Below are 72089 nucleotides of genomic sequence, written 5' to 3' on the forward strand. Positions count from 1 at the left end.
TGCCAGAGCACCCACCCATCGACCTGCGATGCCAGCTGCAGCCTACTACACCTTGCAGAATCCGCGACTGCCCAAACCATTCCACGGCAGTCAGCTCGAAGACGTAGAAGACTGGCTTCTCGAGTTTGAACGCGTGGCCTCATTCAACCAGTGGGACGACGCCGCCAAGCTTCGAAACGTCTTCTTTAGTCTCGAGGATGGTGCGCGTACCTGGTACGAAAACCGAGAAGACGCCCTAACATCATGGCACGAGTTCCGCCGACGCCTGCTGGAGACCTACACCAGCACGGATCGTCGAGAACGGGCTGAACGGGCTTTGCAGTCTCGCATTCAGATGCCGAATGAGACTGTAAGCATGTACGTGGAGGATATGACTCGGCTCTTCCGGCGAGCTGACCCGGCCATGCCCGAAGATAAAAAGGTGCGCCAACACATACGCGGCGTTAAGGAGCAACTTTTCGCTGGCCTCGTGCGCAGTCCACCCGGGACTGTTGCTGAGTTTCTCACGGAAGCGGTCACGATGGAGAAAATGCTCCTGCGGCGGTCTACCACCTACGACCGGCCGGTACTCGCCGCTTCACTTACAGAGCCGCTTCCTGCCCTCGGGGCTAACCCTGGTCTTCTCCGCGACCTGATCCGCTCCGTTGTGCGCGAAGAGCTCCAGGCGCTTTTCGGTGCTCCCCTGCCGACGGCCGGCTCTCTCGCTAGCCTCGTCCGCGAAGAGGTCCAAGCCTTGAGACCTTCGTTCCCGTCCGTTGACCCGCCGCCTTTACCCACGGAGTGCCGTCGTCCAACGTATGCTGAAGCCTTGCAACGTCCTGCGCCCTCTTCGGCGCAGTTTCCTCCGTCCAATCAAGGCTCGCTGTTTTCCGCACACCCCGACACGTACTACATCGACAATCGACGATCACCACAGCGGAAGACGGACCTGTGGCGTGCTCCAGATCGGCGGCGTCTCTGCTTTCACTGCGGGGAACCCGGTCATCTGTATCGCCAGTGCCCGTATCGACAGCTTGGGCTGCAGGGGTTCCCTATCGACATGCCCCGTCCACCAAGAGGTCAACGACCCCGGGAGATCGAGGACTACGTAGCCCAGCAGCGCATGGCGACAATTCCCCAGCGGCAGTCTCGGTCTCCATCACCACGCCGACCTTCGCCACAGCCCCAAAGCTCCTCCTGGATGGCGCAGAGACGGTCGCCAAGTCCCCGCCGGGAAAACTAAAGAGAGCGACCTCAGGGGGCGAGGCCGCTGGCAATCGATGCGAACAAGACCCCCCGACAACGCGAACAGCGACCGACCGCGATTTAAAGGCAACGACTGCAGTACCTGAACTCGGAGATCGATTCTCGTTGGATATACCCGTGCTTCTCGATGGCTATAAGGTTAGTGCTTTGGTGGACACTGGCGCTGATTTCTCGATTTTAAGCGGAAAGCTAGCGGCGCTTCTTAAAAAAGTAATGACGCCATGGTCCGGCACGCAGATTCGCACGGCTGGCGGACATGTCGTCACTCCGCTTGGCCTATGCACAGCAAGAGTCCAAATTCGCAGCTCCACATTTGTTGTCAGCTGCCTAGTTCTACCTGAGTGCTCCCGTGACTGTATCCTTGGCGTTGATTTTCTCCGAGAGTATGGAGCTATTATTGACCTCCGAAAGCGCACTGTCACATTTTCTACCGAGAAAGCTGATGTTTACTCCGAGGACTGTCCACGCCGCGCCGCCCTTCGAATATCCGCCGAGAGCGTTTGGATTCCGCCACGCGCCAGTGTTTTTGTGAGTGTTCACTGCGACGGCCCACGTGAAGGGACAGCGGTCGCAGAGGGCAACCTGTCCCTTTTGCTCACCCACGGCATCTGCTCAGCGCGAAGTCTCATCCATCTCCGCGACGGCTGCTCTGAGCTCCTGGTGACTAACTTCTCTAACGAGCCCCGGCACCTTTTTCGTACTACTGCCATCGCATTCGCCGACCCCTTAGCGGAGGTTTCTGAATGTTTCGCGTTCGAAGCTGTTAGACCTGTGCGCCCATCCCTTGACATCAGCCCGGATCTTTCGGTGACTCAACAGCGAGAACTACGTGCCCTCCTACTCGAATACGCTACCTGTTTCGCTTCTTCGTCGAAAGTCCGGCAAACGGCTCTTCTCAAGCACCGCATCATTACGCCCGACGATGCCCGCCCCATCCATCAGCAGCCGTACCGTATCTCACCGAAGGAGCGTGAGGCGATCCAAACGCAGGTGAAGGAGATGCTTTCAGATGGAATCATTCAACCTTCCAGCAGCCCCTGGTCTTCACCTGTCGTGCTGGTGAAGAAAAAGGATGGGACACTCCGCTTCTGCGTGGATTATCGAAAACTGAACAACATCACTAAAAAAGACGTCTACCCGCTGCCTCGTATCGACGACTCGCTCGACAGACTTCGTCGCGCCCAGTACTTCTCCTCCATTGATTTAAAGAGTGGGTACTGGCAGATAGAGGTCGACGAGCGGGACCGCGAAAAAACGGCGTTCGTGACACCCGACGGACTGTACGAATTTAAAGTGCTACCTTTTGGGCTATGTTCAGCGCCGGCAACTTTCCAGCGGATGATGGATACCGTTCTCGCTGGACTAAAATGGCAAACTTGTTTGGTTTATCTGGATGATGTCGTCGTCTTTTCCGAAACCTTTGCCGAACACCTTGAACGCCTGAGGACAGTATTAGATGCCCTCCGATCGGCCGACTTAACGCTAAAGCCAGAGAAGTGCCACTTTGGGTACAAAGAGTTGAAGTTTCTCGGTCACCTCGTGAGTGCCGATGGCGTTAAGCCCGACCCCGATAAAACTGCTGCCGTCGCCAACTTTCCTGTTCCTGCAACAAAGAAAAGTGTGCAACGTTTTTTGGGTCTGTGCGCATATTACCGCCGCTTCATCGCCGACTTTTCAAAGATTGCCGCACCCCTGTACCACGTCACGCGCAATGATACACAGTTCGTGTGGGCTGCCGAGCAGCAGGAGGCTTTTGCCGAGCTGCGCAGACGACTGCTAACAACCCCTGTTCTTGCGCACTTTGATGAAGAGGCTGAAACCGAAGTCCACACCGACGCGAGTAACGTCGGCCTCGGCGCCGTACTCGTCCAACACCAAGGTGGCGTGGAAAGGGTCATCGCGTATGCAAGCCGCACGCTTTCTCGCGCTGAAACAAACTATTCGACCACAGAAAAAGAATGCCTTGCGGTTGTGTGGGCAACCATGAAATTTCGTCCGTACCTCTACGGCCGCCCGTTCAAAGTAGTTACCGACCACCATTCGTTGTGCTGGCTTGCCAATCTTCGCGATTCATCGGGGCGCCTAGCCCGATGGAGCCTCCGCCTCCAAGAATTCGACTACACCATTGTGCACAAATCTGGCCAGACGCACGAAGACGCTGACGCACTCTCTCGCGCACCCGTCGGGTTAGCGGATGATAGCATAGAGGACGAGAGTGGTTTTATTGGAGTTGTCAGCGACATAGACCTAATGACCCGACAGCGCGCTGACCCAGACCTGCGACCTATCATTGATTATCTGGAGGGCCGAGCTTCTGTCGTACCCCGACAATTTTCTAGAAACCTGCCGGCCTTCTGTCTCCGGAACGGCATTTTGTTTAAGAAAAACTCCAGCACTGTTGACCGAGCACACCTCCTCGTTGTTCCGGCAGATCTCCGCGCCGATATCCTTCTGGCTTGTCACGATGAGCCGACCTCCGGCCACTTGGGCTTTGCCCGCACACTTGCACGCGTGCGCCAGGCGTATTATTGGCCCAAACTTTCTCACGCCGTCCAGCGTTACGTCAGAGGCTGCCGCGATTGCCAACGTCGTAAGGCGCCTCCTCTCAAGCCAGCGGGCTTGCTCCAACCTATTGAACCGCCTCGAACGCCTTTTGATCAAGTCGGCATCGATCTTCTGGGCCCATTCCCTGTGTCATCGGCCGGTCATAAATGGATCATAGTCGCGACCGACTATTTAACAAGGTATGCGGAAACTAAGGCGGTGCAGCGCGGTACGTCATCTGAGATCGCCCAGTTTTTTATGCAACAAATCGTGCTGCGTCATGGCGCACCGTCCCACGTAATCACTGATCGAGGTACGGCGTTTACGGCACAGCTCATGCGCGACGTGTTCGAGCTCAGTCACACGAACCATCGCAAAACCACTGCCTATCACCCACAGACGAACGGGCTCACAGAGAGACTCAACAGAACGATCGCCGACATGATCGCAATGTACATAGACTCGCAGCACAAAACCTGGGACGAGATTCTCCCGTACGTCACGTACGCTTACAACACGGCCACCCAGGAGACGACCCGATTTACACCATTTCGTCTGGTCTACGGACGTGACGTTCAGACGATGCTGGATGCAATGCTTCCATGCTGCACTGATGACCACCCACTCACGCCAGACGCCGAGCAGTTCGCTCAGCGCGCCGAGGAAGCACGTCAACTTGCCCGTATTCACATTCAGCGGCAGCAGAGCACGGATGCTCGCCGCTACAACCTCCGTCATCGGCACGTCGAGTACCATCCGGGTGACCAAGTTTGGGTGTGGACCCCGGTACGCCGCCCAGGCTTGTCTGAAAAACTGATGTGCCGCTACTTTGGACCGTACCGAGTTTTGCGCCGCGTCACCGAAGTGACCTACGAAGTTCTTCCTGACGGGACTGTGCAGCCTCAGCGTCGTCCACCCCGCTCTGAGGTTGTGCACGTTGTCCGCATGAAACCCTACTTCACGCGGTAATGGATAGTACGCTCAGTGTTCCGCTAGTTTTCGCGTGGGACACCTTCGCCCACCTCCCTTGTACATTTTTATGTGCTTGTGCTTTTTTTTTTCTCTTTCCACTGCCCGTACTGCAACCCCGCTTTTATGTTTTTCTTTTTTTGGGGAGGGGGAGTAATGCCACCTGGTGTTCTCAGGTGGCGCTGAAGTGTCTTCGAAGACGTTGAAGTGTCTCGCGCTGGCTGGCTGGCTGCTTGCTGTATTGTGCCGGTTAGCGACCTGTCGCCCTATTTTCCGTTACAATATTTTCGGCGTAAAACTACACGACTCATCTGTAATAAACATTGCATCTGAAAAACTATGTGTCATATTGTGACTGTATTTATACTCAAGACTTATATTAGTCAGGCACTTGCTTTAGGATAGCCTTGACTGTGGCTGACCAAATTGCTAAGACCCTATAACTTTCTCTTGGGTTCTGTCACGGTCTTTGCTATCACTTGTTTTCTTTCCTAACGTAACATCTCTTTAAGCCGATTTAAAAAGGAATAGAATGAGGGCGGAAAATTCCAAAGTGTGCCAAACTTTGGGGGTGGTCTACCTAAATTTGGAAGCCAACACTGAGTTTCCCATAGTCAAATTAGGTTGGACCCCAATGTTGGTCAAATATGGACGACGTCAAATTTATGGGTTCCAGAGAGACAAACTTTGGGGGTAGCCCACCTAATTTTGGAGCTCACCATTGAATTGGTTATATTAAAATTAGGCTTGACACCAATTTTCATGAAATTCAGACAAGGTCAAATTTCGGTGGTTGTGAGGGCCGAATTTCGGGGTGCGGACACTTTCCTTGGATGACGGAAAATCGGTGCGCGGATCTTTGACTCTCGGCTTCGGCTCGACCTCACCTCAAGGTCGCCGACAGCGGGAGCTGAAGTCGTTTCATGCTTAATAGGAAAAAGTTCATATTCGTTTTCAAGCCGCCGCGAAAATTCTCAACTACAAAAACGATTAAGCCGTTGCATGTGCACTGCGTGGTGCCAAACTCAGACTGAACTTAATGGAAAATTTTAGGACTGCCATCGAAGCAAATGCCCCAGCTTGTTGCCAGCACCCATCCCACTTCTGAAACTCCACTCGTGAACAACTTTATAAACTGTACTTACGCGATAATTAGTTCGAAGTGAATCTACATTTAACTAAACATTGGTATGCTGAAAATATTCAGAAATGTTCAAATATATTGTAAATATTATGCTTCATATACTATGCCGTGTTGAGACAGACAGTATTGAAAAGTCAAAAAGAATGTGAGATGTATGCAGCAAGTGGTTTTGTTCGTGCCACAAGCGCTCGTAATTGGCACTTTCATTGCGCGTACGAGACGCTAATTTATGTGGCTCGTGGCAGTCACGCGTTTCGCATGTCTTTCTCGTGTTTTTATTCGATAACAGAGCGTGGAAAAAGCGCGCACTTAAGAGCGCGCGCATGTGCCAGCCAACTGCCCGGACGGCGAGCGAGCGATGCCCAAAAAAGCGTGCCGTGTGCAGCGCGCGCAGCCGGCGGGCGACGATATTCAAGGAGGAAAACGCCGGAGTGGAGGAGAGTGTCGCTACTTTCAAATTATCGAGGGGCTTTAGGTTAGTCCTGCTGAGTAGCCGAGCACGCTAACCTCTGAGCCACCGCGGCGGGTATCTATCGGTTATGGGAAACGTGTTACGAGCGGAGCGCAGCGGGTGGCAGTTGTTGAAGAGGCGGTTTGCAATGGACAGCGCGAAAGTGTGTTGCAGACGCGAGACGCGATCGTCGGTTGCGGCGATAGCATCGCTCCCTCGTGCAGTGGCCGGCGAAGCTGACCTGTTTGCTCCACCGCGGGTTTGAAATGCCGTCGTGACAATATTAATCTTTTGAACTCATACGCAATAATGGTGTCTGATAAATTACGTTGGTTTTACGCTTCCCGTACTGTGTGAATTGGCAGTGGAATAGACGCTTTATTTGCAAACACCGCTCGCCTCTCTTTTTTGAACTACCGGGAATAATTTCTTTAGTTATTGAGCAGCAGAAAGAAGGACGTTAACACTGTGTCTGACTGCCTTCTATCGGCTTGATGGCGCTGTTTCAACGCGACAGCGTTAAAGGCCCCGGTGTCCTCGTCGGCGCTGTGAGCGAGAAATCGTGGCCGTGGCTCTGGCAGGTGGTTCCCCGAGAGAAACCTAGGAGGCGGATGGGCCACCTAGGCCACGTGTCCTTGTTGCGTCATCCCAACCTACCCACCAGATAGTGACCAAACTGCACACTGTGGCAGTTAAATAAATAATTGGCAGCTCGGAAATAGCAACCTGCACCCGCAAGGCCCATCGCTTAACCACTACACCAGTGAGAGAGGTGGGGTATGAGGACTGCCAAGGATTTATCAGTGTAAAATAGTGAATGGCCTGCATGTACGGGAATTAACCCATCGTGATATAGCGTCGTGCTATTACGGGGGAGCTCAAGTGTCCCCTCTAATTTTATTTTCTCTTACGCGGCAGCATTAAAGGCCCCGTTCGGCCGGAAACCCATCGTCAGGATCGTTTACACAATGGAAAATCCTGATTGGTCGAGAAGGTAGTGGAGTAGGAAAGCAATTTTGCTGATATTAAAAGAAACTGTGGTCAGTCGAAATCCAAACCGCCACTGAGGAACGTGCGTTAAGTGGGATATATAGAGGCCTTGTACGAGTACCACCAACCCCCCAGCAGGCAAATTACATTAGAGGACCACACATATAATGACGCTCACTAAATATCGTCACTAAATAATCTGGACGATGATGTGCAATAATGCAGTGTATGATTTCAACAAGTGTGTCGTCATCTGCAAAACGGTGCGCCAGGGGACCCCCTAGCGACCGTACGGACCCTTTAACGCTATCACGTCGTACTCTCGCAGGGAACTGAAGCTTCCCACTTTTTTCTTGTCAAGTAAGAATCTTTAATCACGTCGAAATCGCCATCCTGCATTAAAACTAACGAAGCATTTATGACCAGTAACGGGAATTGCAGCGTCAAATTGGCTTGCCCGCAGAGCTGAGGACTCACGTCTACGTCATTCTGCCCAGATATTGGGGGCGCAAGCATTTTTGTACCTCGGGATGTGAGTGATCTTGTCGTGTTGCGCGTTTGAGTTCGGCTTTCCTACCGCGTTTATCTCCGTTTCCAATAGCCGCATGTTCGCGGGCTTTGGCCTCCTGATGCCAAGCGTCCCAAGCCCTTACCTGCCTCCTGGCTACATCCACGGCTGTCTAATAGGGATGTTCGGATTTCTTTCTGATATCAGCTGCACGGCTATGTACGTCTTCGCAGAGTCTGCGCTCTTGTTCGCAATCTTGCGAGCACCGCAAATCTTATGCGTGCGCAGGGCCTACAGTTCCGTGGCTTATGAAGCAATTCCACAAGGCGTTTGCAGTCAAGAGGCTAAATATTCCTAGCGCTCCATGTCATCACATCGAATGATGCACTAGGCTGTAGCGAAAAAAAAATGTGTCTCGAAGTCACACACGCCTGCGCCGTCCAGTGCGTAGCGCCCTCCCTGCCCTCCTCGTGTCCCCCTTTTGATTCGTAACTCTTCTTGCATGCTTTGCCTCTTTTTTCTTAGCGTAAGCCCCAGGATCAGTTACTATGTCGTCATAACAGCAAAGGGTTCTTTAGAAGCTATCACATCAAAACCAAGCAAAGCTCAAAAAAAGGAAAAACAACGCCTACCAGATCTGTTCTTTCTCCGTGCTTGCCCGATAGCAGTAAGGAAAAACTAGCGCCCGGTTTCATTTCTGAGAAGACTGGTCCTCACTGCACGATGTGGACTGTGCGGCTAAACGGCGTTCCAGAACTCCTCAACAACATAGCTGTCACCATCAAAGGGAAGGCCTACTCGTTCGGCCTGCCCTACAGCTACCACGATGACAGCGATGAAATCTTAGGCAGCCGCTTAGGCGTATACATTTTCCACCCCGTATCGTGAAGATGGGGTGTGCTGCTGACGGAGCTGCAACCTGAAATTTGGCTCATTAAGTTTATCGACCACAGCGTTGTGGCCTACGGCCGCTGCGTCTACATGTGGGGGAGCTCCTCGGACATAAGGTGATGGATTGGCGGCATATACCGGTTGTATACCCTCGCTGTGACATGGAGCCACCCAGAGATGCGCGGCCAAGTGCCGACACTATCTTTTCTTCTTGCTTGCTGGGTGAACGGACGTACATCTTTGATGGCTTCGACCACGAATACTCGGACCGTATATGTTTGATCGACTTGGAGAGCCTGACGTGGCATCAGATTCCTACCAGTGGAGAGCCCCCCGCTATGCGCTACTGCCACACGGTGTCAGCAGTCGGAACCCGCATGTATGTTTGGGGTGGCCAGGTGTTCGACGGAGAACGGAACGACGAGTACGATATTCCTTGTATTATTTGGAAACAATCACCTTGATGTGGGTGCGCCCAAGAATGGAAGGTGTGCACCTCACCGGTCGCAAACATCACTGCGTCTTCCTGTATGACGAACAGCTGTACATCTTTGGTGGCCGCATCAGACAGCTGGGCGCCTGCTTTGCAGACATGCATAAGTATGACATCGTAGAAGTCGTGTTAGATCGAAGTGATACCACATGGGCTACTCCGATCGCCTAAGCGCTCGGCCGGCTGCAGCGTTATGGGAGAAAGGGTGTTAAATTTCGGTGGCTTGGCCTCTGCACCACACCATCCACACGGATAGCACAGAGGCAACGCTTCTGAAGGGGAAAAGGTGCTGACTGACCTGCACGTGTTGCACTTAGCACTGATATTGAACAACTTGTGTCTCCTCGCTATCATCGATGCAGGTCTTGATGTAGGCGGATTATCGATAGCTATTAGAAACGAGATCTACGCTATCTCTTCTGGCTCATCATAGACAGCGTACTCGCGCTGCACCTCTACAAATTTCGCGCCTTCAACAGAGCCACAGATGGCAGTGAGCCGACGACAGTAGTGACTTCTGTGCTCCTACTTAGGTAGGTAACAATATCGTTGTTTTTTTTTCCTTTTCTAAGAAACACCCCAAAAACCGAGCTTCCGCGGCGGGCAGGCATTGGCCCACTATCGCCTATAGGGGCGCCCTGCTCTGCGATTTTCGCTCCACCCTCGGCCGCCAGCAGAACCGGGACCAGCAGACTTTGTGCTAACCACGCTGAATCGTCCGTTGTCCGTCAGTTGGCGCTGTCGGCTCTGGCGGAATTTGTCAGGGCGAAGGAACTTCTTCACCCGCTGCCGCGACGCGGCTGACTAGCTACGGCCACGGCAGTAAACATGTAAGTGCCAAAAAAAAAAAAAAACCTTGGAAGATTAGAGAAAAATTTGCTTTCTCTCTTTTTTTTTCATCGCTCAGAAGGAAAAAGCCCGCCAATATTTCCAATCGTAGTTACCTGCAGAGTCCCACATCATTACGCACTGCAAAAATTCTTCTAAATGAGCTGTTTGGAAGTGTGCTCAGCAGCTGGAGTGGTCCACATGGCGGCAAGGCCACTGCTATATATAAACGCCTACGTCGGTCATATGTCCGCAACTCCGAATTGCCTTATCTTCTGTTTCGACAACAGATGCCGACGACGGCGCAGGTTTATCTTGGACAGGAGATCTTTAAAACTGTCGTTTTAAGGGCTGAACTCCGTTTTTTACGCCATCGCGTTAAAATCAAACTTGTTCACACCAATTAAAATTCAAGTTCTTTGCTACTCTGCTGCAGTGGTTTAAATTTCCCACTGCTTTTTGAGACTTTCTCCATGTTGGTCAGGCGGCATTTCCTTTCTTCCGTTCCGGGTGACTTGCTAAGTCCTCGTCCTACGGCGCTCAGAGTGCCTTTATGGGCGCATTTTTTTGGCTCCAAGTGTCCGTGTGCTCTTGCGTTTCTACTGACTGGCCGGACGTATGCAAGTTGACGAAGACGACGATATGCAAAGCACAGCGCGGGATATCGGGGTGTAAAGCTGCGGCGATGGCCGAATGGCCTTTTTTCGGGTGCATGTTTTCTTCTTTGTAATGATGCATAGGTCATTATTATATATGGATTACCACACGGTATTCTCCTACGACCTCTAAATAATTTATAATTCAATTTCTTTCTCGTGCTGTTTCGGCTTCAATAGCCGATCGATTGATTGTGACGTCAAAAAGTGATTTTTGGTCACGTGAGGCATGAAAGAAACTGCAATATAATCTCTGATTCTACACTCATTTTCATTACGGCTCTTGAGGAAGCCTGGTTTCAGCACTGTAAGGAATTAAATAACGAAGCAATGATTATATCGACGTTTATCCTTGCCTTGCATGACATGAAACCACTCTCCGACCTCGCAGCCATCGTTCGGCTGTTGAAACCGAAACAGCAAGACAGAAAAATTTGGTTATAAATTAATCAGCGGTCGTAGGGGAATATACCACATGCGGATTCGTGCATAGCAGCGTCTTCCGTACGACTGTAGAGAAGAAAACATGCCACCAAAATTAGGTGTCTATACTCGTTTAACCAGTGGAAAATGAAGCTGATATGTTCGCACTGTGCGGATTCGAATCCCGCTGTAGACTCTAAGTAGAGACCGGATTTTAGGCAAATGCCAATTTTTTTCAACGCTTCATAGGTGCACCATTTTTACATATGAGCACGAATTAGGTGTTGACAATATGTTTTATAGTGCCTATAAATGCTTATTTCGGGTGTCAGTGCCTGTAAATGCATATTTCCTACGTCGGTGCCTAAAAATGCCTTTTTTTTACAGAAAAGGGGCCTGAAATACGCTGTGGTTTTGCTTTCAGATTCTGTTTGCTTTCGAATCTATTTTGGCTTTGAATAGAACACACACGTGGCAACATTAGATGACCTCGTCAGTTGGCTGTGGTGAACACTGCACCTACGCCGGCTGTGTACACAATACCAACCACGTCCGCCAAAAATATCGAATCCACGTTTTTCCTATCTTCTGCCATTTTATCGTGGCAACTTGTTGATGAATTTGGCTGTTAAAGTAGTAGTTGACCAGATAGCACCACATTTCGGAAAGTATACGGAGTAAGTTAACGGTTCGTCCAAATAATTCCAGTTGGTTCCATTTGAAACCAACTGTCAAATGTTCCATAAACCTGCTGAACAGTTTCACTGATTAAAATTTCCACCTGAGTATTCTGCCTTATTTTCGTTCCTTGTGCCCCAGATAGTGCTTGTCTGCTACTGATTCCATAGCTTTAACAGTGATTTCTAGATGGATGATGTTTATTTTACCATGGATCCTCGTGGATGTACGTAGGCCCCTGCAGAACTATGATTCTTTTCGGCATATTCCGCATCAAGCAGCACTTTGTGTAACATTTTCTAGCATATCGTATTTATGGTTTCCAGGCCCTTCTAATGGCAAGCACCGTTTGATAGTCGTGTGGCTCCAGACGCGTGAAGCCACAAACTATAAAACACTGTTTGTACAAATGACAACATTAATGTTGAAACATCGTGTATGCCTTCAATAATAAGTTCAATTCCTGTGTGAGCGAAGACTAAACTCATTTGTCAGAGGCTTTGAATTGACAGTGTTTCTATCAATTTCTAAATACATGGCCTCTTGTTAAGGTGTTCATTGTTTCTACTTTTCTACACGACAAGCGAATTGTTTGTTTCGAGGTATACCAAAGTGTTTTAAAAGGGTTGGTAACCGTCCCTTTTATCTGCTGAAGCATGTGTATTGTATGAAAAGTTGCGCGACAGCCTTAAAAAAAACGGCTTGTAATGTTCGCACCTTGCTTAAGGTCCCAAATCATTCCTACTGTGTTTTTGTTTTATTTTACGGCAGATATTGCGCGCTGAAGTTCGGAACTATCTGCACTTTTGATAAAGTTTACAGTGCCTATTTTTCTCCGTTAGGTGCCTAAAAGGCAATTTTAGCCGCCTGTTTATGGCGCCTAAAACGTGCTTTTTAGTGCCTAAAACTCCGGCCTCTAACTCTAAGCATGGTGAGTTTTCCAATGCCACTACCAGCTTATGAGGCTTCACATGGACTACGGGGGACGGAGTTTACGCAAATGGGCGTTATAATTCCAACGCCAGAAAACGATTTTTCTGACGCAAACGCGCTTTGACGGATACCCGCTTCGATCCGGCACCGAAATTTTCAAGATATTTTCAAGAATCGAAACCCATAACCCATGTGGACGGGTAGTTTCGGAATGCTCGACAAGAATTTCGACGTCAATTTGGCGTCATGTTCGCCATCACGTTCGCCGTGGTTCCCAGGTGATGTTCACCTGAACCTGCCAAGAATGAGATCTAAAAATCTCGCAGCGGCTTCGCTCAGCTAGGCCAGGATGCACGTAGCGAAAGCAGTTTTGTCTACTGACGTTTCGGTAGTGACACGTCGTCGTTGTCGTTCAGCCGCTTGGTGGTGTCTCTTCGCGAGACGTTCCTCTCGTTCTTCGGGCGTCTGGGCCGCCAGCTCAGCCTTTCTCGCCTCGTTTTCACGCTGTCCGCCGGCCTTGTACCATGCGGCCTTGTACACTCAATTTCACGCAGCCTGTAACGCTGCCGTGACGAGCACGGCGCTCTCCTTCTTCCACGGTGCGCGTCTGAGGAGCCAGCGCATCGCTTCCGGCTTATATCCGAGCTGCGCGGCGCGACTCTGCGCATGCGCACTGCGGCGCAGCGGCAGCGGCGCCATCGTTGCCATGGTGCTGGGTGCCTTGGTAACGACGCATGGGCAGTAGTGGCTTTTGGCAAGCACCGCGAAATGCGCTTCTGCTAGACTAGTGTAGCTTTCGCTACAAAAGTGTTTCGTGCCTAAAAGCAGCTTCGAATCACAAGATTTCACATAACTTTTTTTTCTCGAATGCGTGCATTTAATTTGAAGATTTGATGAGACGGAAAGTTTAGGAACAAATCAGAGTTCATTAGCAGCGCGCACTAAAGCAAATGGCGACGACCTCGGCTGTTGCATGAAAGATACACTGCGCTGCAACCACAGGAAAATGAAGAGGGCGATGCTGGCCAGGCAGCTCCCGTCTCTTAATTTTTGTTTGCAGCAACGGTGGCTGAGGCAGGTAGTTACCTCTAGCACGAATACTTTCAGTAGCGGCCGGCTTCACATAGTACCACGACCCGTTTAAGAAAGCTACTTACCTGTGTTAGAATGGGCAAGCGTTCCCCGCAAGAAAAATTATCCTGTCCATTCATGTTATTGACTAAACGCTCAGCATGGTGCGCTCTCCATTTCTGAAGCGCAGTCTACCTACTGAGGTTTTATTCCATCAAAGAGTCCATACAAACAGTGCAGATATGGCACAAATTAAATTCCACATGCAGCTCCTATCCCGAACTCTTGTTAGCTTACTAAGATTTTTTATGTCTACCGAGCAAAGCTTAGTAAGTTCGGATTCGGACGCTAGGTAGTTGACCTTCCGAAAAATATCTTCTTTATTATGAGGCCATTCATGAATTTCAAGGTTTTACGCCAGATATACTCTCCGAGGCTATAACGCGTTAGCGTTGAGACTCCCTTTCTCCAGAAAGTTCAGCCTCGGTGTTGAGCGATGAAGCAGGTGTCCCACATGTAACCTAGGTCACGTGACCTGTAATAGTAATGTTTATTTTGCCACCATGCAGTGCATGATGGAAGGGTGCCCATAGTAAACTTGTCTTCCGACAGCCTGACTACGCCACGGGCATTCGGACTTAAGAGTTGGGGGCATACAGTGGTGGCTAACAACATGAGATAATACAATACGTACAATAGACAATTATACGCTGCTTAGGCACAATTATACAACAACATATAAAACAAAACAAACGCCAAAAAAAAGCAATACTGGTTGTTACACAGTTCGCAGTGAAGATAAAACAAAAATAAAGCTAGAGCCAACGTCATGGGACGTCATGATAACCTCGCCGCCGTGGCAGGTGGCAGTAAATTTATTGATTGGTTGCGAAAGGCTGCTCTGGGAGAGCAATCTGGACATTAGTGGGAAACTTCCATACACACAACTGTCCAGCAAATGCAGACGCCAGCGCCACTTCCATCCATATCGTCTGCAGGGACGCCAACTTATAGCATCGTGCCGTCGTCATGAATGCGGTTTCAATCAGAAAAAGCTTCATCCCCGAGCGGGATTCAAACCACTACCAGCGAAGAAGAGCAGCTTCGTATCACGATTACTCAGGCAATTCGGCTACAGCCACAGTCTTATAACGCGGGACGTGTGTGCGCAGAAATCCTTCAATGTTAAACATCAGTTCACCTTCAGTCGCCAGGTGCGCTGCAGGAGGTGAAACCGAAACAAGCCCGAGCTTCTCACCTCTGGCCAGGGTCTTACACGCCCCACCGGTTGCTGTGTTTGAAACAACCGCCTGTCGGAGCAGTGGCGCATCCCCGCGATCTATGAACGTAAAGTAGAGAATCACCATGTTCGCTACGTGATACGCAGAGGACCCCAAAAGGCTGAAGGTATCCAATAACGTTATCGCGTCATACTATTAAGGCGGTGCTCTTAAGTGTGCCCTCATGTTTTACCTACCGTCTTATCTTGACAACTTTCACAATGGTGCGGTCTGCTTCAACCTTCTCAACCCTCTCTTAGAATACTGCAGTCCCAGTTGACTCTTGTTTTATCTTTAATAAATAAACATCACATTGTTCGAGCAGGTGTTGAACAGGCTATTCTACCTTGACGACCATGTCCATGAAAGATAGAATAACTATCTCGTTAATTTCGGCTATCCCGATAAGCTTGCTCCTACTTCTGTCAGAACACTTTTAAGCTCGGCTTCTTTTTCTTGTGCAAACTCGGAAAATTTTTTCGCCCCTTGTAGCAACAAAACATGAGATGTTTGGCGCTTCCAATTTTTGAAGCGAAAAGCTTCACTACCAGGTTCGGAGCCGAGCTTCGCGCATGCCGCAAGCCACGACCGAGTGACGTCACACGCAGCTTTCGACGCAGCTGCGCACTACTGCGCATGTGCGCCGCCTTCTCACCGCCGCTACTACTGCGCGCGCTCTTCTCCTCCCGGCCGTTCGACCTTTCATTGCAGCCGCGTGTTGCCCGCATCGCAGCCGGCAACCCTCCTCACCGCATTTCTGCGGGCAGTTTTAACTGCGCCGATTTTCGTCTCCTCCTCCGCCTCCGTACAGGCAGTGTGTGGACGGCCGTCAAACCAAGCACAACTGAAGTTTTTCGCTTGTGTATCCAGGCGTAACCAGAGCTCAGCCACTGACTAATTTTTTCCTCTTGCCATCTAAAGCGTTAAAAAGCGACTCAGTCATGGCAATTCCGGGGCTAAGGTAAGATCAATAATCGCATTCGCAGCTTCTGAAAAACAGTATTCTTCAGAAGCACCTCGTAACAAAGTAAAACCACATCGGAATATTACATAGAATAAATGTATTCACAAACACAGCAACTCAGGAAGAAAAGCGGTTAGAAATATGCAGCAGCAGCAAGCACAGGAACGATGATGTGCACAGAATTTTAAAGAAAAAAGCTTTCTCGGAAATAGTGCCAACCTACATGATTTGGACGCCGGGATTAAACGCTTTGCCGCTCGTATCACCACCACCGTTGAGCTAATATCACATATGTACACGTTCTTACATACTGCACACTCAAAAAGCGCAGTGTCATGTGCTGCCACTTTTAACACTGCGCGCTAACAGCGTGGCTGATTTCCGTCCTTAGGACCGCACATGCAGAGCGTCCTGACAGAGCACGGCTACCGGGCGACAACCAAACAGAACTACAAGCCTGTCTTCTCGATGCATGCAAAGGCTCACTGTCGTTCCACCCCTAGAGGGCGCACTGCTACACGCCGAAAGAAACGCCATAGAGTAGTACGGGATAAGCTCCAGCCGCCTGTATGCCTGCAGCACCTCGCGACGCTTACGGACACTGAAGTTAGCCAACGCACCGCCACATGTGGCTCTGCCCAAGGCGCTCCATCACGCTGACGTGCAACACCAACCTAGCGATTAAGATTGTCCTGATCTGATGGTGTTCATCTCGTTTGTAATCAGTTCTGGTAATTCGCCCATATCCAGACCTGCATCGATGACAGCAAGCATACACAAGTTCTGCAGCGTCGGTGCTAAGTGCAACACGTGCAGGTCCGTCATTTCCTCTTCCGCCTCAGAAATGTCCTCGAGGTGGTCTTCCTCCTCAAGGCTGGGTGGAGGCCCGAAGCCTCCGAAGACCAACACCCTCTCTCCAAGGACACAGCAGCCGGGCTTGTGCCTCGCAGACGGGCCTGATCCAAATGGCGTCACTTTAGTCCAGCACGACTTTTCAACGTCATACTTGTGCATATCTTCAAAGTAGGTGTTCAGCATTTCGTTGTAGCGACCGAAGATACACAGCTGTCTCTCTTACACGAAGGCACCGTGACACTCGCGTCCCTCCGGGGCCACGCCTTGCACTTGTGGGCGCACGCACCCACGTCGCCGTGGTCGTTTCCAGATAATATAAGCAATTGTCATAAGGATCGTCGGGTCGTGAGAATTCTGCGTTGCCACCCCAAATGTACATGCGGGTTCCAATGGCGGTCGACGTGTGGCAGTAACGCCTGAGGGGGGCCTCTCCGCTGGTCGGCACACGATGCCACTCTAGGGTCTAAAGGTCCAGAAAACGTACAAAATTTGATGAATCTCTGTGTAATCCACCAAAAATGTACATCCGGTGACCAAGCACGCACGCCGAGTGGTTAACATCAGCACTCGGTACTTCACCCCTTACCTCCGGACGGCTCCATGTCATGGCATCGGTATCGAAGCGGTAGAGGCCGGTAACCTCTGGGCTGATGTGCTGTCCGCCCCATATGTAGACGCAGTGGCCGTAGGCTACAACGCTGCGGCCCATGATGTTAATCGGCTCAGCTTCGGGAAGTGACCGAGTCTGTATCCTTTCCCACCGATACGAGACGGGGTCGAAGGTGTACACGTCGACGATGTAGCCCGAGATTTCATCACTGTCCGGGTAGCAGATGTCGAAACAGTCGAACGAGTAAACCTTCCCTTCGATGGTGCCCGACGTTTCATTGAGGAGTTCTAGAATACGGTTGAGCCGTGCCGTCCACGTCGTTCGATGGCAACCAGTTCTTGCGAAAAGGATATCGGGCCGCTTTGTTCCTTTACAGCTAACAGCCACGCGCTGAAATCAAACCTGGTTGTTGTTGTTGTAGTCTTTGACAGAATGGCACATACCCACACTGGGGGATCGGCCAAGAATCGGGACGTAAAGGTTGGTATTCACCTGTGCGTAGTAAAGGTAAAAGGAAAGCACACGGGGGAGGAACACCGGGGAAGTCTACCACAAGAACGGCAGGAAGAGGCTGAAAAAATTTTTTTTAATAAAATTGAAAATAAAAAAGTAAATGAAGTGAAAAAATAATAATAATTATAAATAATATATATATATATATATAGGAGTTTGGATTGGAGAGAGAGTGAGAGAGAGAAAAGAGAGAGATTACTTCGAAAAATAATGAAGCATAAAAAGAAAATACTGTAAGCTTTAGCAAGGCAGTCGATGAGATTCCAGCAAGAAATTTTTAACAGCGTCACAAACAGACCGGTGGCCGAACCAAAGCGTGGTGGCACCCAATGATAGCAAGTGTGGGCTGCTCAAACTAAGGCCAAGTTGCTGTAAGGACAACTCCAGCAGTCTTCTTCTCAAAGAGGTGAAACGACGACAATGGAGCCAAAAATGATCGATAGATTCAGGCTCACGGCAAAATGCACAGAGGGGAGATAACGCCAAACCAGATCTGTGCAGATAGAAATTTAGAGGAGGGATGCGGCAGCGCAACCTCGTTAGAGATACTTCTAGCTGCCGAGATGGACAAATTTTGCTGCTCCAGGAATATTTCAGATGCTGATATTCCGCCGATGTTAAAAGTGTTGTGTCTTGCGCGCTTAATAACGCTCGTCGGCGGAACCTAGATGCTGTGATATACGCTGCAGCCGGGATGATGGGCAACACGGGGCCGCCTAGAGAAGCCTTTGCAAGGTTATCCGCGATCTCATTTACAGTCACGCTGCTGTAGCCGGGTACCCATATCAAGTGAACAAGGCTCAAATTCGAAGGAAGTAGCGATAAAGAAGTGCTTAAAGTGGGACAGTCAACATGCGATGCGAGGGACGAACACAAAGATAAAGAATCGGTAATGACTGCCACTGCAGAAATAGAAGGATCAAGCTTGCGCAGAGCAAGAACTACTGCCAGAAACTCAGTTGGTTGGCCTCGAGTAGAATGGCACATACCCACTACAGGGGAGTGGCCAAGACACAGGCGGTGAACTGTTGGAATGATTAGGAGCTTTAGAGGAAAAGGAGAATTAATAGGGTATAGGCTGACAGATTGGACGCCGCAACGAAAGGGGTCCTGTTAGCTGGGAGATCGAAGATGGGACGACGGCTTTATGTGCAAATTTGAATGCATCATATGGAACGGTTCAATTTTGTATTGACTGAAAGAGAGACAAAAAATGAAATAAAATAAAATAAAATAAAAATATAATAATAATAATAATAAAAATAAACTGTTTGATAATCAGAAAAATGAAAACAAATAGAAAAATAAATAAATAAAATTCACATTACCATGGGAGTCGCTGTGTTTCTAGAAGAAATTTTTGAACTGCACAACGCGCACTCCTGTTGCTTCGTCCAAGCGAAGTAGCGCCAAAGGAAAGAACAACCTCAGTGGTCACAGGCAGACCCAGCTGGTGAAACGGAATTTCTAATAGGTGCCTCCTCAAAGAAGAGAATCGGCGGCAGAACAGCAGGTAGTGATCCACTGTCTCAGGCTCGGCACAAAATGGGCACAGTGGAGAAACCGCCAGACCAGATCTGTGAAGGAAGAAATTTAGCAGAGGAACTCGGCATCGCAAACGCGTGAAAGAGACCTCCAGTCTGCGCGAACTCCAGTCTTTGCTGCTCCAAGGGTGCAGAAGGTGCTTATATTCGGGAGACGAAGTAAGCGCCGAGGCTTAAAATTTCTGAAATATTGTGTAACTGCGAAACCTCACCGCAGGTGTATATGCGCAGGTTGGCAGGACAGCAATTATTGGGCCACAGAGAGAGGCCTTTGCTAATGAATCAGCAACCTCATTTAACTGAATGCCCACATGACCCGGCACCCAAAGCAACCGCACCGAATTTAGATGGAGCGGGATCAGCTGCCTAAAGAGGCGTAATGCCCGAGACTCAGAGGGTGATGATAATGAAAAGCAAATAGATAGAGAGTCCGTCATAACCATGACTTGGGAAACGGCAGGATCTAATTTACGTAAGGCTAGAATGACAGCTAATAATTCGGCCAGATAAATTGGAGTGAAGTCAGGGAGACGGAGAGAAAAGGACCATCCCAATGCAGGTGAAAAAATGCCCACACCTGCCTTTTCACGATCCTGCGAGGCATCGGTAGCAATGAGAATATCAAAAGGAAAGGACCTTAGGTGGTCCTGTAACAAACCGTGAAGGAGAGGAAAGGGCTGGAGCTTGGCATTCGATGGGAAAATGTTATCAAATGCAATCTCGACTGAAGGTGAGATGTTACGCAGTGGATGGATATCTGTGAGCTTAATGTTTAAGGGATCGAGGAGAGACTGCACGAAACATATCTGCGGAGTATGCAAACGAGACCAGGTGGCATTTAAAAAGACTGCGGGTTGACTAAGAAATATTACATTGGATGTGTGGAGAGGAGAGTCGCACAATTTTAAAAAGGTTTGGACTGTTAAAAGGCGAAATCTGGCTAATAAAGATGGAATTCGCGCCTCAAGGTACAGGACAACATTAGCTACATACTTTGGAAGTCCCAAGCAGAGGCGCAACGCCTCACGCTCCAAGAGCACAAGCGGTCGAAGTTTATAGGCAGGAGCTCCTGAGAACAAAACAGATCCGAACTCCAAAATTGGGCGGACATACATTTTATATATCAGCAGAAGTGTGTGCCTTCTCATCCCTGACCTAGCTCTGCAAAGCCGACGCAGGATGCCAATGGCCCGAACTCCTTTTACAGAAACTTGCTCAATGTGAGCCCGCCAGGAAAGAGTAGAGTCATATATCACTCCAAGATACTTCACTGTTTGAACCTGAAGAATTATATGATTTCTATAAGCAACGCAGATATGTACAGGATGAGAAACCGGGAATACCAACAAGGCGCATTTGTTCACATTGAGGGACAGATGAATACTTCCTAACCAGTTGTCATGAATATTGAGGTAACCCTGCAAGATCTGATACAGAGAGTGAATATCTTTTGCAGAAGCAAAAAATGCGATGTCGTCAGCGTACACGTAAGTTGTCACATTATGGATGCATGGAATGGAGCTTAGAAAGATGTTAAAAAGAACAGGGGAAAGAACTGAGCCTTGCGGTACATCTCTTGTCTGTCGAAATTTCCTTGAAGAAACACCATTTCGGCAGCAATAAAATTCTCTGTTTTCCAGGAAAGCAAACATCCAGGCTACGAAATAGTTTGGGAAATTAAAGACCTGTAATCTGTGTAACAGCATCGAGTACTCGACGCTGTCGTAGGCTTTACTGATATCCAGAGTGACAAGCGCGGCAAACTGTTTAGTGCTGCGAGCTAATTTAACACGGCTCTCAAGGTCAGTATGGGCACACCAAATCGAACAGCCCGGCCTGAAACCAATTTGACAAGGATTCAAGATATCATTTGCGGAAATGAAATACATGATACGACGAAGCAGGACCCGTTCCACCAATTTCACTAAATTCGATGTTAATGAAATCGGGTGTATGTTGTCAGAAGTGAAACCCTCCCCTTGTTTTTTAAGTAGTGGAACTATTTCCGTAAGACGCCACTCATGGGGTATCCATGGACCTTTAAGGGAATGGTTAACCAGAGCCAATAGATCTTCAGGAGATTCGGTAAACAAAATTTTAATCATAGATGTAGTGACCTTATCGGGGCCAGGAGCCGCTGGTGATAGGCGCAGAACGATTTGCGAAAGCTCAGGCATAGTGACCTCAATGAAATCACTTGAGATGTATGAGAATGTAGCTGGAGAATAAAGTGCAGATGTGAATCGATGTTCTAGGCCACCCGCAATTCCCTCTAAGGCCTTAGCGATGTCAGCAGGGGATTGAACGAGGGATTCAATATTGACAGCCGGTGGAATCACTTTCCTTCTCCTCATAAAAATAAACAAGGCCCGTTTATTCCCTGACTGAGAAAGAAAATCATAATGACTTGTAATATACTCCTCCTTCGCGCGGGAGATAGTACGCTTAAATGTTGCTGCGACATACTTATAATCTAACCAAATTTTTGGGCATTGATTTAGGAGGAGTTTCTTCCAGGCTGCTTTCCGCCGCCTATAGGCACGCGTGCACTCTGCATTCCACCAATTATTGGTGATTGCATCCTTGGATCCTGTGACAATGAATTGAGAATGTTGTCTTGCGCGTTCCAACACTGTGCATATATGTGTAGCTTTACATTCGGAATTTGTAGTGGTGTTTCGGGCCGAATCGATTGTGAGAGCTGATTTGAGAGTGTCTTTAAAGCGACTGTAATTTATGAAGGTGCGCTGTTGTCGTTCGGGAAGAGTTAAGTTACACGCAACCCTGAAACTAATCGGTAGATGATCACTGTTTGTCGCGCAGTCAACAGGCGCCCAAGACGTGACAGAGACTCCTGGGGAGGAAAAAGTTAAGTCTAACACAGACCGGCACCGACCCCGTAGAAATGTAGGCATTCCTGAGTTGTTGCAGACTATGCTGTTGTCGCAAACCCATCAAATAGTCTAGAGCCGAAACAATCTGTTTTAAACCCCCACGTCTCGTGGTGCGAATTAAAATCCCCAACTAATAAAACCTGAGATCTGCTGCTAGACATCAATGAGTCAAGGGGCCGAGTGTCATGCACACCTGAAGGGAAATATGCGTTAGCTACAGTGAAGGGCTGTTGACCTCGGATATTGAGATCAACCGCAAGTATTTCGCACTGACTGTCCGCATACTGAAAAGAAATCAAGGCCCTGTGACAAAACTTTAAGGAAATCAGCAACAACAACCCTCCCCCTCGTGAAGACCTGTCCAGCCGGAACGAACGGTAATGTTTAAGATGATAATTAATATCTGTAGTAAGCCATGTTTCCTATAACGCAATTACATCCGGTTGAAGTTGATTGCATAGGCATATTAAATCTGTTGAAGCTGAGGATATAGATCGGCAATTCCATTGGAGAACACTTAACGACCCTATCTTGGCGGGAGTGCTGCAGCGGCAACTGCCGCTTCGAGAATCCCGGTCTTAGGATTTTGATTTGCATGACTTTTCTTGGACTTGGACTGGTGACAAGATGGATCCGGGACACTCAAAGGAGACCCACTTCGTTTTTTGGGAGCGGGTATCGAATTCCATCTCAACACATTCATCAGAGGATGCGTCCTTAACACTGTTCGGGAGAGATTTTTCATGAGTCGTTTGTCGCTCATGCTGACTTTGGCCCTTTGGAGCGCTATTGATGTCCACAGATGGTGGAGGAGCAGCCGAAACCATAGAGGACAAGAGCGGAGCGGCGTGCGCTTGCAGCAGATTAGTCATCTGGGTAGCTACTACCTGTGAAATGCACGTGGATACAGTTTCCATAATGCGTTCCATTGCATTCGCCACTGCTTTTTCAACCGCCGCGGTAATGGCTTGTGTCCAAGAGGCGTCCATTGCAGGTGGACATTTGGCAGCCGCACTAGAATAACATGAGGCTCTATCTTTGACTGCGGCAAAGGCCTCTCGTCGCGTGCATCGACATTTATCTATAATCTCTAGAACTTGCACTTCTTGAGCTCGTGCAGGACAAACAGGACAGTTGACAGAGTGGGCACCACCACACAGGCAACATTTTTTTTGCTGTTCAGGGCATTATTCTCTAGCATGGCTTTCGCCGCATGCACATCATCGTGAGCCCGATTTGCAGGCTTTGGCGCTGTGGCCAAATCTCCAACAGTTCTGACACTGAAGGGGACGAGAGTTAAATGCGTCAACTCGAAACACTAGTGGCCACACTTTGATCTCTGAAGGGCACACTACTCCTGCGAATGTTGCTATGACGGACTCTGTAGGTATTTTCACCCCCTCTACCATTCTGCTGCAACGATGGACCACAATGACGCCCGCAGACGAGAGGTTCTCCAGCGTTTCCGAAGGGCTCAAACGAGAGTCAACACCTCGGACTAAGCCCTTGGAACATGCTAGATGAGGCGGAATAAATGCGCTCACCGGGTGGTTGGCGAAGGAGGTACACTTCAAAAGGTCGGCGACACAATCCTTGTCCGGTGACCTGCACAATATCCCACCCTTGCCGAACTGCCGCACATCTGTGATTCGCATGTAGTGAGGCGATGTAGTCTGAAGGGCCACCTGCACTGCTTCCGGGTTGTTCAAACAAATCGCGCCTCCATCAGCAGGAACTAAAGCCACAGGAATGCTGGTTACTCCACTGCGAAAAAAGACATCGATTGGCAGCTGGTCCTGTGGAAGAGAGGCCGACCAAGGGGAAAACCCTTGGCCGGGAGAAGAGGTAGACATTAAGCCGTCGTCCCGCGCCCAATCACCCTATAACAGGAGCAGGCACAGAAAATAAGAACGAGAAATTCGGCAAGCTAGCTCAACACCGCCAAGCACTCAGCCGCTACCCCGCAGTTACACCAGGCGCGGGCGTTACTTGCTTTTCTTGGTCCTTTGTTTCACACTGCGAGCTGCTGGTGCGCCGCGTGCCGGAATCACTGCGTGGTCGGTTAGGTTCATAGCTGCACGGAAAGATGAGAGGAGGAAGACGCGATAGAAGGCTGTCGCCCGAATTGGTACGAGGCGGGGGAAGGGGGGGGATACGCGCTGCACAGTGGGCGGCGCATGCGCATGTGAGCGCGAGACTTTTCATCTTTCCCTTTACCTCTCTCAAGGAAGGTAAACAGCGCAAAACACTGGACGAAGGAAGAAAATGACACACAAGGCGCTGGCTAGCAGCTCAAGTTTAATCCGCCAGGAGCGAAATATTTTTGCTTAGAAAGTTGTACCAACCTGCCCGAGCTTCTGCCTTTACCTTTGTTGATGGCACCGTTCGATGTGATGACGTCCAAGACGCGCAATATGAGAAGGAGCCCAGCGGCTGAACTAGCTGTGTTTATACCAGGCTTGATAAGAAAAACTCCATGATACCAGACGAGTGCAATCGGTGCGGCTGAGACGGGCTGAGCCATGGGCTGAGCTTCCACGTTCTCCTCTAGCGGCATCGGTGCGCAAGAGGGCCGAGCGCAGCGTAAAGAAAGTTCCGCGGTCTTTACAGCTCTCCATTCACCCTAACCCGAGTCTCTATCTAGCCATTGTTCTCGCTCAGTCCGCCTCTCTCGCTCCATCTTCAGCACCTTTAGGTCTGTTTGAGTTCCTTAATGTTGTTCATTCTCCTTACATCGTCCGAGCCGCCTCCTCAAATCTCTTACACAGCCTTCGATGTCCGTCTCGTCCAGATGACACCAACGCTTGCACTACTCGCACTGCACTGGCTCCCGTCCTCACTGGCTTTCCTGGCTTGTCAACCCATCGTCCGGTCGACCACCTAACGTAAAAGCCCGCGAAAATACCTAAGCAAAGCCCTCTGTTAATCCCTCTGCCAGCTTCCTACATCACGTTTAACTACCGCCCATGCACCATGTACCAGCCATGTACGCAAGCACCCCTAGAGAAACAAACTTACGTAAGTATGTTTCTCTATGAGCACACCCGTTCTAAAACGAACCACGAGCCGCGCCTTTAGCTTCAAACGAAGACGCTCCTTAAACAAACAAAAAAAAACTGCTCTGACTGATTCACGACTGACGCATTGCGGTGACGCCCGTGGACAATAATGTGAGCTCTGTTCAAGTTACGAACCATTGCAAAGTTTAAAAATTCGAGTTTGTTGACAAACGCACTACCGCCTGGCAACAAAATCAGTGAAACAAATGCATTAAGAAGGTCCACTGAATAACCATCTGAGTGACAAATTAAATGGTAACAGAAGCTCTGGCCACGTTCATGGGCGCATATGTGATATTGAGCGGGCGCTTTTATTGGCCGCTTCCAGATGGCGCCGCCATCCGTAAGCACCGGTAGAAGGATACTGAGTGACTGAGTGCTACTATAGGACCAACGTTAATTGGGACCACTGGGACTTTTTATTTGCATACAGTTTTTAGAAACTCTATGACTTTTCGTAGCGAAGTAAGCTTGCAAAGTAAAAGTTTTTATCTTTCAAGATAAATATTACCACACATAAAAAATACCGTTTCTAAAACAATTCAGATGTAAACAGGAACTGCAGCACCAATGCGAGATTCCTATCGATCAGCTGAGGAGGCAGTAGCATTGGCAGCATCGCGAACGGTCGTCAATAGGTTTTTGTTTGTGGAAGGGAACGTAGCCAAACGTAAGTTAAACGTAACAATGATGGCACATTCTAGACGTGCTTTCTAGTCGCGGTAAATTTAGAACCAACGGCGATTTTCACAACAGAATCGTGAATGTCTAGGCGGATGTTCTCACTTCCTTTATGCTATGAACCCCGGCAATGAGCACGACTCAGGGACGGTATTACGAGTTATCGTCTCAATTTTGAGACTCTGACGTCAAAATGACGACACCGCGAGATGCGAACGCGGAGTCAACCAATCAGCGGTGGCCAGTGAAGTCCCTAGCTAGGGGCTTTAGCGGCTAGTAGCAGGGCTCCACCCAGGAAGCATTTAGTTGCGCAATAGGGGACCGTATGCAAACGTTTTGCTGTAAACAAGACGTTAATAAAATGAACAATGTTTTATTTTCACAACAAACTATGTTTCAAACCTAACAACATTAAGCAAAACAAGAAGCGTCCTCAGTTCTGCAATTAAGTTTGCTCTTCAGTCACTTTTGCTGCCGCGAGAGTGCACTGACGCTGGAAAAGCGTCGGCTAGGTGGCGTGAGCTGCCGCTTGATTCAAAGGATTCAGCTACATTCAGGCTTATCCCTCCACCCACATATTCACCCATCGTAAACATGGCAGCCAGAAAAAAAAATCAGCTGATTCGACGGCTGTCCTATTTTTTTACACATTACGTAAAATCAAAGTACTGCGCAGACGTCTTAAGTGCGCGGAAAAATCTGTTTAAAGGCAGTGATCGCTACGAGCCTGCCGAAATCAATTTGCAAGGACCGCTTGGCTCGAAGACCGGCGAAGGCAGCTTCAAGGCAAGCTCACACTGGCGAGTTGCAAACGTCGCGCTAGTATTCTAGGCGTCCGATTTCGGTCAATTAGTTACGGTTTCTGAAGTACATGTAAAGCGGGGAGGGAGCGTAATAAATCGATTTAAGCCTGTAGCGCGACCTCCGCGACTCGCCAGTGTGAACTCTATCGACGACAAATGTGCTCTTAAGGCGATGCGTGGTTCTATTTATTTTTGTTCAGAAAATACCAGGCGACCATGAATAATCACACTGTAGCAACTGCCGACACACGGGAGCAGACCAGTGCAGCTGCTGGGAGCTTGCAATCTCACTGTGGGAATTAAGAGCCGGCACGCGCCCGGTCACTGCGCCAACAATCGCTCACGACGCCTCGTAACCAACTCATGCCGCCCGCTACGGATTAAGCACTTGACATTCGTGTTGGTGTTGCTGCCGTTCCGTTCGGATGATGCTCGGATGACGCCGCCGGGGATACTGCGATGGCGAAAGTTTATGCGAAGGAAGTCCTCCTTCGCCGCCGCCTTGTCTTGGGGTTCTCGCCGGAAAGCGCGCACCTTCTGCGACTTAACTTTGACAGTGGTCACCGCAAACACTTGCAGTCGGTTGGGCTACGCCGACGTTTACTTCATTTCCGACGGTTTCTTGAAACCCACCGGCGGCGAAGGCGCGCACAGACTTGCCGCTCCACTGACCGCGCACTCACCCGCACACCTCCAAGTTCAACGGCGAGTTCGTCGCATAGCCATTGTGCTCCTTCCTATGTCAAAACGACGAAACAACTCGTCCGGCACGTCAAAACCGTCTTCATGCACCCTCTTACACCGTTGCTCGCGCGGCCACCGGCCATGTAAACAACCCGCCATTTTCTGTCTCGAGCGGTTTGAGACCAATCGTTCCTGTCGCAAAAAATCGTCTCATTCGGCTCGCATAATTAGGTAAGCAACGTCAACACTTCTGCCCGTTTTATGACGTCGGCAGATGACGCAAAAAAACAATATGGCCGCTGGTCACGACCGACCAATAGGAACGGGGCAAATGAGACACTTTTTGAGACACTTTCCGATTGAGACGATTTCGAGCGACTCGTAATCGCGCCCCTGGACATCGGCGGGGTACCCAGCATCAGTCAGCCTTTTTGTCTGCTCCTTAAAACTTTTATCCATCCTGTGCGTACAAGATTTTCTTAGGGAGTTCTGAAAACACATGTTTAAAAAAGAGCCATCGTCACATATATATATATATATATATATATATATATATATATATATATATATATATATATATATATATATATATATATATATATATATATATATATATAGCCTTGATGCCATAGGAAGCATAAGAACTTCCACCCTCGCCGTTCGATGACCTTCTACGTCACATCAGCGAACTCAGGACGTGCTACGTCCGCCGCTTAAGAACGTGGGTGGCGCTGATGAACACTCTCAAGGTTATCGATCACAAAATGAACAAGGGAGGGGAAAACCTCAGGTTGCTTGAGCCAACGTTTCGACAAGGGGACTTGTCTTCGTCTTCGTCCCCTTGTCGAAACGTTGGCTCAAGCAACCTGAGGTTTTCCCCTCCCTTGTTCATTTTGTGATCGCCAAAGACCATCTACCGCACCCTCTCTCTACCATGGACTCTCAAGGTTAGGTTATTTGTAAACATAAATACCCCCGAAAGCAGAAGATTTGACAGCCGTCTCCATAGCTCAGCGGTAGAGCACCGGACGCGTAATTCGGAGGTCGTGGGTTCGGATCCCACCGGCGGCATGTGGTTGTTTTTTCTTCTGCTTTTCTAATCAATTAGCTTTAAGCTATAACATCTTCAGTAATATTCTAAATCGAACAAAAGCACAAAATAAATAAATTAATAAAAAATCCCTTGTGTTCCTTGGTTTCGGTGGTTGTTGGCTTCTCTCTTATATATATATAATGATTAAATATACACTAAAGACAATACATAAATATCTGATAAGTGAGGATATATATATATATATATATATATATATATATATATATATATATATATATATATATATATATATATATATATATATATATATATATATACCCTCGCTTACCCACTGACGCTTATCTTGGAACCAAGCACAACGCGCACAAGCACAACGTTATTCCCGAATAAAAACGGCTACGCTAAGTCTCTCTCGTTGGAAGTGCCTGTGTTGGACAATATTTGTGGAGCTCCACAGCTTTCCTATTGAGGCCTGAACGTTTCAAGCAATATTTAAAAAGTTATTTTATTTATCTCGACTGATTATTCAAATAGGACGTGAGAAAAAATGGTAATGTAACTTAAGATAAACCTTAACAACATCCACGGGGTTTCAGTTGTGAAGAACGCTTAGTTTTTTTATAAATCTTGGTTCAAGTTAGCTGGGACACCCTTATAAGGCAAGCCAAGTATGGTGCTTGTCGAAACATTTCAAGTTTGCTACGGCACTTTCGCCCTGATTTGCTGTGTAGGTATCTTTGCCATTCCCATTCCGTCACCTGACCTTATAATCTCATGCACCCCTTTATTGATGATAACAAAGCGTGTACAATTTGTTCTGCAGTTCAAGCATTAACCCTTATCATTCTGTAAAGCCGACCAGGAGACCTTTTTTAAGCCGAAGGCTTAAAAAATGTATTTTTAAGTATTCTTAATGTATTCAATGTATATTTTTTCTATTTTTAATGTATTTAATGTATATTTTTGGTATATTTTTAATGTATTATAAATATTGTTACGTTAGAACAGAATTCGCAGTGCTACCACGGTCAACGCATGATGTGATTCTTGGGATTGATTTTCTGCAAGAGTGTGGTGCAACTTTAGACTGTCGTACGGGAGAAATTGCTTTGAATTCTTCACTACTTTCAGCTCTTGTGGATAACTCGACACCGGATTTTGGAGCATTTGCGGTGGAAGAAGACACTATTGTACCAGCATTCTCCGCAGAATTCGTGCGGGTTTCCTCTATTCACAATCAGTGCGAATCTTTTGAAGCTGTGGTAGAGCCTACGACACTCGCCTGCTCTAAGAAGAGTATCGTCGTGCCTCGTTGCGTCGTTCCCGTGGTGAGAGGCCGTACCGAGCTGTGGACAGTGAACCACTCTGAAGAGCCAGCTGTGTTGCCCCGGGGCCTCAAACTCGCCCGTTTCGAAGAAGGTGTGTCAGGTTCCGTCGCGACGTTAACCAACTCCGTCAGTGAGCAGCACGTGACAATATGCTAAGTGGGCAAAAATGCACTTTTCACGTATTTTAAAGAACGTTCAAATATTACTCCTAGTATACTTAGAAAGCATTCGTATTGCAGTTTAGGCACAGGGACAAAAAATGCGAAATAAATATGAAATTAATACAATATGTTTGAAATGCATTTTAAGCACATCCTCTTTTTCGCTAAGGAATATTCATGTACTGTGCGTATTTCTGGCGTGTCCATTTCTTCTTTATTGTTTATTAATTGCTTGTCTCAGCTCCCGTTGTGAAAAGAAGTGGCCTGCACAATTGGAAGGCACCAGACCTCTTTTTTTTCATGTGCAAGTAAAGTATTAAATTTCAGAAATATCCTACAGAACTAAGTTACTGCTAGCAACCACGGCTGAGCCACGGGCTCCAGTTCCCAGCACGCACAGAGGATCTATACTTCGTCTCACAAGATGTTTGCAGCACTACCGAAGGCAGAGCTCTCTCGTGCAATCAGTGCTGCAGGAACACAAAATATATTCCCTAAAATATTTCAGCAGTATATGAGTATTAATCAAAACGATAAGCATAGCAATTTAAAACGTAGTTTGGACAGGTATATTTAAATGGTAAAGAGTGTTTCAATCTCTTATGGTATTAATAAACAAAGCCCGTACGGACACAGCTCTGCGGAGGCCTGCTGCGAGGTATTGATGTGTCGCCATTTTCCAACATGGCATCGGCCGAGTCGGTTGTGTCACCTGTGTGCTCTACACCGGCAGTGCGCTGTTTTCCGAAGCAGGTGAAGCAGTTGGCTTTAAATGTTCTTGAAGAGATTCGCGTCGAGTGCGGGCACAGTTCGAGTACAAATTCTCTCATCAAGAGGACGGCAAAACTCACGAAGGTGAGCGAGCGAACGCTCTACCAGTGGACAACGCAGACGTTGAAGGCGGGCCGAGTGTTGTCACCGAACAAGCGTGCTCGCGGAAGAGGCCGCGAGCGGACGAAGAATCTGGACGATTTTGACTTGAGAGTGTTGCGAAGGGTAGTACACAGCTTTTTCTCAAGAAGGAAAATCCCACCTATCGCGAAGATGGTGGCGCATTTCGAAAAGGACGGCACGCTACTGACCGTGTCCACAGCGACAATGCAGAGGATGCTGAAGAAACTTGGCTTCCGATACAAGAAGCGCTCTCGGAATGCGATGCGAACCGAAGCGACGCACGTTGCGCCGTGTCGCTGCCGGTACCTGCGCCATATAGCGGAGCTGCGACGCCAGGGTAGGCCTATTTTCTTCACCGACGAAACGTGGGTGAACGCCGGCCACACGCGAAGTCGAGTGTGGACTCTGGACCATCCAATCTGTGCCTCAAGCGCATCGATCCGGACTGTCGATTGATCTACAAAACCTCAGTGGCAAAGGTGGCAGGCTTGTTGTAACGCATTACGGAAGTGAGCAAGGTTTCGTCGAAGGCGCAGCGGATGTTTTCCGAGGTAAGAAAAACTCGGGCGATTACGACGAGCAAATGAAAGGGGAGCACTGCAAAAACTATTTTTCCCCGAAGCTTCTACTACTACTGCCACCCGGCAGCGTTACAGTGATGAACAACGCGCCATATCATTCTGTAAAGCAGGATAAAGTGCGGCTGATGAGTAGCCTCAAAAAAGACGTACTGGCTTAGCTGTCCCGAAAAGGTGTCGCGTGGACCAGCGGCATGGTGAAGGCCGAGTTCATAAAACTTGTCAACAATGTGAACACAAGTGGGAAGCGATACCGTGTGGACTGCATCGCCGAAGCTGCTGGCCATCTCTCTGTGCGCCTGTCACCCTACCAGTGCCGACTGAACCCAAACCCAATAGAGCTTGTTGGGAGCGACGTCAAGCGTTTCGTGGCCAGTCAAAACCAGACGTTTAAGCTCCAAGACGTGGAGCCTCTGGTTTGGCACGGTGTCACGCAGGTGACTGGGGAGAAATGGTATATGGTATACTAGTAACATTTGCATAACACTGTTGCCAAATTCACATTCAATGGCATTATGCAGGTAGTCTTGCGAAACGTTTTGCTGTGCTGTCAACATGTACTGTCTTTGCTAAAAGTAACCGAGCACTAACGCTGGCCTGCTTGCTGGCGAGGGGCGGCGCTACGGTCGCCGGCCGCTGCTCTCCGACTGCGAGCGTTCACTGGCAGACGTCAGACTGCTCCTTCGCCCTCCTTCTTCTGATGGTAAAAAGTGGGTAGCATGTGCGTCGTACGACATTTGGCCTTCTGAGCGCTGTGCTACTGAGGCAGGGCGCTGCTGCGCACGGCAAAACTCACTCAACGCTCCTTTTGTGCTCTACGGCGCAAATCCGCGCGCTTCGCTATCTTCCTGTCTAGCTCTGAGCACGGGGACCAGCTGAGGCAGGTGGCCGGGGCTCAGACTGTGGCAGCTGCTAAGGTACCCAGGACAGATGACTGTATCAGCCAGCCTCCTACAGGTTCTTATATGAGCAAACAGAAAAACTTTTCGCTCACTTTCGGTGAACGACGCGTGTTTATTTTCGGTAAGCCGCTCTCGTCTCTTCAAACGAACGAGCAAACGCTAGTGTTTCTGCACGTTTCGAGTGTCAGAAATTGAGATGGGGATCAGATCTCGAAAACTGAATGTACTTTTTCTAATGCTTCTTCCGTGATGACGGTTCATGCGGCTGGGGGAGAAGAAAAATGAGGCAGCTTTGCATCTATTTGAAGTGTGTCTCTTGCTACATATTGCATTTTTTCTCTTCTGGATTACGCGGAAAGGTGTGTAATGTTTTCCGTGATTGTCGATGCCTTCTTGCACTGGATTGTAAGTAATCTTTCCGTTTTAAGAAAGAACTCCGCGTACCACTGTTAATTCCGCAGACTTGACTCTTTTCACTCTCTTGACGGGATTACTTTATCCCGAATCTAAAAATACGTTATAGAAACAACCACTTACGCACACGGCCCCCGAACTCTGTGAACAGTTTTTACGTTTCTCAATTTGAGCTGCTCATCTGCTTGACAGGTTTTCCGGGGGGATTATACGTTAGAAAACATTTAAATTGCACGTTCACCCTTATCCAACGTTGTGGAGGCCGATGCGCTCTGTACCTAAGTTTGCCACATGCGCCATGACAAGGCTTCGCTTTTGTCGCAGGTTGAGGTCCGACCGTGGTCAGAGAAGCGTCAAGAGTGATATTTCGAGGGCACCTTTTTTTGAAGCCCGATTCTTGGCCACAAAGCAATGTTGAGGTTATAGATAAACCTATAAAAGCGAAACTAAATACATTTTCCTTCCTGTGCGTGGCCTCTTGACGTTATAGTCAGGTATTCGCCTGGAAGCTTCACCAGCTGGACGGACAAACCACGGCCGGCACTAAAATTAATCTGTTACGAAGAAAACACTGTCACGGCCGTAGTCTTGGACAATGACAGGAGTGAAGTAGTGTGGTCGCGTGGAAACGCGAAGATGATGTGTGTTTTCTTGTCGGCCTTTGCTCGACCTAGATGATAGGCGATGCCGGTTTCAGGTCTTCAACTGTAAATGATGATTCTCCATTTTATGCACGCATATATTTATGTAACGGTGCTGAAAATAACCTCTTGCTTTACAAATAGAAGTGAATGAATGAACGCGGAATTATTTTATGGATGGCATGGTTAGCATGGAGTGAAGAATGAAAATTGTCTTCGACTTTACTCACCATAATTTGAAATGAAAAAAAAACTTTAGTCAAAGAAATTTTTTTTATTCCACCTGGAAATTGAGTAAAATGCTCAGCCTAGTTCTGATTTGTGTCAACATCTTCTTTAGGCAGAACTGCAGATATGTCTTAGTTGTTCCCCATACCTAATGTTTCTTTCAGGCTATAAGTTCATCTGAGCGGATTTATTTGTACGCTGAGAGCATATTTCTGAGTCATTTGGAATATACAAAATGCATGAAGACCAGTGGTGTTCAGAAAACATGAAATAACACTTTATTTACGCAAAAAAAACGCAAATGGTTCCCTCCTGAAGCAGTTTTGACGGAACCACAGGCAATCATATAGCACACTACGTCCGCCCCAACAAACCAAAAACCTCTCAGAGACGTCTAGCTAGACGTCTATGAGAGGTTTTTGGTTTGCTTGGGCGTTTCTTCTGCGGACAGACATGCTACGACGGTTCTTCCACGCCACAGTTCCTTGTGAATGCACCGTTCGCATGAACGGCATCTTCAAGCCGCCGGCGCATAGACGCATACAAACGGGGAGCAAGGCCTGGAATTACTCTCAACCTCTCCCATTCGTCACCGATGGCCGTCCAGGGTTCTTCCTTACATTGCTCTGAAATGCGCGCTTGGAGAGGTTTCTCTTCATCATGCCCCAAATTTGTTCAATCGTCAGCCCGCTTGGGAGGCCATGGAAGCAGCTGCAAACTTAGGTTCTCAAGCGTGCCGATTACGTTCTTGGGTAAAAACAATATTACAAAAACAAAAAGAATATTTGAACAGAAAGCCGATTAAGAATATTTCTTTTTGCGAGAAAGATTGACCAGCCCTTATCTCCGCATGTAAAAATCGACAGTTGTCTGCCGTGCATTTCTATTTCCTATTGCACAGGCACTATCACCAGAATTCTGTTGCCAACATTCTGCGCTGTCCTTCATGGTAAATGATAACACTACGGCGGCTTTCACTAAATGTCTTAAGACTAGCCAACGCGTAAAACGTGCGGTCCTCGCTACTAAGGCGTAACGTTAAACGATATTCTTGCGTGTAGAAAAGCGCTCAGCCTTTTGGTTAGTCCTGCTCAGGTATTGTGTACCATAATCTGCTGAGATTATGCCGATAAGCTGCATCAAAAAAGAAAAAAATTATATACAAGTGGTGCGAATCAAAAACGTTCATGCCGCAAGCAAGTAGAAGGAAGACCATTGCAGAAAAATCTTATTAGAGTTTCTTCAGGCCAGTTACCAACATTCTCTCATTGAATCCAATGAAACACATGCCTCTTCAGAAAGCATGTACACACCTTACTCAGGCTTGCTTAACGACGAATTGTAATTTCACATTTTTCGGTATAAATAAATATTTCCCATTTGTCAGGCAATATCACTAAAATATCACAGGTTCCCAAGTGCTCTTTTGTTTCCTGGTTTTTCCACTTGTTATCGAGTACTAACTCTCAATGGCGAAGAGAGAGACCAGTACAGGCGCACTGCAGTAAAGGTGTTGCGTTCAATTCGAAAACACACCTGGCCACGTGGATGGGACTACGGTCCTTTTGAAACAGGAACATGCTGCCTGGAGAGAACCAGTCTAAAATAAAAAGGAGGAGAACGTACGGTATGATGTCCAGGTAGTTCTCAGAAGTCAGATTTCCTTCAAAGTGGTCCAAACAGCCTAGGCCATCACTTGTCTTCCCAGACGCTGAATGAGCATCTGCCGCTCGCTGCCACCTGATGAATATACTCAGGGTCATATCTGAAAAAAAAAATGGTCGTCGCATTACAGGAAAGAAAAAAACTTCATGGCAGGACAAGCGGAGAGACCCGCCGACAGGAAACACCTAGCATTTTCATCCCTGCAATAAGAGAGGCAAGAGAAGTAAAATAATAACCAGGTTGCATGAAATTGACGCCCAGTAAACATATCTTTGCAACGATGCCTATTCGTCCAACTTGCAGAAGTGGAATAACTGAAAAAATACGGACCCGACTAAGAGCAAATGCACCTGCATTAGGCGAGGAGCAAGGAGAAAAGTTCTCTAATTACAATTTCCACACAGGCGTCATCGTGATTAGGTAGCATATATGATAAGAAAAATTGCCGATAAACAAGACGCTTCAACCGTTGCAAATAATGCTCAGAATAGTTTTTTTTTTTTCATGGGAAGAATAATACATTGAATGAATGGCCTCACGATAGAGCTAGACGTATTCACTTTTTAGTTGTAAATTAGGAAAATATAGGTACACCGACCTACAGCCTAAAAACGAGAATGCATTATATGCATTGTACTACCGGCGCACTGTACGGAGAGCTCGGCCCGCCTGCTTATTGCCGGCAAGTCACGTTGGGCCTCGCAGGTCTTTCCGACCTGAGACGACGGTGCTTTGCAAAAATAAGTCTATTTCTTCTGCCAGTGTATTAAAACCATTCACATATCAATGTGCGCCCAGCTCTCCGCAAAACCTCTCTGGCAGTGAACCGAGCGAAATACGTCAGTCATCCCTGCTCTTATCTACAATGGCTTCTCCAGTGTCAAGTGAAAGCTGCGTTCATCAAGCTAAACTCCGCTAACTACCCCCTCCCCTCCAACACACACGTGTGACTGTATTTTCCTTTTGTCATTACAGAGTTCTCAGCGTCTCCACCGGCTTTCACTGCCAGCAAGTGTCCATGACCACACTGCTTGCTGACCGCAAAGCCTCTACACTGATCGCGGACTTCTCGAAGAGTGAATAAAAGAGCTTTGTTTCTGGTCCGCATTGCACAGTTTCATACGTAGCATATTCCACTGAATGGCAGTTTGATAACCATCGCCAGTAGGATTGCATACTAATGTATATGGTTCTTCGAGGGGTATTCTCACATTATTGAAGAAGCGTAGCTTGTTGGGCCAGTTGGTGCATGGTATGTAGAAAACCAGCGAAAAGGACGCATTCACAAGGAGCACAAGTACACAGGACAACGCTCACACTTCAGTGTTCCCTAGTTGGTCTCGCTTTTGAACCTGGTGCCCGACTGACCGTAAAAGAAATTTGAAAAATTTACAAAACAAAGATGGTGTGTGGGCTGTTCCACATCCTTCGTTTCACCAAAAAAGAGGCTGCGCTTTTGTAGGAAATATGTGCGAAGTTGGCTTCGGTATCAAAGTTAAAAGTAACAAATGAAATATGGTAGCTGAAACAGACAAATTGTGCTTGTAGCCACAGGTTCTATTTCATAGTGTGACGAAGACGAAGCTGGCAGTGGCGCGGGACGGAGCGCTCGCGCTAGGCCAGCGTCCATTAAATCATCTCTCGTTCATGGTACACCACGCCTCATTCTTCGACTGGCCGCCACGTTACATTTGGTGGAGGTGCTGGGGTCCCTTCATCGCCATCACCGCCACGTTACAATATTATCTTAAATGCTAAAATTTGTGAATTATGTTTTGGTGTTTTAATCGCTGTCTCTATTTCTAAACTGCTTCATTTACCCAGTGAGATCCTATTCATAAGCATTATGAGTCAAAAAGTTGAATATATAATGTGTTAAGCAGTATGCCTCTTGTCGCATGTGTCAGTGGCCGAGTTGTCCATGGCGAGTTTAATTTATGCATGTCTATTCTTTTCTTCGTTTAGCGTCGATGCGAAAACTTGTTCATAGGCAAAAAACGTGCGCCTTACCGTGTGCCAACCAGTCGCCAAACGCGTTGCTGCTGGTCTCTGCGGCTCACAAGCGTAGACTCGTCACAAAAGACGACAAGCCGCCATTCTTCTGAACCCCAAGAAATGTTATCGCGGGCAAATTTATCTCTCTGGCTAAGCCAAGACCTCTGACACATAATGCGGCTTCCTAGGCCACCTTCGTTGAGTCGCCTGTAGATAGCGTCAAGAAAAACAGCAGCAGTCCCAGCTCCTTTTTGACATGGGCGAGGCTCAGCGCCGGCTCGCAGCTGACTGCAGCAACGATGGCAAGGTCTTCTTCGGGCATGGTTACTGGGGGTCACCCTTCTCTTGGTTCATCTTGTACCCGGCCTTCCTCTCTCTACGCACGGACGCATCTTTGTAGCCCAATTTCACGGGTGATTTAGATTTGCGGTCGGCCAGCTATATCCATGCCTATAAGCCTAAGTTTAGTATCTTAGTCAAGCCGTGGCATGGTATCCGTATGCAGCTCGAAAGCTGTGGTGTTAGATTGCCGTATAGTATACTTCCATAGAGTAACATAAAAGTAGAGAGCAGACACTCGGGCCCTTTCGCGGCCGAGTTCGGCGCTTCCCCGTTTCCGCCAGATGGCACTATAGAGGCTGGCACTGAACGTCCAAATAAAAAAAGAAAAAGAGTATGGTCTTGGCATGTCTTGGCTTGCAGTGACGTGTGCTGCGCGCCTACGGCCGCAGTTACGTCAGCAACAGCGGCGTTTTTTAAGTGCGTCAAGCCAACGGGCAAGCACGTCCAGGTGGCAGTGAGCGACGGACTGACGGTGTGAGCTGCTGTATTTTTTTGCGGCGTCTGCAAGCTTCGGGGGCACGTCCGTTTTGTGTACTGCTGTGGTGCTGCGACGGTTGTTTCTTGGTAAGACCGCAGTTCGTTATTCTTGCTGTACTGTCCAAGGTAGATATACCATGGTAGCGAAGGCTCCATAGACGCCCATTGGTCTAAAACATGGCGGCTCATGGGGGCACCCCAGCGCCACTAATTTGGGGGGAAAACTACGTATGAGTGACGTCACGCATACGTATGCATTTGGCGCGAATTATGAAGTGGTCTTTTTATAGAACCCGCATTTTCGATCCGGTATCACTTTAAGGTTGCCTTTCAGTGCGCACCAACATTTGCCAGTCAAATGTGCTCGAGTTCCTGCTAGTTATGGCCTTGTTAATGTGCAATTGGGAACCCAGTGAAAGTGACTGGCAAAGAAGGCAGCATAGAAAGGCAACAACACTAGCAGACGCCGGGTAAGCATGCATGATTCGTAGTGGAAACCTTGGTGGAAATACTGGTGCCAGTGCTTGTGAGTATATCAAAGTTTGATGCACAAAGCACAGGCTCAAGTGCACAGTTTGCAATACCGTGTACGGCAAGTATGGTTTTCATATTCATGGTTTATTACAACAACCAAACAAATACAGTGATAAAGCACACCAACAAAAAATGCGCGACACAGGCAGCTCAAGCAGTAGTTTTTTTAAGCTGGCTATTCATCTCAATGGTCACAGTGCGGATAGGAAAAAGCCCTGAAGTTCCGCGAACGTTGCCAGGTAGGAAATTGAAAAGTATAGAAAACAATGCTACGACAGCTTCCATTGAGGCAAACATGACATGACATAAGTAGGCGCATCAACACATAGACCATGCAGCACACGGGGATTACTCTTCACATTTCATTTCTTCAACTGACAGAATATAGCAGCTATGTTCACACCTGCATGACAGTATTAAAAACAAGCTTTAGCATCAACAAATCTGCTCAACGCTAGAGCATTACACCATACATAAGGCCTGCGCACAACCTCGACAGCTCCTTGTCGCTAACCGAAGTAATTTGAAGCAATTCTAATCAAACTAAAATATACATGAAGTGAAGTTTAAAGTGAAGTGCAGGGACATTCAATACAGCCACTCTTTCCTCGAGTAGGCACAGCATCGAGATGCAGCCGTCCTGGCCGCAGATACACGTCGTAGTGCTTGGAAGAAACCCTCAGGTCTCGCAGCTGGCACGGCGTCTTCTCCAGGCTGTGGTTGCGGCAGAACTCCACCCACGTTTTGCATCTGGACATGAAGCAGCATCCACGTTATACAACTGCACCCAAATGAATACCATATACTCCAAACGTCAATACGCCAAGATTCCTTTCACCTAAATGCAGTACGTTATAACTATGGCAGGAAATGCTCGCGCCAAGCCTCCGCGCCTCAGAGTGCGGTTACGTTCGCCTGATACCACGCGGCTAGCTGCTTTTCTATGCTCAAAGAGTAACGAGAGCGATGCAGCAAAATGAGTCTAAAACTACATTGACGGTCATGTATACGTAGAACGGCAATAACTACTGCTGGGTGAATTCAGTTAAGGCACAGTCAATGCGGTGCACATACACATGGTTGAGTTTCGATACTGTCAGTTGCGAGGGGATCCTCAAATTCGCTTCACGGTGCTGCAAAACCCATTAATGTCATGCTCAGAGCTGTTAGGCAACGCAGTTGGTTTTAAATTGACCATGCGGCAAGTCAATTTACTAAAATATCCCGAAACATGAAGCCAAGTGCGTATGAAACGGTTACAGCTACGAATAGGCGCGGAAAGCCCGACAAAAGCATATCTAGAGCAGACGACAACGGCAAGAGCTCACCTGTGAAAGTCCAGAGGGAAGCGGTGCAGTCTTGGTAAGACACCCACGGTACAACCCACCCCTTACAAAAATTTCTACCCAGTTTTAATTAAATACTTATTGACTCTCGGCAATAAATTGTATTGTGGTTTAATTGAGAGCTTATAGACTTTTTTTGTCGAGTTTGAATTTAAAATTGGCCACCGTATTCCAATTGACTGTTTATTAACTTAACTCGATAGATCCAAATTGAGATTTTATTGACTGGCAATACATATTTAACTGACTGTTCATATACCTGCAGTTCACATTTAATTCATATACCTGCAGTTCACATTTAATTGCATGTCAATTAACACTGAATTCATATTAAGTTGACATTTAATTGCCAGTTTATTATGAACTCTTTTGTGGTTTAATTGACAGTTTATAGACTTTTTTGTGTTGAGTTTCAATTTAAAATTGGCCACCGTATTCCAATTGGCAGTTTATTAATTTAACTCAATAGATCTAAAGAGATTTTATTGACTGGCAATACATATTTAACTGACTGTTTATAAACCTGCAGTTCACATTTAATTGCCAGTTTATTACTTGGCATTTTTATTTAATTGACCTGCAGTTCACATTTAACTGACTGTTTATTAAAAGATCTAAATACATCCAGTCGAAAGTTTACTGGTTGTTTATTACTTTGCCACAGTGTTCCGAGCTACATAGTGCATCCGCTATGTGCGTGTGGTGATCTCAAAATCACAACACTGCGATACACTCGCACAAAAGAAAATTGGCGAATTACCCTTCCTGGTGTTTCGAGACCAGATTTTCAGAAATGAGTTCTGTGACATGGCATAGTGTGTTCTCATCTGGTGTGACTCAGCCGGCTGATACCAGCTCTGGTGTGCTTTGGTTTACTGTTTCCTGGTGCGGTTGGTGTAGCATTCCGGGATGATGATGTCAAAGGAAGGGTGAACCATCCAGAAACAAATTTGTTACCTAACATGTCTTCATAGTGATGCTCAATGTTTGGACATACTATCGTGAGCAAAATTAAGAAACCAATGCAAGTGCATGCTGAAACGTCCCATATTGCATATGGGCATCGGTCTCGACAACAGGATTGCTTCGTCAGGCGGCGCCCACATGCAGTTTGGTAAAATTCGGCAAGAACTCACAGGGGTCTCTCAAATTTGAGCACGGTAGTATGTACGTAGCAGCATGCAAATAAGTATTACATGATTCATGTTCTTGAGAAGCACGAAGAGCAAGTATGTATTGAAAGAACAAAAAAAAATGCTCACATTTGCCTAAGAGCAACCTTAGCTTTATTAGTAGACAAAAGCAGCGAATGAGTCGCACTGGAGGCCCCTCGCGTCATAGCGTGCATCTTTTCCGAGAAAGTCGAATATCTTTCATTGCCTTGATGGCAGCTTGAATCCATTTGTGTGTAGCGACAGTGCCTGAAGATTAAGGGAGAAAAATTATATATTTATTATGATATACACTGCTACAATGATCCCATTGCAAAGACAACTAGCAAATGCTGCTATTTGCATTAAAGGAGGATGGCTAATGTGACAGCACCCATGAATGCCAACACTGAATCAGATCTCTTAGGCCTCAACACTTTTAAAATACCGAGCTTCACAGCACATGGCTGCCAAATACCAACAGCCTTATTTCTAAAGCATGACAGCTGAGCATTCATGAAAATTTGTTAACTCCTGGCTAGTTTTTCTGCTCATGCACTGCCCCATTGGTCTCAGAACCTCGCCATTTTAAGCTATTTATACTGTCCCTCACATGAGCTACAAACTATGCCCATCAATTAACCTCTTCTACACAAACCTTCACATGATGACATACCTACAGTGAATTGGTCACTATCTTCCATCCCATACATTTGTTATTACCCTTTGTTTTGTGCTTCCTAATAAACCACTAACAAATCCTGAGTTGCAATTCTCGAATACACTGACGGAGTGAATATATACTTCTGTGCTAAATCCAGCTAAAACCAGTAATCACCTGTGAGTGCATCCATTTTCACTTGCGTGAGTGTCTTCTGTAGAGCCTTTTCCTTGCCTTCCAATATCCTTCTCCTGAGCAGCTGCCAATGAAGCTGCGCTGTACCACTGCTTCTCTTCACCACACAGTTGTGGTGGCCCGCTTCAGAAATACTGCATCCTTCTGGATTCCGTCCAGAGTTTGTACACAGCCTTTTCAATCTCGAAGCAATAAATGAATGCACCTGCAGGAAACAGAACACAGGAATAAAATTTCTATGCTATAGTCACAGCCAGGAATGAGGCGTTAATTGCGGGTTTAACGTCAAAGCGACTCAGGCTTTGAGGAACACCGCAGTGAAGGGCTCCAGAAATTTTGGCCACCTCGGGTTCTTTAATGTGCACATACATCGCAGAGTACACGGGCCTCTAGATTTTGCCTCCATCGACATTACACCGGCGCGGCCAAGATCGAATTGCATTTGTTGATTGCATAGTGTCATATGGTAATATGCTTTCATGCCTGTTGAAGCATGCAAGTCAGAAGTCATGTAGTTGTTTAAAATAAACACAAAACTTACACCCTCACAATGATGGTGTCATGCAATAGTAGTAGGTTCCGATGTAAGAAAGAAGTGAAAACGGCAATTGTGTACTTTGCCTTTTTATAACATTAACTGCACAAATGATTTAGGAAAATGATTTCATGCTGATGAAAATCACAGATTAGTGTGTGTAATAGCAAATATTCAAAAATAAAAATAGTATGCAACAGTAGGAGCACTGCCTGTATATCACACAAGAGGCTGGGCTTGCTAAGAGCAATTCTGTAATTCCAGCTTTTCCACATGCCCTTGACACAACACTGAAATGTGCAATACCTAAAAAATTTAAATGTGATAAAGAAGGAAGTGTAACACACACTGACGACTCACTAGTAGACAGAGGAAGTAGAAATAGTAATGCAATAACCAGCACTAAAACGCACTAGCCTTCATAACAAAACATGATGCAATTAGTCACATCAAGATGCAGAGCCATGCCAGACAAGCCAGTTTCTTAGAATGGCAAAAGCACCACTACACTCTAGTATTTCCAAAAAGGTGCGCATGTTACAAGCCAAGTGCTTCTTTATTGCTATGCTATTTTTCACTATGACCATTGCTGCTAAGTGCATGAGAAAAAGAGGGTAACATTTCGCATGTTACCTCTTTGTTGTTTGGTTTGCTTTTCTTTGTACTTGGCTCCTTTCTATTTCTGAGTATATACAGTGCAACCCATATAATGTGGAAAACTGATAATGTAAACAGTTGTTAGTGCAGCATGCATTCATGTCTTATATCCTATTCTTTTCGAGTTGTTTAGCCATGCCATCAGGTAGCAAGCCAAAAATCTGAGTCAACCAGGTCGCTACAATCTCCTAGACAAATATATGTGAATTAGAGCAACTATACTCACCGAAATGGCAAAAATCTTAAGGTTTACAGTTAAATTACTATTAATGCCTTTCATATTTTGCTCCTCAAGTGAAATCAGATGCCTTCGCTGGAAAGGTCTCTGAGGATCAATAACTTTGTTTGGGCTAGTCGGTTAAGCATCATTGTAAGAGGCAGCGCAAAAGAAACCAGGATGAAAGGGAAGACACATATACCACAGGACGAGCGCTGAACTACCAACTGGTAGTTGGACGAGTGCTGAACTACCAGTTGGTACTTCAGCGCTCGTCCTTTGGTATACGTGTCTTCCCTTTCATCCTGGTTTCTTTTGCGCAGCCTCTTACAATGGGTCTCTGAGGAGTGTCATGTGACACTGGCGTTACAGTAGAAGAATGAAAGTTATCCTACGGCTACAACTGTTTAGGAGGAGTGCTATGTGACACAGGTATTACAGTAGAAGGATAACAAGGCTGTCCTCCTGCTGTAATATCGCCTTAAAATGCTGCTCTGTAGCCCGCCACTTCAAATCCAGAATCAAAGTTGCAGTATTGGATGACGCCTTATTGAGAAGAAACACACATATACTATTTCAAAGGCAAATGCCAACATATGCCGTCAACACTGGTTCAAAGCACACTGGTGCAACACACTGATCTCAACACAGAGTTCTAGAAAAACGCACTTTAGAAAACTCAGTACTTACATGTGTTCTGCAATACACGTTGAACGGGCACAGACAAGGAAGACAGCCCCACAGTTGGACAGCGGAGACATCCTTTTCAGTGACAGCTCTTTTCAGACCTCTTCACCATTGGACAGCAGGCACTTCACCTGCATAACATCATAATTTGAATTTCACCTGTGCAATCTATGGAAGATGACGTACCCACAATGACTGTGTTAATGGGTAAGAATTCGTACTGCCAGTTTCACACAAACACAAAGCAAAGTTTAAACAGACAAAAGTTACCTTCCTCACACTTGAATCCACAATAAGCTCTGCACTGTTTAGGGTTCTTCAGAAATAATTAATCTGAAAGGGCTGTTAGAAAAGGCTGCAAAGTGCTCGAGCCTATTTTTGGACTGGTTATTCTTCAACATCTAACAATGATTTTTCTTCACGGTCGCCTGCCACTAAAAGCACTTTACGGCTACACTAATGATCGAACAGGCAGTTTTCTCATTGGGGAAGCCGCATCACTCCTCTATTTACGCGAATACGCGTTCATACAGCCTGTTACTGGATGTGGCTTTTTGAGCTTGTAAGACACCACTGCAAGGCGATTGCACCGACAGTTCAGCCTTGGAGGACGACGTATTCAGTCTGCCTTTGACTCCAACGCGATTAACCGCCCGCCACAGTGGCCAGTAGCGCGTATCGCTTGGTTTGGTTTGGTTTATTGGGGTTTAACGTCCCGAACTATAAGGGACGCCGTAGTGAAGGGCTCCGGAAATTTCGACCACCTGGGGTCTTTAACGTGCCCTGACATCGCACAGTACACAGGCCTCTAGAATTCGCCTCCATCAAAATTCGGCCGCCGCGGCCGGTATCGAACCGGCGTCTATCGGGTCCGGCAGCCGAGCGCCGCAACCACTGAGCCACCGCGGCGGGTCTGGTGCCGCACAGTCCGCTGCAGCGAACACGACTCGATGTCGTATCGAGCAGAGTATATCAAATGCCGAGCCCTGACGCGTACTCGCGTAGCGCAGTATGCAGCGCCAGAGACCGAATGACGCGCACTATGGGCCACCGAGGCGGGCAGCTATGGGTTAGCTGCGTCGAATGCAGAGCGAACACAGCATACCCCTAGAGCTCGACAGCAGGTTTAATCGTCTCGCATAGGTGTGTTCAAAGCTTACGAAGCCACTTCAAGAAATTGTATCGATGCGTGTACGCGCAGCACATAATGCAACGCTAAACAGGTCAAGTTGCGTGCACTATCGTCAAACCGCTGCGAGCGGATAGCGACGAAAAACATGCGTGCAGGCAGCAGTGCACAACCACGTCGAACAATGATTTTAGCTTATTTTCACGGCGTTCGCGTCGCAACGGATACACTGTGAACACAGACAGGCCAGCTAGTTATAGTGACTCAATGTAGAGTGCATTTTGCCACCGCAGAAATAACCGTGCACAATGGCGGCAGCGCCTCATCTCTTCCGTTTCTTCTCGCCTTAGTGCTAGGTGGTTAATTTGCGTGGTGGCAAATTGCGCGCATTCCTGCGCATTATTACAGGTCTTACCTGAAAACGAAGACTCGACGCCTTCCAGTAACCGCTTTCTTCTTTTGTAAGGCGGTTCCGGTAGATAAAAGACGCAGCAGTTTCCATCGGTGAAGTCCAACGTGCTGTCATGACGAAAAGCCAGCAGGGTTCCCGGCGCGGTCGCTTTTTCACGAAGCACACGAAGGGCTGGAAATTGTACTGCCAGCGGTGCCAAAAGCTACGATCACAAGTCAAACCAAACACGAGTTTGAAGCAGCGATTTTGAAATAAATACAACACAAAACATGCCCCAACGAGCGAGCGGCGAGCACAAACAGCAGCACGCCGGAACGATCCACGTGGTCGCGTGGTGCCCGGATGTGTTCGTCTTGTCACGTGACCTGCCAGCCTGCGCGCTCGATTTGAACGGCGTTAGCAAGTCCGCGGCGCGGGCGCAAGGTACATATGCTGTATATTGGTTTCTCAATAGGTGTGTTGAATACTGGTCTCACGAGGCATTTCAACAGCCTGTATGCTTATACTCTATGGTCCAATCAAGATGATGCCATTTTATTTCATGCGTTTGCCTCCTTTTTGTTGTAATAGTCTTTAGTTACCCTCGTGTACATACGTGTGAATGCTCCCTTTGTGAGCAAATGTGTACGGCCCCTTATAACCCACACCTGTAAAAATCCCCAATTGGATTGACATCTTCAATCGTAATAAATATCAGGTTTTTCAGGGAAGACTCGAAAATTTTCAAAAATAGGTTTTTTGGGGTAAAAATATGGCTTTTGCGGCACATTATTACCAGTATCGCTGGACACCGGGAAGCCGGTTAATTGTCTTAGGTAGTAAGCTGGTAAACTAATTTCTAACTTTTTTAACTATCAGAGATAGGCAATTCGTTGCAATTAGAGATTTGTAGCCGGTCGTTAGTAGTAGCCATATCAGTTTTTAGAATTTCTAAAACGCGATTACACTCGCTGCTGTGGCTCGACAAAATTTGGCTGCATCGTGCGAAAATACATTCGGTTTCGAAAGCATGCAGGCAAAGCAAGCCCTCCAGTGCATGTAACTAGTCGAAAAAGCCAAATTTTGTCGAGCCGCAGCCCCAAGGGTAATCGCGTTTTCCAAATTCTGAAATCTGATATGGCTATTACGACCAGCTACAAATCTCTGATTGCAACTAGGCGCCTAACTCTACTGATTAAAAAGTTATTTATTAAAAATTAGTAAACCAGCTTACTGAAGAAAATTTACCGGCTTTCTGTTGTCCGCCAACACTGGTGATAGCACAAACCATATTTTTACCCCAAAAAGCCAATTTTTGAAAATTTTTGAAGGTGATTGCTGAAACGCCCGGTATTCAGGTAATGCTGCCTCCGCACCATTATGCTGTCACATTTATGAATCAGTAACTCAAGTGAGCTCTCCCTTACATTGTGCAATTTAATTCCAACCTAAGGATAGTTTCATACCACATTTCTCACTTGGTACCAAAAAAGAATACTGTGTTCAGTTGTACGTTAAATTTTACACTGCGAAGCGACCTCATGAGCAGTGTTTTTCCGAGTCACAACCTACAACCAACTTCAACATCATGACCTCTCCCATAGCAGATATAATATGAATAAAGGCTGTTCAGCTGAAATGGGAATCGTTTGAGCTGTTGTTGCGGTTGGTTCTAAAATGTGTGAGAAATCTGTTGTAAATTTAATTTTTGTTGCTAAAGTTTTAATTCACTTGTAGTCAATTAAATTTATATTGGGTCATATCAGTCAATAACATATTGACTTTTTAATGAGTCGTGAGAAATGGGCTGTAAATGGAATTTTTGTTGCTTGAGTTTTAATTCACTTGAAGTCAATTAAATTTATATTGGGTCATATCAGTCAAGAACTTATTGACTTTTTAATGACATAGTGAGAAATCGATGTAAATTGATTTTTTGTTGCTTGAGTTTTAATTCACTTGTGGTTAATTAAATTTATATTGGGTCATATAAGTCAAGAACTTATTGACTTTTTAATGACATAGTGAGAAATCGATGTAAATTGATTTTTTGTTGCTTGAGTTTTAATTCACTTGTAGTCAATTAAATTTATATTGGGTCATACCAGTCAAGAACATATTGACTTTTTAATGACATAGTGAGAAATCGATGTAAATTGATTTTTTGTTGCTTGAGTTTTAATTCACTTGTAGTCAATTAAATTTATATTGGGTCATACCAGTCAAGAACATATTGACTTTTTATAGACCAAAGTCATTAGGATTTGAGTATTAATAGACTTTTTATTGACTCAATAAATACTCTATAAACAGTTAATTGCATCTCAATGTTCATTTTTGTAAGGAGGTTTCTTCACATGCCACAACCTCATCTTGAAATGCAGAGCTAAGCGCTTGAAACGATGAGCGCGAAGCCTCGGGAAAAGGTTTCGCACTGGCCGTACACCGAAGGAAACGCTGCAGCGGTGCAACGGGGTGCAGATCTTGCCAAACGGTGACAGAGAAGCGACGGGCAAGGACGACAAAAACTTCTTAAAGGTGCCATTTCGAGACCGGCGAGCTTAATTTGCACGTTTTCCAAGGCGCGCCATAGCAGGCAGCTGGAGATAAGAAATCGCTTCGTAAGCTTCCGCAGCCAGTGGGCCTCTTCGATTTTCCACGCTCGGGCAGCCCGCTGGCTGCCCGAGAATTGGCTCCTGACAGGAAGTCGCATCATGGTCACGTGAACTGGCAGCCACCGGAAACCGTGATCGCGCGTCCGCATCGTCTGCTGCGTCTTCTGCTGCGTCGTCTGCTGATCACGTTCACTTTCATCATGACTAGCGAAGAGATAGCTGCCCTTGCTGCGCTCACCGATGCTGTTGACCGGAGCGAGCCCGTTGACAGCGATGACGACGACGGTGACGACTTCGTCGTGCTTCTCCTGGCGGCGCATTTAGAGAGGCAGGACCGTCACAGGGTTCCGCTGTACGTGGAGCAAGTCGTGCCCACATATATGGAATTTGAGTTCAAGAAACTGTTTCGGATATCAAGAAACTTGTGCGCAGAATTGAGTGGGGAATTTGAGGCGTCGCCGTTCTATCCGGCAGGATGTCGTGGGCGGCGCCAGATATCTGCACAGAAAACCATGCTGATCGCCCTCACGTACATCGGGACTCAGATGGCGATGTACCAGATCGCGGACAAATTCGACGTGAGTGAGTCGACGGTGCACGCTGCAATATGTCGGAGCTTAGATTTTTTATTCTCTATAAGTGAAAGAGAAATTTGCTGGCCAGATAGAGACGAGCTACAGCGCAACAAAGCAGCTTTCTGCCAGCTCGACCGTCGCGGACGAGGGCTGCCGGACGTCATCGGGGCGATCGACGGATGCCACGTCCGCATTGCTCGACCCTCGGAGTCTGAAGAAAGCTATTACAACCGAAAAAAGTTCCATTCGATTGTGCTCCAGGGGGTCTGCAACGCGGACATGGTTTTCATTGACGTATTCATCGGCTTCCCCGGCAGCGCGCACGACTCTCGAATCCTCCGCGAGAGCTTCCTCTTCAAAGACGGTGCATCCAAATGCGAAGGTGAGTTAAAAACTTCTTATTGTTACATCACTAATGCGTGTTTAATGCATTTATGATGCACGGATCGAGAGTTAAGAAAACGGAAAACGGTGCGCGCATATATATATGCAAGATCGACCAATCGATCGTCATGCGATCGTTTCCGTTAACTTTAACGAAGCTGAACTGTGATCAACAGCTATAGATAGTGATGCTCGCAATTACGAGTTTAAAAATGTAGTGCATACGCTACAGCCGGTCATATACACAGGATGTTTTTTGTTAATTTTTATTCCTTGCATGTGAATTCGCGCAGGAGGATACCTTTTGGGCGACGCTGCGTATCCGCTGCTGCCGTGGCTGCTGCCCCCGTACCGCCAATCCACGACCAACTGGCAGCCTTGGATGACGGCATTCAACAATGCTCACAGTTGGCAGCGGGTTGTGGTGGAGGCAAGCTTCGGCCTGCTGAAGGCGCGGTTTCAGCGGCTCCTCTACATCGACGTCGCAAGAATAAGCCAGGCAGTGCACATCGTGCTGGCAGCTTGCGTGCTGCACAACAAGGCGAGGAGGTGCGGCGACGCAATGGACGTTTTGGAAGAGGTGGACACCGGGGCCAACGTGTCGCCAACCGAGCCTGCCGACGACGAGGAAGAGTGTGCAGTATTGGCTGCATCTTTGCGCGACAGCGTGGCCCAGAGCCTGTAATCGTGCACTCTCCCACCTGCTTTCATTTGCTTTTTTTTTGTTGCTTGAGTTTTATAGTTTGGGTTTCCGTCACTCTTCATTACGTTTAAAGATAAAATTGAGGCTGCATATGTATAATTCATCATGCATGCCCATGCATTGCTTCAAAATTTATAGTACTCATTTCAAATCATATGTGTGTATATATAATGAAAGCAAAGAAATTCTTTGCTTTCATGTTCCAACAAATATGTTGTAGTCGTCTCTTGGGACTATATAATTGAAGCAGTGCAATTGGCACGATTAATGCCTTGCGGCCTTTCTATCTTTTCTTTAAACGCAGCAGAGTGGCCGGTCTTCTTACATTTTTGCCAAGAGTTTGTATTGTCCTTTTCATTTCTGTACTTTCGTATTTGCAATTTCTAAGTTTTTTTTACAATAAAAAATTTATTATGCACATTGCTGATAGATGATGCTGTGAAGAATGGTGTATTGTTAATTGCAACAGCACTTTAATTAAACATTAATTGCGGCTGTCCTTTCTTACTTCATATCAAATCAGATGTGGCTTTACCTCATCACAATATCCGAGGTGTTGATTTGCTAATGAGAGAATCTGCTGGTTTCTGTTGCTTTATTTGTCCCAGAAGGAATAGGTTTTCTTTTAGTATATGGTCCTAGTAGGGCATCAACTAATTTTGTGCTGGGCCCTCCTTCTTCCCTACTGGGAACTTCTGGTTCTGAAGTGGGATCTGCTGCTCCTACTGAGAACTTTTGCTACTGCTTGTCAGCTGCACAGACTGCTTAATGTTGCAAATAATATCGGCACACAAAATGATGTCTATATGTGTGCAGTTCATGAAATAAATTTGTGTGCAAATCATGCAAAGTCGCCTTTCAATTTTGCCTTCATACATGCCTGCATTCTGTCCCCTGAACAGTAAAGAGGCATTGCCTAAACTGCTGGAAGGAGGGTGTGTACGTGATAGAGAAATTTTACAGTTATGCTCTACAAGTAATCCGAAGGTATATTAAATGAAACACTAAAAGATCTATAACATGGTTGTAGAATATATGGAAAGATAAAGCACTAGGTAAATTTAAACTACACACATATGTAATTGAGGATAAGAGATGAATTTACAACTGTGTGTATGCACGCACACATGCAGCCAATTAATTAGTGGAAATATATAGAACTGAACAGAATGAAACATAGAGAAGCAATTAATGGAAGTTATAAAAATGTCAACTGCTGACTAGACAGAATAACAGAAAACATTAAAAACTCTGCATTAGTTAGGAGCCTTAGAGAATGACGTTAGGAAGAGATTCATTGCTTCAACCACCCACTTCAGTGCTGCACTCCTCGTCTAGTCAGCAGCAATCTTTCTTTCTTCGGTGGCCGTCCGCTCCTGTCTGTTAGCTTCAATCGCCACAAGATGGTTGACAGCGTGTTCAAATATGCATTCTGTCCCCTGAACAGTAGAGCAAGTGTGCAAGCTAAACTCCTGGAAGGATGGTGTGTGCTAGAGAAATTTTATACCAGTATGCTGTGGAAATTTTGCTGCCCTCCAGGTTATCAGTGTACACGGAAATGAGTGATCAGAATGTGCATTACATATCAAACACACAGATCTTGTTCTAAAATTTATTAAAGTATATATATAGTACATAATGAAGTGCAACCAAGGATGAGAGATGAATGTACAATTGTGTAGTGTACGGACACACACTCATACATAACTTTGTGGAATAATATGGAACTGAATACAAACATAAAAGCAACTGTGAATAAAAATTATAAAAATAAGAGCTGACTAAACAACACACTCATACATAACTTAATACAAACATAAAAGCAACTGTGAATAAAAATTATAAAAATAAGAGCTGACTAAACAAAAAAGAAAACATTAAAACTATGCATTATAGTAAGGAGGGCTTGGAGATTGGCTTGGAGAACAGATTGGGGAATGAATTGGGGAATGAATTGGGGAATGAATTGGGGCATGTATTGGAGAACAGCCTGAGATAAGCACCTGCCGCTCAAGTGCTGCAGCCACCCGCTCAAGAGCCGCAGTCCTCCTCTCTTCAGCTGCAAGCTTTCTCTGTTCAATGGCCATGCGCTCCCTGTGCCGCTGCTGTCTATTAGCTTCAGCCACCTCTAGATGGCCGACGGCATTCTCGAGCACTGCTCGAGAAGTATCGGGCCTCTTCCTGGCCGGGCCTGGTTGCTGTTGCAGGGGACTTGGGGGCTGCGAGTCTCCAGCAGTGCTGCCCCTGCTCGTGCTTGGCTGTGAGCTGCCGGCAATTGGGCTCGCTGTGGCATCTCCAGTTACTCTGCTGGGGCCGGGCTGGGGGATGGCTGCACGTTCAGCCTGAATACTGGTGGCAAAATAATGCGACATCATTATGCATGCCTTGCACTAAAAAAGCAGGGCCTTTTAGTGCATATGTATAATCTCTACACAAAGGGCACTATCATTCATTTAGTCATTTAATTTGCAGCAACAAGTCAGTTTGGAGCATGTTTTAAACTTTTTAGGGCACAGGAATTAACATGCATCAAAGGCTTTTCAATTTTGAATTTCAGATTCTTATGCCATTTTGTTGAAAAAGGTCTACCCCACTGAATGAATCTGTCTAGTTTACCCTTGTGCCGTAAGCAGCCATTGAAAACAAATAGAAGCAACTTTATCATGCTGACACCACCTGTTTACATGTTATGTTTACAAAGAGGCTGGAGCACAGAATTTTATGAGAAGTGCAAACTAAGTGCAATAGCTTTAATGTCCTTCCAAATGTATCAAGATCCATTTAAAAAAAAATGAGAGCATTTCTGAATGGTGACAGATGACACACTATAGCTCAAAACATGTGCAAACATGTGTTCATGTGCCAGTGGACTGCTGTGCTGTGTGTGTACTGGGCCACTATACTTCATATGTTGGCCACATACACACAGACAAATTTTTCAATGCATATGGCCTTCCATATGCCCTTAAACCAGGTGTGTTGATGTTTACTGCCTGCTATATCATCCCGTGTGAGGTTCAGTGAGTTCCCTACACACCCCCTTGTTTTTCTGAAGGCACTTCCTTAATTGGTAGCGGAATTTTTTTTTTTTCACATCTAACTTGTGGATGAAGCTACTCGGAATGTGGTTGAGAATGCGCCATAAATTTGTGGCAGTTCAGTTATTTTATTAGTAGGAATTAGATAGGTACTCATGTCTTAGTTTATATTTCTTCATTATTTTGTAGTTATTGAGTGAACAGTTGGAATGTGCGAAGTGCCTGTACTTGTACGTATTCAGCCGATTGTGTGCAGCCATAAGTTGTGTTACCTGTCAGTGTCATGCAAATCGTCATGGCTGATATCAAAGCTCTGATATGTATACGTACCTTTCACGTGTGTGTACAGTGTTCAGCATGCACCCGACTTCTTTGTGTGTGTTTAATTATTGACTTGATCTGTTGTGTCTACAGCATAGGTGCGCGTTTTGCAGTTTCCATGTCTGCGATATGTGACCGGTGTTGAACAGTGACAGTTTTTTTTTTGTACGACTAATTAGTTCGCGCTATTCCACAGTTTCTGGACACATTTCATGTAGTCCTTGTTCTTTAGTTTTGTCTGCAAATAAATATATGACTTGTATCCTAGCGCACAGCAAAGCAATTGTTGACATTCTTTGTAATGAGTGCTGAAGTCATGAGCCTTTCTAGTTCTACATGACACATCAAGAAACAAATAAAAACTGAATAAAAACTGAAAAATGACTACCACTACTCCTCTTCCCTCAACATCCCCCTGATTTTATTCCTGGGGAAACCCCTGATGATGTTTGATTTCAAATATGTTTTGCGCAACATGCACAGTCTTTTCCGAAAGTAACCAAGCAACTGGGTTTGTTCCTTAGGCATGCAGTGGAGCACAGTATATGGCAACTCTAAAACCCTAAATCGGTAAGGAGAGCCATTCCTCACTATTTGAGGCCATTTGATGTGTAGTGGTGCCATAAGCTAGGGCTCCAGTATATGGCTTGAGAGGCAAACCCCATTGACTAGTTACTTTTGGCAAATGTTGTGCATGCACATTTTCTGTCGCAATTGTTGAATACAGAAAAAATTTACTCACTCTTGGGTGCTCCGCACCAATCCTGGCCCCAGCAGGTAGGGCGGGTTGATGCTGTGGGTTTTTTCAAAAATTTCAGCAAGCTCCCTGAGGACAAAAAAATGTAGGATCCATTTGACACATATATGACATCACTTATATGCAGCCAAGCATGCTATTCCACGCATACCTTCAGTGGGACAAGACACATGCATAGCCCATGACCACGACATGCATAAGTTGCTGTGTGATCTATCACACCTTCACATTACAACAGGAATTACATCATTTAGACAAAAATGTCCAAAATTGGTACAGCTATTCTGCTGCACATTCTACCTGGACCAAAAAAGTAAAAAAAAATGCCACAAAATTCTTCACAGGCTTGTGGAATGACTAAACTGCTTCAGGGGCTTATGTCACACATGCATATATCAGCTAGAAAAACATAATAAGTTTTCCATTCAGTAGACTCTACCGAGATCATAAATAATACTTACTCTTCAAAGTCGCATGTTCTCCGGTCCGTCCCTGATCGGCTGTTATGTTGACGCACAGTTTTGTATTTTTTCTCAAGACCCCTCCACTTATTTTCAATTTGCGAATAGGTTAAATGACATCCGAATTTTGAATTCACCGAATCGGCCAAATGTTCCCAGAGTTGTCTTTTAGTTTTTAGGCGCATGGAGGGGTCTGTTTTGAAATTTTTAAATTCTTCGATCAGGAACTGAACTTTGGCTCGAGACCACAACTCCTCGGGATCGGTGGTAGGTGGGGCAGGGGCTGCCGGCGCATTCAGCCAAAGTTGCACGTTGTCTGCAACCAAAGGTAAGCATGTATGTTGCGCACTACATGCATTAAATATTGCACATTGAAAGTATATATACAGGCACGTACCTGTCGTCACATAAAGGCGCTGGTTTCCGTGGACTATGGGTGCACCGGTGTCATCGACTGCCTCAAAAATTTCGGTCTCCACACCTGCCAGGAGGATTCTCAGTGGCGCGGCCATCCTATCTCCTCCGAAATGAACGTATGAAGTGAACGTCGGAAGGGAGCTGACGTATAAATAAGGGACGAAGGAAGATACAAAAGATAGAGAATTGAGATCCATAGACATACGCAGACCGCCAAAGAAACAGAATAAGATACCACCCGTAAGCTTGCACCAACACAGGCGCATGCACGCATGTCTGCACCAAAGAGATGCCGCCGCACGGGTGCCGCGCAGAGCTGGATGCCGAAACGCGGTCCGAAGCACAGGCATCAGAACGATATCGCTCAACCTGCAAGAGACGAACCAAAGATACGTTGTTACCGGAAGAAAGCTATAGATAAGACGCCGCAAACGACGAATTAGACACCACATGTACTACAGCCAGCAGCAAGGCGCTACAACGCCGGCATGGACATCAGAGGGATGCGCCGACGCGCGCGTGCATATGTGCTGCAATAAAACGCGAGCCGAAAACAACTCCATGAGCTCACGAAAGATAACGGATGCATCGATGCATTCGTTATCTCTCTACGAGACGCTCGGAGCGCGCGCATGCCGATACGATCGAGTCGAAGCCGTCGGAGCCACGAAGCACGCGGTGCGAACGAAACAGGCGTCGGGACTCGGCAGCGATCGCCGAGCCTGTAGGCGAAAAAAAAGCGAAGATAAAACCACGAGACAGACGCGCCGCGCGCAAACGAAAAGATAAATAAGCGCGCGCGCTAACGAGTTTTAGAGAGATACGCCGACACGCGCTAGTATGTATGTTTAGATAAAATGCTGCCCGAAACCAACTCAGCAGCGAAAGTAATCATGAGAGATAACGCCACCCCGTTTGAGACGCCACGCATAACTGCCGTGCGGCCAGCGCTGCCATCGTCGTCGTCCGAAGGACAAATCAATCGGGAGTGGTCGCTGAACCTGCAATACACGAAGCAAAGATATATACGGCTGATACAAGAATAGAGATATCGCATAGGCGCCGCAAGAAGAAGCAAGCGCTCTCATGCATGCATGCATGCAGTACGTCAGAGCGATATGCCGACGCTCACGTGCATGCAGTAAAATAAAATACGACCCGAAACCAACCCATCTCCGCGAGTAATCAAGAGAAGTAACGATCGACGCTGCGCAGAGGTGCCGAGATAAGAAGCACGAGTTGAAACGAGTAAACAAACACGATGCGCCGCGGAGATTCGATTATAAATGAGATACGTATAACCACCGGAAACAAGATTTGCAACACGTTTCAGGACACCACGCGACGTGCAAATGTTAGGGAAACAGCGGAGATACGAACGCGAACCCCGTTTCTTCGCGCTCTTAGCCCCACTCCCGAGCTGTCGCGAATCGCCTGCCTCCATTTTGTCGTCTGCTAGCTGCCACAGCGAGAGCCGTGTCAGCTAGCAGACGACGCTGCCAGCACAAAATCGTCCTGGCGAGTCTGGCCGCCGGCTGGCAGCCCGAAACCGCCCAGCCAGAGAAAAACGAACGCGTTCCGGGCAGCCACCGGAAGTGGGCGGAGCAACCCGAGAAAATCGAGCGCGCTCGGGCAGCCCGCAAGCAACCCGCGGGCTGCCAGAGGCGGATAATCGAAGAAGCCCAGTGTGGTCGGGGGACCGGGTACCGAAACAAGGCCTGCAAAGTCGCGCTGCAAATGCACCGCCACTCAACAGAGGGCGCAACAAGAGCGTTGCAAAATTTACAAAATTCGGCTGAATATGTTTTGCTGAAGTAATTTATCTATTTTATGAAACGTGGCATTAAAATATTCATTTGTTTTTGTTGTTTTATAGTATTTTTATTTGTGCTTTTGAATTTCATGATGTAAGTGTTTCGGCCGCCCAAAGTGGCTGTGCTGCAGTCGCGCTAGACCGTTTTTGGGCCCAGCCTTCGCCACCATTCTACATCCACCTTGTACTGTCTGCACGTAAATATTCCTCTATGTGTCTCGCTGGGGGGCATAGCCCTAAATACGCATATTTCGAACAAGAAATAGGGCATAACTGTAGCATTCGGCGCGAGAGCCGTTTTTTTTATTTACTAAAGCTGCACACGGCGGCTTCAGGACATGTGAATTCAACTATGATATCGCCTTTGTGTGAATTTGGTTAGCTACGCGTAGCATGCGTTGTGAGAAATTGTGTATTTTGGATTTTTGTTAGTGTTCATTAGGTTTATCTCAACGCAGGAATTTGCCGATATGCAAAATTGTGGCTTTTCTATGTTCTCAGGCCATGCCACCGGGAAGTGGGGGGCTACGGCAGGTACTGCTGTGTCACGTGGTGCGGCAACAATGAAAAAACTCGAAGGAAGCCAGGCACAAAATTCTTCTGTTTGCCACGAGACAGCAGGTATACATTTTAATTGCTTAATGTTGCCACTTGTTTTCAACGTAAGCTGAATTTCTGTGGAGACGTCAGTCTGTGCACACATGTGTTATATTTCTTTTCATTTACTTTCAGTTCTACTCGTCAAAAGCATCCACATTCAGTTTAAAATACCATTGTAAACTTCAAGCGTACCCGTTTTTTAGTTTTGACGCTGCACATCTTGCAAGTGCACCCATCACGTCTGATAGCTGAAACATCGTCTTGGGACAACTACTGCCTGCTAATATTTTCTACCGATCCAGTGCTGTTTTGGTTAAAATCACCCTTGGTGTCACCTTCTGCCATGTGTTGTGCGTAAATCTAGACATTCTGATCTGTACTTGTACTTCAGCACCACTTACGCCAAATTTGCGGAGATATGTTGAACAAGCATCAAGCCCGATACCATTGCTAAAGAATAATCTCTCTCCCCAGGGCAAAAGCATGGGTGCAGTACGCCGGGCGTGACGAGCTTCTTTCGAGGCCAGCTTCTGCACTCAGCAGGTGCTATTACATGTGCAGCGAGCACTTTTCTGCTCACTGCTTTATGGACCCTGCTCGAACAAAGCTCACAAAAAGTGCAGTTCCCACTGCGGCTCCACTGACGTGCTCTCAAGTTGTGCTAGCTCGGGGTAACTTTCATTTTTTAGAATGTGACATATATGTTCATTTGTTTCCATAGGAAAAAGTGCTGTTTGTACTACTTTTAAACATTAATAACCGCAGCGGCGACCCAGTGGTTGAGCATCCGCCTCGCATGCGGGAAATACGGGGTTCGAACCCCAGTGCCGCCGGGTGCCCACCGGTGATACAGTGGGTACAAGCTGTCCCCTGGCCTGGTGCTCGGCTTCTTTGGGGTGATACGCTTGAGAAATGGGTCTTTGACCCCACCTTGAGTAGACTGAGAGTACTTTGTGCCGTGGCTCCCTTCAGCCTCAGATGTCCTTGCGCCGTAAAAATGCATGATCACTATTTCTTTCAAACATTAATGACAATAAGCAAGTAATATTCCTTGGTGTCGACTAATTACAACCTAACAGCATGTGCAGACACTATCTATATTTCCTTTCAAGTTCCTTCTTGTAAAATGATACATAAATTGTTACTATGCATGGTTTTCATGCTATTTTAACCACACCCACAAAATAATTTAGAATAGCATATTTTTCCTCACTTGACCTCGTTTCACAGTTCACCAGTGACTAATGTCAAAACTCAGTTTAGGGTTATGTAGTCGTTTGAAAAAACTGGGATATAACTGGTGCTTTTTCCCTTCCTATGATTTCTGCCAAGGAATGCTCACTTAGCGTTGCAGTAATTAACGACTGAGTAGCGATTCTCTTCCTGTGTTTTGCGTTCTTCACGTGACCTACGCTGAACTTTGATGTTGTAGTCCTCGCTCGGCTGTTCAATAGAAAACAAGGGAGAGAAGATAATCGGTATTGAATTATTTAGCTGTCTTATGTAAATCTTCTTCCCCACTGTCGTTGGTAAAGCTGATAAGGCTGAATTCAAAGCAGTTGCTTTAAATAACCTGCTAATTACATGACATAACCTCATGAGGGTGTTGCCTGCCATGGCTTCGTTTCATTTTTTACTGCAGGAACATTTTGTAATGCGTGCTCTTTGTATTATATCTTTGCCTCGACTGTCGGTTTTCTTCTGCATTTGTTTGGAATAGTTACTTATGCTTACCTGCTTTTTTGCTTGCTTGTTCTGTGAGACATTTTTTGTTACCTATCCTTAGTGCATTTATGCAACCTGTTTCCCAGACATCAACAATTTCATTTGTTTATGTACACATATTCACTACACTGTCTTTTTTGTCCCAACTTTTTCTAACGCACCTGCACTCTTTTCTGCTATGCCCGCTGGCCTTGAAGGTAATTAAATGGAAAAAAAATGTCTCCTGCTCATCCATGTGTAATATTCTGATAAGCATCATTACAAGTTATAAATCACAGATCAAAGAACGGTGCGTCTATTCCTTTCAGCACGTGAAAACTTGCAGATTAATTTATCAAGGTGGTTCCTCACTTTTCGTAATGCTCATAACTGAACATTTTTGGCAGATATATATATATATATGTATATATTTGTGTGTGTGCGTGTGCGCGCGCGCGCGCGTGTGTGTGTGTGTGTGTGTGTGTGTGCGTGCGTGCGCGTGCGCGTGCGTGCGCGTGCGCGTGCGCGTGCGCGTGTGCGTGTGCGTGTGCGTGTGCGTGCGCGTGTGCGTGCGCGTGCGCGCGCGTGTGCGTGCGCGTGCGCGTGCGCGTGCGCGTGCGCGTGTGCGTGCGCGTGCGTGCGTGTGCGTGCGCGTGTGTGTGTGTGTGTGTGTGTGCGTGCGTGCGTGCGCTCGCCTCTTTTCATGAACTGTAAAATATGGCTTGGTTATGCCATCCTGCGTGAGCAAAAGCTTCATGCCAATAAGTTTTGTCAAGTATGTTTTTCAAGCATGTTTTGCATAATAAAAACACACCTCAGTCAAGATCATCTTGTGTGATTGTGTTGTGCATTTACGTTCTTTTGCGTGACTCCAAGCGGTAGGGTAATAGCATGTAATAAATAGCAATGCAAAGTTCCGTGCACTTGACACCTGGGCAAACCTGCACGAAGCGACGCTATGCATGCGAGAACGAAACCGAAAATGAAAGTAGAGCCTCCAAGATTCCTGTTGTGCTGTCATCTCCGAGGCCAGTGCGTTTCCCCGGGTCCGCTAGGTGCGCTGTGCACAAAAGTCGGCCGCTGGGGCCTACGGGAGTGTCCGCTCTTTACTTCTATATTACTCTATGATACTTCCCCGAAAGATTCCTTTTTTTGTTCTTTCTTTATGATATTGGGTTATCGCCGCTATGAAATGGCCGTGTTGTACAGCTAAGAAACTACCAGAGTGGTTTTGAAAAATCACGGACACGCCCCGCTTTCTCCAGGCTTTTCCATTCATCGTAATTGAATGCCTAATAATTTTGAAGCTCGGCGCCGCATTCAGCACCAGAGACTGGCGATGATACGAACCGTTGACTACCGGCGGGCGCACTTGTTTTCAACCGCCAGCGCATGGTTGCTCTTTTCTTAGCGGGGTTATCTCAGGATGGCGTTTACGCGGCAGCGTATACAGCTTCTTCGGTCGAAAAGCCATCGGCGTAGGAGCAGTCGGCACCGCGTGTCGCAAATAATTGGGGGCTCATAAAAAAATCTTATCATGATAGTTTGTGAGTCCAGTGATTGATGACTGATTGGTGTGTGATAGGCGATAACGACTTAATTAAACCATTGTAGTTTGTAATTTTTAAATAAAGAAATGAAAAAATGAAAAAGTTGGAAAAATGGGGTTCAGGGGTGTCAAATGCTCAGAACGAAAAACCAATACTTGATGATCGTAATCAAAACAAATAGCAGTGTAATTGCTTTAAAACTATTTGAAACAATAAGGAACGCGGACGCTATCGCGCGAACTCTTTCGCGGTGTCTGTCTCATAATTTTTGAACGCTCGCTTGATGTCACACGGATGTACAGTGTCGTTCACTAAGTTACATTGTTCGCGCATGTTCAGCGCAGCCACAGTAAACCGTTTTGCCATTTTTATTAAAAGCCCTACCGGCTAGAACCATGCCGTATAAATACTTTGTATGAAATTGGGACGAACAAAAAAATAACGCCACAACATTTTGTTCCTTCATTTAGAAGCTGAGAGTGAAATGTTTGAAATTGAATAATTAGCGTATCGGCATCCAAAACATTGGATGATGGAGAACGAGTGATTGAATTGCTTTCTATCCTATAATCCCCCAAGAAAACCTCTGTTTCACGAAGGGTGCCAATGAAGAAATGGTTTCTGTAGTGTCGTCGAGTTTTTCGCAAACCATTTTCCGCGTTCCGCCCCTGAACATCAAGAAGGGAAGTAGGGCTTAGGCTTCAATCGTGACCGTGTGTTGCACTTGAAGGCTACATCCAGCATGTCTTTAACGTGTTACTGATGGCATCGCTCCGCCAGCGGCTACTGAACTGCCAAGCAGGTGAGCAGCTACAATCGAGAAACGCGCCAACTGTTCGCAAAGTTCGGGGGCTGTCTGGCCGGGCCATTGTTTCCAAAGCGTATTATCACTAGCTTCGGGACAGAGCGATCCCTTCAAGACAGTGAAAAGAGGCAAATCTGGTGTGTGAAAGTATGAGTGGTACTTGCCGCTCTTTAAACGAAAAGATTACGTGCAATCCAGTGCAAGAAGGCAACGACAATCGCGGAAAGCAATACACACCTTTCCGCCTAATCAAGCTGAGGAAAATGCAGTATGTAACAACAGACATATTTGAAATAGCTGGAAAGCTACCACATTTTTGTCTCCTCCAGCCGCATGAGACGTGATCATAGAAGAAGCAGTGGAAAAAGTGCACTCAGTTTTCGGGATCCGTTCTCCACCTCAGTTTTCGGACACTCGAACCGTTTGCTTATTCCTTTAACGAGACGAGAGCGGCTTACTGAATCCTAAACGCGCGTGGTTTAGCGAGCGCGAGCGAAAAGCTTTTGTGTTTGCTCATATAAGAACGTATAGGAGGCTGTCTGCTACAGTCATCTGTCATGGGTCCTCTCAGCTGGTCCCCGTGCTCAGAGCTGGACAGGAGAATAGCGAAGCGTGAGGATATACGGCGCACAGCCCAAAAGGAGCATAGAGTGAGTTCTGCCGTGCGCAGCGCACTGCCTCAGTAGCAAGTAGTACTAAACGGTACTGCGGCTCCTCTCGAATCAGAAACAATAAATTGTCTAACTCCGTTATAGTACAGTACTCCGTTATAGTACAGTACTCTGTTATAGTACCTGTTTCCTCCTGCAGGTTTCTACCCTGATGTTTGTCCAGCTGTAAAAAAAACAGAAAATCTGGAGTGGTAGCGCCGCCTACTTTCTTTTAAACCCGGCATAATGATGCTGAATGCGACTAATTAGCACGATGATGAAGGTAATGTTTCCAGCCCACAAGAGTATAATAATACTTTTTGTAAATTGTGTGAGCCGACGAGGTGGTGGTGTCATTCTTTATGCACAAATTTGCCACGATTACGACTTCCTTTACAGTTTTTGTATGAAAATGATTATTGTAAATTGTTGGCAGTGAAATTTAAATCGTAAGTTATGTCTGTGGTATAGTGACCTCTGAATGACATTCTTCCGTGTATCCTGAATTTTTCGAATATTTTTCGGAAGTTATTTCATGATTAACATTCCTGAGGACACGCCTTCATCACCAGCCTCCATTCATCAGGTTTCATGAAAGTAATCACTTCCCTCACTTGTGTTACATTATCAACATCACCAGCTGGTTCTCTGATGCCAGTTCAATAGCATGCAACATCGGTGAGCACTGCTGTGTTTATCTGTTTTGTTATCCACTGGGCCGGATTAAAATTTGTGCCGATGATGTGCTAATAGTGCAGCGTGTGTCAGCTACGGCAATTTCCGTGTTCAGGAATGATACCAGTGTATATGACTGGTCATTTGCCCAAAACATACCCAGTGTAAATAATGCATATCAGAACTTATTTCGAGCATTGTTACCTTTTTTTGTTAAGAAGTGTCGTCCGTTTCTTGCCGTAAATGCTGTAACGCAAATCCTAACTTCGTCATATCATATCCTGAACATCACTAACAACGCTCACCACACTCTAGGCTTTATACGCTGCCTTGCTATTCTTTCCATCAAATTATTAGCATACCTAATATTTGCCTTTCCTAAACCGAAATACGCAATAGCGAAATGCTGCCCTCGTATGTCTTACTTCTTTTAAACTTGGAATGAGCATATAAGCATGCCGTTCGCATCATTTATGCTGATTACTCATATTATCCGAACGTGAAAATCCAGAACCAACTTAAACGGGTCGCTTGTGCCTATTTCATATGTTTTATCATTAATGTTTACGAGCATCACCACAAAGCCGTCTGCACTCTCCCGCTGCAAGGACTACCGCTCATTTCCGATCATTTTTTCCCATGTCTTCTCGGGATTGATATGACCTGCCAACCCCATCATTTTAAAAGTGCAAACGAGACACTTGTTTAACTGCTTGGTGTTACGTTAAGAGAAAGGAAGACGGCAGCGTGGGTGAGGGAACAAACGCGGGTTAATGACAGCCTAGTCGAAATCAAAAGGAAGAAATGGGCGTGGCCAGGGCATGTAATGCGAAGGCAAGATAACCGCTGGTCCTTAAGGGTAACGTAATGTATTCCAAGACAGAGCGACCGTAGCAGGGGGCGGCAGAAAGTTAGGTGGGCGGATGAGATTAAGAAGTTTACGGGGATAAGGGGGCCGGAGCTGGCAGAGGAGAGGTTTGACTGAAGAGATATAGGAGAGTCCTTTGTCTGCAGTGGGTGTAGTCAGGCTGGTGGTGATAATGATGTCGCCGGTGCGATTAACCCGAGCTTCCCTCAAACATTTATAGCAAAAATACGGAGGCTGATAAAATTGGCCGCGTTGTGAAAATAAAAATATTATCTTCAACCTTGAGATAGAATTCTGACTGCCAAAACGTCTCAACCAAAACCCCAGTGCCACAAAAGGAGCTCTTTGTTGTGTCTTATGCTGTACAGGACTTGCTTTCCTGCTTTTACTGATTTTTGAGGTAATATGGAGACTAAGGACACACAGAGTTGCTGTCAGTGAGAAACAACGTTTATTTTTCTTTTAGCTAAATGAAGGCGAACATGCAGGCGCTTCTAGTTGTTGCGCTTCAAGAGAAAGCCAACGCACAAATCTTTGCGCAAGAAGGTTGCCAGCATTTTGGGGGTTGCAGTGTAAGGAAACGAGCATCAAATACACGCGTAGCGAATTCCAGGAACCGGATTGCATTGTGAACCGGGGGCACAACAAAAGTTCTGGGACATTGGTGAGGGTATGTAACTAATGAGCATTCACAATACCGAACGTTTTGATTCCAGTATTTTCTTTGTTATGTGCATGTAGTAATAAAAGAGAGCACATTATGCGTTACAAGAAGTAAAGCTCTCTTGCAGTTAGATTAGCATGTAAAATTGTTTTGACAAAGATTTTTTTCGAAATTTAGCTCATAGCGGCTTGTAATATATTCAGCAGCACATAAAAAAATGATTAGCTAATTAGCTACGAACTGCTAGCACAGACTTCAGCGAAAGCCGGAGGAGCTTGGACCACTTGAGAAGCGGATGAAGTAGCGCATCAATCGTGCAGGTATCAGTTTCTGTAGCAGGTGCAGGTCTGCTTGAAGAGGCCGGCGCAGTATCCGCCACGGCGCCTAATGCTGCGGCAGTGGTTATGACACGCGCCTTGGTTGAAAGGACATCCAAAGCCGCGACCTGCAAATTGACGGCAAAATACGTTAGCACTTCCCTGCCGGCGCATTCCATCGATCGCTTCCGGGAAAATCATTAGCTTGTAACCGCACGAAAGACTTCACGAGGCAACGTCCTCCTGACTAAAATTCGGCTTGGTCAGCAATGTCTCAGGCTGACGCCGTGAAAGGGTACCGCTTGTTTTCTACTCCGCTGTGGCGAAAGTTTCCACATACGTGCCTTAGTGGGCCGCGGATCCCCTGCATCAAACGGTCCCTAAATAAATGCGTTTTCTGTAGCGAAGCCGTTTATCACAAACTAGCAGCATGAGTAACGCCTCCCTGCAACATGGACGGTTCATCGCTTCTGGCAACTGTTTTGTGAAAGCCTGAAGGCAGTTCAGGGTTGAATGACACAGGGACGTTTCAAGTGGCTGGGCCGGCGGCAGCAGCTAGAACGGGTCTAAGAGGCGCTTGAAAGTCGCCTACCAAAGCGAGTGCTTGTAGCGTGAAATTTAGAAATCTTCCCCAAAACTTCCTGCTCTGCTGGGTTGAAACTGAAACTATCGCTCGTATACTTCCGATGCGTAACAAACGATGCTAGTGATGGCGCCAAGTATGGCAATAAAACACATTGCGCTCACCGGGTTCTCAGAATGCAGTCATGACCGTACCTTTTCCTTTAATCGGCTTCCCATGAATGAATGCTCGGAGGCCGCAGGCGAGGGGTAAAAGCGGAACCCGAAAGCGAACGAATAGATGCAAGCCATGCCATACATTACAGTCCAGTTGCTTTCGCATAAGTTCTCCTTGACATACATGGTATGTTATGAAAGTAGTAGGACTCATTTTTTTAAACAAAACATATTGAAGAGAATAGTACAGACGATTACAATTTTTCAAGGTAGCACCCTTCCGCACCTACACGCTGCTGCCAATGAGTTTCACAGTTTTCGTACGCCTCCAGGAACGCCTCGACCGGAATGCTGTTTAGCTCCCTCGTCACGGCCTGTTGAACCACCTGTACCGATCCGTGATGTTTCCCCTCGAGCCTCGATTTTATTCTCGGGAATAGAAAAAAGTCTGGCGGGGCCAAGTCGAGGCTGTAGGGGGGCTGAGGCAGTGTTGCCGCTTTGTGCTGGGCAAAAAATCGGGGTCCTCATTCACATCATGAAGATAATACTGGTTGGCCTTTTCCTCCTCTGATAACACTCCCGGCACCAGCTTCGTGCACGCTTTCCTCATGGATAAGTTTTCTATCACGATCTCAAAAACTTGGGTTTGAGGAATGCTCAAGTCATCAGCCATCATTCTGATACTCATTCTACGATCACTGTTAAGTAAACGTTTCACTTGCTACACATTTTCGTTGGTCTTGCTGGTCGAAGGGCGTCAGGAGCTGTCGTCTTCCTCCACTATTTCCTTACCTTCTCGGAACAGCTTGTGCCGCTCAAAAAACACCTGATCTAACCATGGAAGCCTCACCGTAGGCCTCCTTAGTCATGTTGTGAGTCTCTTTGCCCGTTTTACCAAGATTTACTCAAAATTTAATCGCGTATCGCTGATCCAGTAGACGCTCGATGATTCTGCGTGACGAGACGTTTCGACAGGGGTTCACAGTACAACGGACCTCCTCTCTTCAACGGCCGAGAGCCGATTGCCGATTTTCCCCAGCATTCCCAATATCCCCCTTCAACGATCCTGCACGCGCAGACCACCTCTCGTCCGCCCGTTCGCCCAGGAAAAAACCAGTCCTACTACTTTCAGAACAGACCCTGTATACTTCGCACAAGATTCGCTGTGAGCTTAAATGTGAAAAATGCTCCCGCCACTAAATTTCGCCACCTTTGATCTACGTACTGAAAGGGAACTCGTCAATGCTTTGGCAGAGCACAAGAATATGGAACTTTGAAATGCTATAATCCTGCGCACGAGGTACGAACTCCCCTGTGAGAAGGAATAGAAGCAATTTACTCACGAACTCTCAGGTGGGCTTCCTCGCTTTCGGCGGGGGAGGCAGCAGTGCTGGCTGCGAGGCCTGTCAGAACACGGCAAGTTTATTTTGTAAAAACAAGAAAGCAATCGCGCGGGAAAAAATGATGGCGACATTCGCTTAAGTCTACGCTCCATCACAACAATTATTTGCAGCACTAAGAAAGCCTTATGAACTAATTAGGAGTGCACACATATACCCGAGCTCTGCCTGGTAAGCATGACGTGTGGACGCGTGGCTCCATATAGGTTTTTTAGCTGTTAGCTTCATGAACCGCTAAAGTCATTGCTGACGGTTTCGCCTTTAGCCACAGGTGACAGCGGACTCTAAATCCAGAGAACCTACAGAGAGAAACAGTGCTTACACGAGACAGAAGACATTCGAGACACGACGCCGAAGGACTACTCACTGGCAGTCCTCCACGGCGCACCGCCTATTTACTGCTCATTTTAATTCAACACCTGCTATACTAAACTACGTAGTTCTATGACGTTCTTTACTGTGAGGTACGCAAGAAATGATCCAACTGCGTGTTTTTATGGTCCTGCACATGAACGGAAAAATTTTGAAATTTTTTGCCATATCGCATAAACCCTCTTTTTATTTTTGCACATAGCAAGCTATCATCGTCACCATCACCGTTAGCCCGACTATGTCCACTGCAGGACATAGGCCTATTCCTCATCTCTCCAATTAACACTTTCCAGTCCCAGCTGCGGCTAAATTTTGGCGGCAAACTTCTTAATCTCATCCGCCCACCTAACGTTCTGCCGCCCCCTGCTACGCTTCCCTTTTCTGGGCATCCATTCCGTTACCCTTTACGACCACCGTTTCTCTTGTCTTCGCATTATATGCTGTGCCCAAGGCCATTTCTTCGTCTAGACTTCGACTAAAATTCCATTCACCCGCGTTCGTTCCCTCACCCACTCTGCCCTCTTTCTCTCTCTTAACGTTAAACCTGTCCTTTTCCTTTCTATAGCACGCGGCGTCGTCCTTAACTAAAGCGAACGTTTTTCGTTAGCCTCCAAGTTTGTGCTTCAACGGCGAGTACCGGTAACCCATAAGTTTTCTCGTATGTGATCACTGCTTCGCGCACTGACGAAATGTGAAACCCACGCCATTCTCATTTAGCGTTTCGCGTTGATCTCTTATATGCATGTCAGTATTAACCAATTATAATTTTGTGATTAGGTTCCAACGGCGAAATGTAAATTAAGCAAGAACATTAAAAGCGAAAATATTTCATCATCTTTGGGTCACGAAGCTTTGTAGAGTCCTTGATTTAGCGATCGTTGTTTATAATATGACGTTTACTGTTGTTTTCTACTGTAGGAAACGAAATAAGAAAATGCATGTTAGGCGGAAGCCAATTTAACAGAACAGTATAAAAAATAATTCACTCTCACTCATTGCTACAGCGGTTAATAAGCATCCACTCGCTAAAGTGACAAATGCTAGTGGAGACAAAGTATGGACTAAAGTTATGACAAGCATGGCAAATGCGGCTGCTCTAAAAGATTCCGCAATAGGAATATATCAGCTTTTTATATTATTAGGTGCTTTTCGGAATGTCTTAAATGATATTTAACTACTTGCACAGCTTAGCACTAGGGAGAAACCCATTCATATTCCGCACTTAAGGTTTTAGTGCAGACAGAGGCGGGATATAGCCATTCAGACTGCTGGCCCATTTTTGTCAGTCCCCACTGAAACTAGCAGCTGCATTTACACCTCAGCAAAGTGGACAAAAATGCAGCCAGCCCCAAGCGCGAAATCGATTTGGGAGGAGGAGCTCGCAGCAAATTTCGGTGTCAGGGGCGGTGAGGAACGCAATAAATGTAGCCTTGTACAGATACTTCCACGTACTTTATTTCAGGAGCTGAAAGCAGCAGCAGTACTTACCGCACACGAGGATGATGAGCAAGCAGAACACCACAGCCCTCATTGTCGAAAACTTTCGGCAGCTCCGAAGGAACCAGCTGCGAATAAGAAGCCTCTATGTTAGCATTATCTCCACTGGGACATGAAAAATTTCATATATTAATAATGGCTGTTCCTTAATCATTCTGCGCGCTAAAAAACACAAAAGAAATTTTCTCGTAATGTCCGCTCTAAGCTCGTTATCAACTTCAATGAATCCATCTTCGGTAAAGTTTTTGAAAGAAAAATCCGCTGTCATAGTTTTTGAGAAAGGATCGTGAAATCAAGAATTGATTGTTTTATGTACGAATATCAGCATATTGTTAACCTTAGATGAAACCATTCGAGCAGTTAATGATTGGTAGACGCAGCACATTATTTATTTAAAATCAAGTTTCGCTAGGCATTAAAACATGGATGTATTGCTTTTAGGGCAAGTGCCGTTTATACGGTAAATTACTCGCTGAGGCGGTTCAGTACTAATCGTTTTCGGCTGCTGAGCTCGGAACCTTCGGCCGCGATTCAGTGGCTGCAAAATGCAAAAACGCCCATCTAATGAAACATAAATATACAGTTTCATAGGATGGCGTGCAAGTGAATTCAAAGGTTCTAGCCAATGTCCAATATTATCGGCCAAAAATTTTGGTAATTCGAAAATTGTAAGATACTACTATGGAAATTTTGAAGGTAATATTCCACTCTTTTTGACATCTATCTATCTTTTAAAAAGTTTCCATCGATCGCATCGAGCAGTTGGGAACCAATTGGGAAGACTTTTGATGACAGCAAAAACGTTAATGAAACAATGTGCATAACTGCCATCGGGTGACCTGCAAATGTAATTTTTGCCACAGTGAAATCATGCATTATATGAAAAAATTGTTTTCAAACGTTGTTTCTCACTAAAAAACGTTTTTTATCCAGAATTGTTGGAATGTAATGTCCTACAGGTAAGACAATATTTCAAAGCAAATATTTCACGTAATAATCAGGATGTGAGCTAGTTGATTTACATTGCGCTTAAAACTGAGGCTGTTTTAAGTGCAATATCGCGTCTCCTTGCTGCGTGGTGTCCCTCGTTGGCTGCTGATTGCGTGCAAATATTTTAATAATTACACAGTCAATTTGGGTGCTGCTACAAGATGGCGTAAATGTCGCGACTGGAGCATGGTTGAAAACTGTGATGAAAACATTGAATATAAACTAGGTGTCTCAGTTAAGGCCAAACCCTTGTTGCTAAAAATAGGCATTTTGGGCTATAAAGATCGCTTTTACGGCATAGTAATACTATTGATGGTGTACAGTGGTTGCCGTATTTCTGATTCCTAACATACTGACTCATACGCCTCGTTTCAAATACAGTTTAGTAGCTAGCTGTTTGTAATTTCGAAAAAGCGATTATGCTGAACAGATTTTAGCCGTGTCGCACACTGTGCATATTTGGCAGGCGCTGAGTTGTCCCTGTGCGAATGCATGGAGAAACCTCTCTCCCATCTGGATGCACCACGAAACAAGAAGCTGGAAAAAACAAGATAACCTCTAACGACAAAGAACATCTTGATGCTGCCAGAGAAGATTCCTTATCGCGGACATATCGCACACCTTCGGTCAAATAAATTAGTCGAACCAATTCTTTAGTGCTGCTGCTAGGAATAATTGAAATATAACGGGCTTTAGCGTGACGCTTTTATTACGTATTGAACTAAAAGACAAGCCATAGCTTTTCTCTGCTCCGTAAAAGCGCATCAGATAGAACTGTGGATTATTAGAAGTTTGTGCAACCGTGGCAACTTGTAATATTTATTCAGGGCCTGAATTCGCAAAGTAGTTTGTAGCGCAATTCAAGTTTTCGAAAATAGTTGTTGCCCACCACAAAGACCGGCAGTAATTTCAACAAAACCTATAGCGCTGCTCACACATGCAGATGTGATTTTTAAAAATAATTCTCTCAAGGCCTACGAACTAATAATCATGTGCTATCAAGGATACTTTTCAAAATGTTAGAGTACACTGGACTGCTGGGGCAGTAATCTTTTCTTTAGATCAAGCTGCACCGGCGGAACAATTCTCGACGTGCTCAGTGTAAGGCTAATCGCGCTAGTCCATCAACGCCATCACTACCATCACCACCGCCACAGAAACGATTCTGTAATTTTAGATTTTCGACCACGCTTTGATGCGCCCTTCTAGTGCACTATGTGCTGCGAAGTTGATGAAGGCTTTTGTGCGAATTCGATGAAATCGTGGAATAAAGAGCTTTTCTCAGAGAGAACTTGTGCTTACGAAGGAGCCATATTTCGTCTTTTTTGATGACTCCATCTCTTACGGAATACCTGCCGCCTCCCTCCATGGGTATTTATGCAAATAAAAGGAAAGAGTTTCTTCTTTAAATTTCCTGCTAAAGAATATCAGCAGTGAATATCAGCAGAAAACGCTCTTTCTTTTCGTTCTGCCTTAGAAGCTTTTCAAAGTTTTCTAGTAGCTTTAGTTCAGTTTGGTGGTCCTTGAGTGTATCAATGGGCTTTTTAGATTTACATTATCTTGAGCTTTTTGCACCGTGTTTTTGACGAAGACTTCTGAGATGATGCACAAATGCTCACTGTGGTTTTAGATCATGATTTAGTGGTGTTTACTGTTGTTTTTTTTTGTTTTTACGCCGCCTTCGTGTGAGGGTTGCAGAGATGGTGCGTTCCTCTTCGTTTTTACCTGGTACTTTGTTGTTTTTCAGGGTATTTTCGATTGACGCAAGCTTCAAGTGCTGTAGAAAGATTTGTGCAATGTTGATTTTAGAAAGATCGATTCTTCATCTCGTCGTGAGTTGTTTCCTGTTTGTTGGTATCACTTTAAATAAGCATGTATGCATTTCAGAGCATTTATCACTTTTTTGATAGGGAGGGCCGGTCCAGTGATAGCTTCACTTATGTTTTTCATGTTTTACTGTTAAAATCGAAGGTGGCATAATCTGGAGTTAATCTTTTGCAATGTACCGGCTTGTCACAGATAGCGCTTAAATACCGCTTGCGTTTTCCTGAAAAATAATCTTGTCAGTCTGCGCTTCTATGTGTCGTGAATGTGTCTCCCTGGTGTCCTAACCCTTTCGCGTAGTTAACTCTTTAATTCTATACTTTTCCTTTTTTAGCCGCATGAAAGCGCTAGGGTGAATGCCACTGAGTAAATATTGCCTCATTAGACTGAAATTCTGTACTTAAAACATTGGACTGAAAGGGTCGAAAACTAAAACAAATCAGAAATATATTTTCGCC

At 46.3% G+C, this 72089-nt stretch overlaps 1 protein-coding gene, 2 long non-coding RNA genes and 1 pseudogene across 4 annotated transcripts in view; 1 reads left to right on the forward strand and 3 right to left on the reverse strand.

Annotated features, from left to right (window-relative positions):
* The first annotated feature begins 38373 nt into the window (after nucleotides 1–38373).
* LOC149356669 (uncharacterized) lies at nucleotides 38374–58570 on the forward strand. The gene is made up of 3 exons (XR_016289829.1): nucleotides 38374–38477; nucleotides 57479–57598; nucleotides 58052–58570. It is a non-coding gene; the product is annotated as an uncharacterized LOC149356669 (long non-coding RNA).
* LOC149356670 (uncharacterized) lies at nucleotides 41534–45997 on the reverse strand. The gene is made up of 4 exons (XR_016291670.1): nucleotides 45918–45997; nucleotides 44377–44504; nucleotides 42260–42482; nucleotides 41534–41691 (listed from the first exon to the last, which is right to left on the reverse strand). It is a non-coding gene; the product is annotated as an uncharacterized LOC149356670 (long non-coding RNA).
* Nucleotides 51769–55042, reverse strand: LOC149356671 (uncharacterized; annotated as a pseudogene). The gene is made up of 3 exons (XR_016291671.1): nucleotides 54748–55042; nucleotides 54272–54355; nucleotides 51769–52519 (listed from the first exon to the last, which is right to left on the reverse strand). The product of XR_016291671.1 is annotated as an uncharacterized LOC149356671 (transcript).
* Nucleotides 58571–64261: 5691 nt separating the features above from the next.
* Nucleotides 64262–72089, reverse strand: part of LOC149356672 (defensin-like) — a 15030-nt gene continuing 7202 nt past the window's right edge. Inside the window, exons 2-4 of the mRNA XM_089584278.1 lie at nucleotides 68809–68885; nucleotides 66892–66951; nucleotides 64262–64938 (exon numbers count right to left, since the gene is read on the reverse strand). Coding sequence (XP_089440404.1) covers nucleotides 64817–64938; nucleotides 66892–66951; nucleotides 68809–68885 — 259 coding nt within the window. The 3' untranslated portion in view covers nucleotides 64262–64816. The remainder of the gene's footprint in view (nucleotides 64939–66891; nucleotides 66952–68808; nucleotides 68886–72089) is intronic.

This window comes from Amblyomma mixtum, chromosome 3 (genome assembly GCF_055824585.1).
Source record: "Amblyomma mixtum isolate Tamu chromosome 3, ASM5582458v1, whole genome shotgun sequence".
Lineage (NCBI taxonomy): Eukaryota > Metazoa > Arthropoda > Arachnida > Ixodida > Ixodidae > Amblyomma > Amblyomma mixtum.